Here is a 72089-nt window from a genome sequence, read left to right on the forward strand (position 1 = left end):
CTGGTGTGTCCAGGGTTCCGTGTTTGTCTGATCCCACCTCTGGTGTGTCCAGGGTTCCGTGTTTGTCTGATCCCACCTCTGGTGTGTCCAGGGTTCCGTGTTTGTCTGATCCCACCTCTAGGTGGGATCAGGTGCCTAGGAGGAGTAAGCATCCCCTATTAACCGGTCATGGGATTTATTAGATTGACCACTGCTCGTTATCTGCACATTTTCATAGAGGGACCATCGCACAAGGAACAAGCCCACTTAAAATTTGATGTCCTATCTCTGAGAGTTCAAAAGTTATAGACAAAGGAAGCGATGACCAGACTACGAACAAAGTGATCCCATAGTATAGTTGGCAGACAACACAAAAATTGAAGATATCCAAAACGATTACGAACACTATATGATCGTTACACAAGGAATGAGCATGCTAAACATGAAATGAAACCTTACACAGTTAGACGTTACCAAGTTATAGGAGTTACAGACTAATGGACCAACGGATCTTAAGTATAATCAAAGTTCCGCCATTACATTTAGTTATTCTAATAATGAGCTCGCGTAAGAATTTGTTCCATGACCGTTTTTCTATTTCAAGTATTCATACATGTAACATACATGTATCTGTCAGATTTGTAAAATATACTGACAATACTGACTGTTATTCTAGTACTAATGATAATACTGACTGCTATTCTGAAAATTCTGAAAAGTCATTAGTAAGAGAATTTTCAGAATAGCAGTCAGTATTGTCATTAGTACGAGAATAACAGTCTGTATTGTCATTAGTACGAGAATAACAGTCAGTATTGTCATTAGTACGAGAATAACAGTCAGTATTGTCATTAGTGCGAGAATAACAGTCAGTATTGTCATTAGCACGAGAATAACAGTCAGTATTGTCACTAGTACGAGAATAACAGTCAGTATTGTCATTAGTACGAGAATAACAGTCAGTATTGTCATTATTACGAGAATAGCAGTCAATATTGTCATTAGTACGAGAATAGCAGTCAATATTGTCATTAGTACGAGAATAGCAGTCAGTATTGTCATTACTACGAGAATAACAGTCAGTATTGTCATTAGTACGAGAATAACAGTCAGTATTGTCATTAGTACGAGAACAACAGTCAGTATTGTCACTAGTACGAGAATAACAGTCGATATTGTCATTAGTACGAGAATAGCAGTCAGTATTGTCATCAGTACGAGAATCATAACAGTCAGTATTGTTATTAGTACGAGAATAACAGTCTTTATTATATACTTTCAGCTCTTCTATTTTCTTTAAAAGTTTGCGGACATATATCACACGTTATTATATACTTTCAATTTCATCTCTTCTTTTTTCTTTAAAAGTTTGCGGGCATATATCACACGATATATGCCCGGAAACATTCCGGCCCGCAAACATTACGTCACAATTAAATTTCTACGCCGTTAATTTTCAAATTTTTCGTGTTTTTCATCTTTTACTCAGCTAAACCGATAAAGTTATTGTTAAAAATAAAATTATTGTTAGTTTCTAAATGAAATTGAAAGTATATAATAAAAAGGTTATAGACTTTGTATGGGAAATATGACGACCTCGTTTTTTGTCGCGAACGGACCTCGCAAGCTCGGTCCGTCTACGCGCCAAAAAACTCGGTCGTCATATTTTCCCATACAAAGTCTATAACCTATAAATATATGCCCGGAAAAATCCCGGCCCGCAAACATTACGTCACAATCAAATTTCTACGCCGTTAATTTTCAAATTTTTCGTGTTTTTCATCTTTTACTCAGTTAAACCGATAAAGTTATTGTTAAAAATAAAATTATTGTTAGTTTCTTAATGAAATTGAAAGTATATAATAAAAAGGTTATAGACTTTGTATGGGAAATATGACGACCTCGTTTTTTGTCGCGGACGGACCTCGCAAGCTCGGTCCGTCTACGCGCCAAAAAACTCGGTCGTCATATTTTCCCATACAAATTCTATAACCTATAAGTATTGCCATTAGTACGAGAATACCAGTCAGTATTGTCATTAGTGCTAGAGTAACAGTCAGTATTGTCATTAGTACGAGAATAACAGTCAGTATTGTCATTAGTACGAGAATAACAGTCAGTATTGTCATTAGTACGAGAATAGAAGTCAGTATTGTCATAAGTACGAGAATAACAGTCTGTATTGCCATTAGTACGAGAATAGCAGTCAGCATTGCCATTGTATTTTTATGTTAGAATTGAAGCTTCGAAAATGTATATATTTTATCAAATGGGCAACATTAGGCCATTATTACCATTCTACAGTTCTCTAACCTTGTAGAAATGAGATCGTAGGATCATTTAACAAAGCACTTTGTGCAGTAATTGAAAATCATTAGAAAGATATTGTTTTTATACTCAATCTCCTGTCATATCAAGTTTTAGCCGTCAGTAATATACCTTCTATAAAAAGTAATAATTTCTTAACTTCTCGCGCGCATCGCAGATTACCCATGGCAGCAAAGTGCCAATTAAGTGTGTACCCCGACCAGATATAGCGTTCGTTTTCCTTATCTCTGATGTATTAAGACGATAAATGCAGCACATTATTGATTTAGCATTCAAAACCATCCGATTTCTGCGTGTCATAAAGACTATTCTACTTAGATTCAATATAAAACCTCGTACAACAATACCATTGTCTCAAGGATTAAATCCTTAGCTTTCATTAATCTATTTCTGAATCATTTATTACTGGCGGGAACGATACGTTGAAGGTTGCAGAGCGCATGCTCTATGTCTCAAATCAACTTCCGGCGTTTTGCTGTTGACAGGGCCTTAGAGGATGTTTATATGTGAAATAAATGTCTGGACGCGATACATCTAAAAAGAAACACAAAATAGATTTCTCTGACGATGCCAATTCTCTGCCCTCGGGCTTAATCGGATTTTAAAATAGATGTACAGTGTATATGCATGGAAACATCTTCGCTAGTCAAGGGTTTACAATCCGTTCCACTTCTCTTCAAACATCTTCGCTAGCCAAGGGTTTACAATCCGCTCCGCTTCTCTACAAACATCTTCGCTAGCCAAGGGTTTACAATCCGCTTCGCTTCTCTACAAACGTTTGTAGAGAAGCGGAGCGGATCGTAAACCCTTGGCTAGCGAAGATGGCATGGAAAATACAATTTAAACAAAACAAAACAAAACAAAAAAAAAAAAACCAAAAAAAAATAAATCTACCCCATTTCAAAATAATCAATATCATTCTTTCATGGGTTCATATATATTTTTTTGTCTTAGTTTGGTTGTAACAAATGCAAATATAAAATTCCTTAAAAACAATTGTTGTAATAATTCCTAAAAAGGGGGAAGGGGTGTGTAAATTTTCTATGATGTTCAAAAGTTTAATTTTTTTAAAGTTACCCCTCCCTATACAGCTCTATGCAAATTTTCCTCACTCTTCTTTTTCAAAATGACAAAAAAATTGCTAAATTGCATAGGATGAGGAAGAAACAAAATTGACGATTTCTTATAGTTTATCATACAGTGTACATTCTTAAGGAAACCTGAAATTAAATATGAAGCATGCCACTTAGGATGTTAAAATTTTACGATGCTGAAGCTTCTTTAAAGTATGCCCCACAACGGTTTGACATTTTTCCTTTTCATTTTACAATAATTGTAAGTATTCGCTACATAACTATTGAATTGTGTATTCATATCTTGTACAATATTTTAGGTTTGCTATGTATTGATAGATAGAGAATGTCTACCTTAACAACAGCTGGGAATTCCGACAGAAATGAAAACAAAATGTATTTATTAAAAATAAAATAAAATTCCTATTTGACGCCGGCATCAAGCGCTTCCTGAAGAATGCCGTGTGAACCCCTGCAGTCCATGCTCTCTTTATTGTATTCCTTAATTATTCTTGCTGATGAAGAAAAATTGAATTGTGAAATATGGAGGAGCTTCATTTCTCGGAGAAGTGATCAATCGCCATGTGTTATTCCCTACACTGAGTCATGGAGAATTAAAATTGAAAAATACATAACAGCATGAACTGCGACCCTTCACATCGGCATACTTCATGATGCGCGTTAGACTATAGCGCTTAATTAAAAGTAGGCTGGCGTGAAGCGCTTAATTAAAAGTAGGCTGGCATGAAGCGCTTAATTAAAAGTAGGCTGGCGTGAAGCGTTGCAGTTCATACCCCCATATATTTTCGAAAATGAAATTTATAATTTACTTTCACTTCTGTTGAAATTCCCTGTCGTTAAAATATACGCAGATGTACTATATCTACCAATATTATACGCGTATTGTTCACAACTGCAACGCGTTCATAAGGAAATGGCAGTCAGTACAATTTGTAAAGATATCAAAGGCAAAATCATTGGATTCCAAAATGACAATATATGTACATGTATTTAATGTCATTTTATGCACAGAACAAACATAATTTTGTGTTGGGGAGAATGCCTGTGACAGTGAAAATCTGAACATTTTGAATGATGCATTCAATCTTATGGGGCCGCTAGTTTCCTTGAGAAGTTATCGTTTGGTTGTCACAAATTTAGGAAAACCGATAATGTTACGTTTGTTGAAAGTTGAAGGCTTCATTTAGATCGCTCTTATAAAGTAACTTACGTGCCATCAATAAAGGATGAGATTGAATGTAATTTTATTAGATTAAGTTTTTCAATGATAGATCAGCATCGTTATAATTTAATTAAAGTTCCTGACTTCGCTGCCGACAAACCCTGGTCCCCAACACCAACCAAAATTCCATTCAGATTCCACTATAATTTTTCAATCTTGGAAACTGTATGGCATAAACGAAAACAGAAATACAATTTAGATCGCCTTTAGCTAATTTATTAGCCCACGCCGTGCGTTAATTGATATGTTTTGACTGCGGGAGGAGCGACATTTTATCGATTCTTGTATAATGTCTGAAGACTCTCTGTGAGCTCTACAGTGCCGTCTGATACTGAAGAAATCCAGTATATTCTTTTCAAAGAAAAGGGTATATGCATTTTATCTAGTCATGAGACATTTTGTCATAGGATCTAAAACCACACAATATCAACTTGTACGTCCGACATTACAAAATATCTATACTGCTATTAAGAACCATTCAGAAGATTAAATTCTTCCCATCAATCACAGGTAACGTTTACGAAAATCAACCGTTTGCCGATACATTCAATCATCGTCGCTAGTCACGGTTACTGAGTCCGGTAGTACCTACCCTACCTCAAACCGTGGCTGCATGATCAACGAAACCCTCGATTGCCATGAATATTTATGAAATGACAAAATAATATTTTTGACCAATCACAGTCACAATGTAATAGAACTCCGACAATAATAAAAACTAAAACATGCATTGTTTACAACTAATAACGGACAAAAAAGGCTACAGATCCCTGTTTACAGAAGCAAGCAAAGTTTATAAATATTAATCAATCGAAATTCGCATTAACAGCACGTGGTTACGCTTGTAAATTCCCTGTTAATAACTTAATCGTATTCCCAAACTTGATGAGGAAATTCGGGGTAAAGTGGATGTATTGAAATCTACTAGAATAGAGTTGGTCGGAGAATTATCTAAAGAGAGCGGCGTGGTTACGCATTATATGGTAACTTTATTACACCGGTGAAGTCAACAAATAAGTGTCCATTGGTTACAACAGCTAAAAGTGCCCAGTTTGTTCCCAATCGGCAATCCTCGGATTATTCCGCTACGAGCAAGCAATGACCTCCGAATGACTTTCTTTCCACCAAAAAAAAAAAAAAAGAAAAAAAACAAAAAAAAGATGAAATAAAATAAAATAAAAATTCATGGAAGCTCACCGATAGGTTGACTAATGAGCATAACTATTCATGAAGTCGAAGATTTTTTTAATCATACAAGGCATTAGTGTAAACGGAGACAATAAGGCGTGGCTTGCGACGATGACATTCAATCTACGACAGGTCTACATATTATATACACTATCATACACTGCACACTCAACTTACGATGAAGAAGTCAGTGTTATTCTTCTTTTTTGAGATAGTCTTCAATTTATAATGATATCTCTTTATCATTTGAATTGGTGATATGATTTAAACCCTTACCAATATCACTTTTAAAAACGAATATGCAATTTCTGAGTTACCCAATAGTTCTTTCCCTTTGTGGAACTCTTTACACACACTGAGACGCAAAACATACTTTCGTCCACACGCGATGGGTACCAATGTTTATCACTTTTATGTGTTGTGAATTGGTGACATCTGTAACACAGTATCTTAATATTCAAACCAATGACGTGATAAATCCGAATATTCAAACCAATGAAGTGATAAATCCTAATATTCAAACCAATGACGTGATAAATCCTAATATTCAAATCTATGAAGTGATAAATCCTAATATTCAAACCAATGAAGTGATAAATCCTAAAATTCAACCAATGAAGTGATAAATCCTAATATTCAAATCAATGAAGTGATAAATCCTAATATTCAAACCAATGAAGTGATAAATCCTAATATTCAAACCAATGAAGTGATAAATCCTAATATTCAAACCAATGAAGTGATAAATCCTAAAATTCAAACCAATGAAGTGATAAATCCTAATATTCAAACCAATGAAGTGATAAATCCTAAAATTCAAACCAATGAAGTGATAAATCCTAATATTCAAACCAATGAAGTGATAAATCCTAATATTCAAACCAATGAAGTGATAAATCCTAAAATTCAAACCAATGAAGTGATAAATCCTAATATTCAAACCAATGAAGTGATAAATCCTAATATTCAAACCAATGAAGTGATAAATCCTAAAATTCAAACCAATGAAGTGATAAATCCTAATATTCAAATCAATGAAGTGATAAATCCTAAAATTCAAATCTATGAAGTGATACCGTTTATTACGTACGTGATATCAATTCGTCATTCACGTCATAGTGGCACATATCATAATTGATGATATTTGCAGGACGGAAAACGGAACGGAACGAAAACGGAACGAAATTTAAGAATTGGAATGATTAAGTTAGCTAAGATAACACAAAACATCGGGAGGGGGTGCATCATTTGTGATACTGAAAGTGTGAAAAATCTCGGAATGTATCTCGACAAATCCCTTACAATGGAAAAACAATGCAGTTCTGTTGCAAGATCATGTTACATGCATCTACGTCGGATAGGCAGCATTCGACCGTTTATAACTGATGATGCTTGTAAAATTCTAGTGAATTCTCTCGTTACATCGAGGCTGGACTATGGTAACGCTTTATTGTATGGAATCAACAAACAATTCACAAACAAACTCCAGCGAATTCAAAACACCGCTGCAAGAATAATTACAGGGACTAGAAAACACGATCATATTACACCTGTTCTGATCAATCTTCATTGGCTTCCCGTTGATTATCGTATCCAGTACAAAATTCTCCTTTATGTGTTTAAAAGTCTCCACAACCTGGCTCCAGGATATCTAACGGAACTCATTATTCCATACAAACCGACAAGAGCCCTGCGTTCAGAAACCGCAAATCTATTAACTGTACCATCAGTCAGAACTAAGACCTACGGTGAACGCAGATTTGACAAGGCTGCATCCACACTCTGGAACAATCTGCCTAGCCAGCTCAGAAACGCCAAAAATCTTGAATGTTTTAAATGTCTGTTAAAAACTCATCTTTACTGTCAATCCTATAACCTTTAAATAGCTATGTACTGTTGAATTTAATGAACTTTGGGCACAATTGTGTTTTAGATTCCTTTGAGTGGTTTTACTTGTTTGTTTTTCATATATTTAGGACGTTGTATGCTTGCATCATATTTTATACTTTAAATTGTCTTAATTTGTACTTTTTATCCATTATGACATAATGTTGCATTCATTTTTATATGTGTAAGGATTATTCGTTGTGTATTCTATGGTTTTTCTTTTAATTATCAGTTGTAAATTTTAGTATGTTGTACAGCGCTTTAGAGTATTTTTAGATAAGGCGCTATATAAGTGTACTTTTATTTTATTATATTATTATGATTAAAATCAAAATTCTGGGGATTTGTTTACAAGCGGTAACACAATTTCATCTTAAAATTCTGCATCATAAATTAAGTAAAGACAAGAATTTTGAAAGTTCGGCATTGACAGATGTGTTAGCAAGCAGCGACACCTATGGGTACAGAATGGAAAGAACACTCGTGGTTTAACCCCCCCCCCCCCCCCCAACCCCCCCAACCCCCCCCCCCCCCCCCGTTTGTAAAACGTCATTAACGCACATTAACGCACATGTACATGTATAAAATTTACACGTAATCGCGTGTATATGTGTACCTATCAGTGGCGAATTTAGAGGGGGCGCAGCCGGCGCCCCCCCCCCCCCCCCCCCCCATAAAATTTTCAAATTTAAGGTAAATCGCGGTATCTTGTTTCGGAAAATGTACTAAACAATAAAAGAAGCAATAATTTCTTCCACTCCCGGAGATATAAATGACAAAATCCTTTGATTTCTTGAATTACTTTATTGGGAGAACTAAATTTTTTCCTAAAACCCCTTAAAATTTGGGTAATTTTATTAATTTCACCTTATTAAAATGATAGAAAATAGTACAAATGACTTAATAGGAGAAATATTTCAAGCCCCATAAAATCTGTAAAATGCAGGAGCTACCGGGGGATTTGCCACCTGGATCCCCCACCCAGGCTTCGCCCTGGAACCACTGCCTCATAAAGTGGCGCCCCCCGTAACCACAATTCCTGGATCCGCCCCTGCCTATAACAGGGAGTGTGGTATGTATAAAACAATAATAATTCATGATCTTATTAAGTCAACAAGTTAAACACCTTGTGTTGATTTATTATTTTGACTTAGTGACCGCAGCACTTCAATCCTGAATAAGGGTGACTTCTAGCAGTTCATTTCTAAACCAAATACTTGTATCTTAACATTAGATTAATAATGAGATGACCTTTTAATTCCATTCAAGCATAAATTCTCTGTTAACCTTTTAGCTATTTCATATATTAAGAAATAAATCTGTTAATTCCTTACCAGATGGATCGTAAAATTCACCTTAGTTTTCATTGGTTCTGTTTCAATCTTTCTCTTCCGCTGTATCTCTTCGGGTTCAGCAATAACCCGCAGGTACAAACTTCCACATAGATTCATCCCAATAGAGGCAAACCTTTAAATACATACCGGACTCGTTCGCTTTTAAATTTGATGTGATACATAAACGTATATTATACCAGGTGTAGAACTAAATTCAAATTAAATTCTTAAAAATATCTAGTTCGAATAAAAGCAAAGTCGATTTGAAAAGGCAATGTTTCGGGGAAATTGTTGAAAAATTTAGATTATTTTATCTTTTACAATGTTGTTTTGTGTGTGTGTGTGTGTGGGGGGGGGGGGGGGGGGTATTCATTGGATATAATGTGATAGTATAGATATAAATTTCTATATGTATTTATTCGTTTTGATATTTTTCATTGGTCGTTTTGCTAAATACAATCTTAAAACTCACTTTACCGTAAGTTCAACTGCGCATCTGGATTGAGTTGGCTGAGTAATGTTTTATTCTGTTATTTCATTGGTTCTTTGATTCCATTGGTCATTTCATATTTCTTTATCCAATGATAGTCTTTCAGTATATGTATAAATCTACCGCGCTTACCTATGTAGTTAGAGCAGTAATACATTTAGAAGAGTTACAACCAGCTGATATCTTCCGCATCTTATGGTATGTTATTTCTATATTTAAGTATATGTTTCATTTCCATATAAAGAGCTGATATACGTAATTATTTTGATTGCAAGTTATTTTCTTTATTGTAAGTTTGCTTTCAAAGTCGTACAGATTATATGAGTCTGTAAGATCTAAATTATTTACAGAACACATGTACATATTTTTTATAAAGTATAGTATGCTTCTAAAACGTTTACTGTGGGTACAATTTACAATTGTCACATTTCACTTATGTTTTTCTTTCTTGATTTGTAATATTATCTATCTGTTATTGTAGGTCAATGCCTTTATTTTCTACTGAATAAATTAATAAAACCAACATCTGCCGTCCTGCTTGGTTACAATCAAATTTGAAAGGGGTTAAATATATGACAAAGCCGGGAGAAACGATGATACTCACAGGCGCTTGCTTAATATTTTTCTTGGTAAGTTGATGGTTATAAAATACATATGCATTAGTATGGAGTATATAAAACGGTGAATTCTGTGGATGAACCCTGTTTTCTCTGTAATTTCTCCTTCCCTTGTTCGTAATAAGCCTTTTGATTTTACAAACTCTGCTGACCTCCTCACAACATTATCGCATACAATATTTTCCGTTCCATTTTCCGTTCCGCATTTTACCAACACCCATACTATTTGTAGTTCATTTGATCTCTTCACAAATTGTAAGGATGACAATTTCCTCATGAATGTGTTGTAGTTATAAACAATCTACGTATGAATGAAAGACTATGTACATTTTGCAATAAAGGAGAAATAGGAGATGAATCCCATTTCATTTTTCAATGTCCAACTTTTTCACAATTAAGGAAAAAATACATAGACAATCTTTTTTTTTTCTAATCTATTATCAACTCAAATGCAAGATATGAAAATATTAAGAAATTTCTGTTTTTATTTCTCATATTTTTGAGATTGTCTGTTGTTCTTCGTAATTATTCTTCTGCTACCTCTTAAACGCATTACCATTATGTTTATTTATACATACAGTGTATTTTATGTTCTGGTATCTTGAAGAGTTGCACTGTTCCTTATATGGACCTCTGACGATTTTTCTTGCATGTACGTGTATTATATTTCTTGTACCTCGAGTTCCGTTTAACATGGTTTGAGCGAATAAATTGAATTGAATTGAATTGAATCTTGAATACAGAAAAATATAGTTCGTCTATTTTAATGACTTAGAATGTAAATATAAGAAATAAATTTCATTTTTAGAAAATACACATGTTGGTATGAAATGCAACGCTTCACGCCGGCATAGTTTTCATGGAGAACTTAAAGGGACATGGACACGAGTTTAGCTGAAAGTTTTCGAATTTTATTTTTCCGTTTTTAATGTTTAGAATGCTTAACTAGGGTATTTCTAATGGTCAACAAAAATTAAGAAAAAACGTTCTGGTACATTTAGATGTATTCAACTTATTAAACTTGTAAGTATAGGAACCTGCCGTCGCGCACACATTGACCCGCCCTCTGGTGAGAAATGTATAAGTTGCGTAACGCGCCCTCTGGTGAGAAATGTATAAGTTGCGTAACGCGCCCCCTGGTGAGAGAATGATTCACATTTAGGGTAATTAGAAATAATTACCTAACAATTTGATAGCAGCAGTCCTTCAAACCAGTTAAATCAATTCCCTTTCGTTCGTTTTTCTCGTTTGATGGATAGAGCGTTTCTTTCTCCAAGAATTGCATCAGACTAAGCGGTTTCTCGTAAGAACCGACAAACTGTTTTCATTACTAGCGTTTGAAACTATTGTCTGCAAGCCAATTCATATCGTATTAATTCAAATTAATTTAATGTGAGATTGGAAAATGTTCCATCAATATTCTTTGGAAATTATTTCATGTTAACTAACTAGCAAGGTGAATTAAGACGTGGTTGAGTGGTTCCTTATGTTCAACTCAGAGAACCCTTCTTAGCAAGGATTAAATGAGCTTGCTTTCCTTGTATCAAACATGATTTTATTACGTTTCGTCGTTTCATCAAAACTGTAGACGCCGTCGGCAAACTCGACCATAAATCCTCATTGCCGGGACATATTAGAAAACACGAGTCAACATAAAATAGGAAAATGGTGGAGGTTTTTAGTTCGACATTGATTTTCTAGGAGAAGTAATTAACAGAGAGGGAGGGGACATGAATTATACAACAAGGGATATCGATGTAAAGCCGAGAGACAGTTCAGCAGAAATGTCGAACTTTGTCTTAACTGGTGGGTCAAATTCATTTGTTGGGAATTAGATTTGATCGTGTAATCATTCAAGTGTATATTTGTTCTTTCGATTCAGTACACATTGTGCCGTGTGTTCTTCGTGTTCGAGTAGTAATGCGCACGATCTTGGCATGTTGATGAATGTCACTTCTCAAATAAAGGGCTTAGCAGACAGGTCTTTTGTTATGATTGTCATTAACAATGGCACTTCGGACTTGATCATCTCATTTTTGGGCACTTGTAGAAGATAAATGCTAATTCTAATTTCTATCCCTTTTCTGTGAGATTCAAGAGAGCAGAAAAAGTTCGATAGCCTGTCTTTCATTCCTAACGAGTTATCGAAAAACATGTCTAGAACTCACCTAACTCTCCCTGAAATTCTATTTTAATTACTGAATGTTTGCCTTCTTTAAGATCCGAACACCTCCTTATGCTATCGGTGCTTATCATCTCTTCGCAAGTCATTGCGAGAGGGGATATGCAAAGTATCACACCGGTGATTGTTTTCACTATATACAGTGTATTACTATAGAGGTAAAAAAAACACCCCAACAACATTGAAAATCAGCAGAATGGATGCCGGATAACACAGTCAGAAATGTTCTATGTTACCTGTCTCGTGGAAATGTTCTATGTTACCTGTCTCGTGGAAATGTTCTATGTTACCTGTCTCGTGGAAATGTTCTATGTTACCTGTCTCGTCTAAAATATTACCCGCAAACAAGACTACCCTAAAATCCACGTATTTTTCACATGTGTGTAAACAGCCTGAGTGCACCTCAGGAAGTAGCCTCAGCTACTAACATCAAATAGTTCCTTTGTATACAACAGATTATTTCTACAACTTACACATTTCCTATTCAGGGGTACAAAAAAGTGAAGAGAAAAGAAGAAGAGGAAATGAGAAAAATCGCTCATGAAAAAAATTCTTTTAAATATATGGAACTACAATTGATGCCTATAGTAACGGGGCATTTTGTGTGTGATCTAGTCTGGCGCATGCCTGACCCAATTTCCGCTACGCTGCCTAATGTAGAAATTGGGTCAGGCATGCGCCGGACTATGTGTGATCTAGTGTGGATTTAATACTGAGTTTATAGACACCCTTCATCCATTCATTTATTCGCTCAAACCACACTGGAAGTGGTACATGAGGTACAATACAGAAATTTCATGTATCAATACAAGTAACGTCAGAAGAATGTATATACATGTAAGTATGCAAATAAACAAAGTGAAATATATGCATAATTATATGTACAAAAATTTGAAGTTAAGTGTTAGTAGAACAGACTAATTCGTATATCTTTAAAATAAACATGCATGCACAGGTTTTTAACATTATTCGTTGACATGATTTCATTACATTTGGTCTCGTACAATATTTTCTATGTAGGTATTCTTTTCTTATACTGGATAAAACACTGCACTCTAATACAAAATGATATTCATCTGCAATTTTTGTTTCATTGCATAAAACACATATCTTTCGTTATATAGTATACTAAACCATCGGCCAGTCTCTACTGGGAGACGATGGTTCGTGGTACGAAATTTCAAAAAGACCAGACCAAAAAATTCTGTACATTGTACCCTTGGAAGAGCTAAAAACATCACTTGATTACGTCTGGACAAATTGATCCATAAGACTTTGTTTTATAGCGTTTGTTATCCATTTTTCCTTCACAGTACCTTGTTCATACCATACACTAGAGAGTCCACATATGTACAAAATTCTATGAATACATTCAAACCATGCATTTTCTCTCTCGATTTATTTGATACGTCAACGGTAAGTTTGCTGTTTAAAAAAGAGGAAACCCCTAATGATTTTGGGGTCCAAAGTTCAAGGTCACTACAAGACTTCATGGAAGAAGTTTGTAGACACTATACTGATCACACAGTTTGTGCTCAATGAATTTCACACTTTACATGTAGCGCTGTGAGAGGACGAATCCTATTGATTTTTTGGATCAAAAGGTCAAATTTCAAGGTCACTACGGGAATTCATAGCAAAAAGCTTTCAGACAATCATTGTGAAGGGATATACCCCACCTTGCGGAATTCTTGCTAATCTTGAATTTATAACGATATTATTCATGCTATCTAAGATTCTTATTATGAGTTTGTGCTTTTGAATGAGAGAGAGAGAGAGAGAGAGAGAGAGAGAGAGGAGAGAGAGAGAGTTTTGGAATTTTGCATTCAGGTACTGAAGAAAGCTTTATAGTTTAAAAAGCATATTAACATTTGTTAAGAAAATGAAATATTATCCAAAGACAATCTGTCACTTCTTTGGGCGTAAAGAATTGAAGTTTCTCTGCCAGAACTCAGAGAAAATTGCTAGATATCAGAAGCAAATTAATGTACATGTACCACGTGATCTGGTGACTTAAACTTTGACCTCAAACTAATAGGGTCATCACTTTGTAAAAAGCAACTTTTCATGCGAAGTTCATTACAGAGAGTCAGATAACACATGCAGTAGCATTGAAGGTATCAATGTACTACAATAAAGTCCGTAAAAAAATTTAATCTCTAGATACAGGTAATGGTAATAATATGGTAAGAATTAAGGATATACCTTTTTTAATCTCTAGATACAGGTAGTGGTAATAATATGGTAAGAATTAAGGATATACCTTTTTTAATCTCTAGATACAGGTAGTGGTAATAATATGGTAAGAATTAAGGATATACCTTTTTTAATCTCTAGATACAGGTAATGGTAATAATATGGTAAGAATTAAGGATATACCTTTTTTAATCTCTAGATACAGGTAATGTAATAATGATGGTAAGAATTAAGGATATTCCTTTTTTAATCTCTAGATACAGGTAATGGTAATAATATGGTAAGAATTAAGGATATACCTTTTTTAATCTCTAGATACAGGTAATGGTAATAATATGGTAAGAATTAAGGATATACCTTTTTTAATCTCTAGATACAGGTAATGTAATAATGATGGTAAGAATTAAGGATATTCCTTTTTTAATCTCTAGATACAGGTAATGTAATAATGATGGTAAGAATTAAGGATATCTAGATACAGGTAATGTAATAATGATGGTAAGAATTAAGGATATTCCTTTTTTAATCTCTAGATACAGGTAATGTAATAATGATGGTAAGAATTAAGGATATCTAGATACAGGTAATGGTAATAATGATGGTAAGAATTAAGGATATTCAAGGTGTTGTTGTTGGATATGACATTTATATCACGAGTGAGACAGACTTTTTTTTAAAAAAACACATTTTCACGAGTGCGAAGCACGATTGAAAATATCAAACAATCCTGTCTCATGACTGAAATAAATCATACACCAAACAACAAGACATTGAATTTTCTGTTAATTACATTTATTCCCGGCTTTTCCTTAAAGGGGCATGGACACGATTTGAGTTGAAAATTTCAAATTCTAATTTTCCATTTTATTGTTCAGAATGCTTAACTAAAGTATTTCTAATGGTCAACCAAAATTTGAATATCAGTCGTTGAGTTGCAAGTGAGATACAGCACTTACAATTAATTGTTACGTAAACAAGGCCCGTGCCATACGTTTGTTTACAAATAGACTGCTTAAAGCATGTTCAAAAGAAAATGAGATGTGCCAAACACTAGAAACTATTTAATTGTGTTCAGAATTAACTTGCAAATTAAAAAAAAACTGCTTTAAACGAAACTTTTACAAGTATATCCAACCTATGTAAACCAAAACATGGCAAGAGCCTTTTTTATATACAGTGTGCCAAAGAATTGTGAAACAACTGACAAAACATTGATCCACGACCTTCTGTAAAATAAAAATTTAATCACTAGATAGTTTAGAGCGATCGATATTTAGTGCCATTGACTTTTTTGGACGAATCTAGCTTAGGAAGAAAATCTATTTCTTTATAACGAACATGTGTAGTAATTTTACTCTTGGCATAGCCTAGAAATACCAGAAACTGTCCACGCATTTATATGCGAGATTATTAATTCACCTTTGAAAGTCTTTCCATCATACCATCGACGTTTAAAATTCACAACCAACGAAAAGTCAGCAGTAATTATTGATAACGTTTTGGGATCTTCCACCATGCCTCTGACGTCATTACCATATAAACCCAAATAATGGTGTGCGTTTAACAAGGCGCGCAATCAAACCATTTCAATACCTTAATCCCGAACCGCCCCGTCTTTTATTACACAGAGTTAAAACTTTAATATAAATGCTAAACCACGCTTCCCACAAGACAATTCCAAAGAATGTCATTTTATTCAAAGAGAGAACTCTCCTGTCTTTTTTTTTTATATCACGTGATCTGAGGATCACGCGGAATCAATACGTAGAACACATTGACGTTTTAGATCACTACACAGATACATTCATAAGTCGGCCTCTATTACGGTTTGCAGTACTCTAGAGTAACATTATGGGTTTTGGACGAGATTTAGATAACCAGAATTCTAAGCACTGGGCAGTCAAATTCCTAAATGTCTAGTCAAGTTTCGTGCATAAACATGAAAAATAAAATACGACATCCTCGTCCGGATTTCTAGAAAAACTTGGACTCAAGTCCGAGACTCTATTCAAATGATAGAAAACTCAAACTTAAGTTTGAGATTTTTTCGAGAAATTGAAGCCTGATCCTATGACAAAAACTGTAAAGCTCAACATTGTGACTCTTTAAAATGACCACCGACTTAACGTTGTCCTCCAATCTGATTAAAACCAGATCTTCAATCCGCTCCTCTATTGGCCATGAACGCGACATGGCCAATAGAGGAGCGGATTGAAGATCTGGTTTTAATCAGATTGCGTTGTCCTCGTACCCTTATACAACAGAGACGAAATTTTGATGCAAAGTTGAATCCCAGATGCAACGTTAATTACAATCTCCCAATGATCTTGTAAATTAATACGGCAAACCACTTATGAAAAGTGTACACGTGTTCTAATCACACCGGAAATCCGTTAGGGCCTCCCCTTGTATACATCGAACATATCAAATCCTGTTGCAATTGAATTGATTTGATTTGAACATATTTTATTGTATATATATACAAAGAGATTGGTTACAAGTTCTAGCAACTTAGAAAACCTCTCCCGTATACAAAATATTGTAACGTATTTACCTAACAAATGATTAAAAAAATTATAGCCCTCTCACGGCCCGATGGGCCGTGAGAGCGGAGCTCTCCCTATAGGTAACACGTATATACATGTTTAAAAGGAAAATATAGGAAAATAATCAAAAACTATACCATAACTATGGAACTTGAAAATTTTGGTACTAATGGCGTCGATTCGAATATTAGCGCGCGGACATGTATTTCTCCATTTTGAATCTCGTCTACCCTAGTTCACGTCGTTCTGAGATGTTACATAAAATTCGTAAAAGCATGTAAATCTTATTTTCTTAATCATATATAATCACTCCACGATTAACGCCATGTTTGTTGTTGTGGTTTAAACGTTACGTTTGTAAATTTGCTAAATAACGACACTGAATATGACGTCACAATGTACTGTTTACATCAATTGCGTTATATTTCCCGCGTTCAATATATAGGCGGATCAAATATCCAAAATTAGGATGCTTTGATACAGTTCCATCCTCGTGCTAACTTCGGGTTGTTTTTGTTCTGTTTTGGATATAGATACTAATGCCAAAATTTGCTTGCTTCGCCCTCGAACACGGTCACGCCGCAAAACATATTACGAGTTCACTTAGGTTTCCTTCCTAAGAAATTAAGTTCAATTATAATACAAAGTTTACTGTCACGACGTATCTATCTTCGTTGCAGACGAACAGGAACAATAACATTAACGTTAATAAATAAACCAGGATAGGCTTACTGACTAAAACCCGGAATAATATTTCCTTGGTCCTACTTGGATGATCATTAAATAATCAGACTAATCGATACTAGAAATCACAAATACATGTATAACTTAAGTAGCTACAGACTGAGTGGTATAACAAACAATTCTGTTGTTTTCCGACACAGTCTGCAGCCACCTAACCTAAGCTCTTTACCGTCCTATCACCTGGGAAAGTCACCGAGACACTATCCCTTATACAAGTCACCGAGACACAATTCTAAAGTCACAAAGACACAAAGGACCAAGCGTATAGGAGCTGAGTGACCTAGGTAACAATTCTGTTGCTTTCCGACAAAACCCCAAGCTTGTCCTGAATACCAACTCAATACTACCAGTCAAAAGACCTCAATCGAGTTCGAGTACCAACAAACTAACTGAAGATGACAGGACGGCTCCATTTATACCCTTTGGTCTTAGGTTGATCCACAATGATTGGCTACTTGTACTAAGATTATGATTGGATGGCTAAGTAATACAATGCTGATTGGATAAGAATTACACCGTCTGATTGGTCCATCATAAAGTATGTTTAAATCCAATCAACAATAGTTTCGTCACAATATATTATGCTATACATGCACAAAATAAAGATTGTCGTACCACAGAAAATGTAATATTCGTTATAATGTACAATTATGATAATATACAATATATGTTTAGGTTCATGTAAGTACATAATCAGGCATAAAATGCAAAACATATTTTAAAATTATGATATATAGGTCCGATTGAAATCTGTTAGAGTTCTTGATAAACTTCTGAACTGCTCTGAAAATATAAAATTTACATCATTTGAAAAATATTCATTTCCCTATAATAAAAGGTGGGTATCGACAATAGCAATATCATTTTGCTGAAGCAGTTCATTGAAAAAACAATTTCTTGCTTGAGTGTATCTTTTGCATACAAAGAAGAAATTATGATGGGCATCTTCAATATGACCATATATACAATTTGGAGAGGCAATGATATCGCTGGCCATATGAATAGTATAAAGGTGGTTTTGAGGGTGTTAGTGAAATGTGTTTTTTGAATTTATCAATTGAAGTTATCTCCTTTATTTCTGAACTCGGCAAGTTCCATTTCCTAACTGTGTCGGGAATAAATGACTTTTTATATAATTCAAGTCCGCATCTACAAAGTGTGTAGTCGCTAGAATTACGGGTATCATATGATAAATTTCTGCGAATATTTGGGCAAATTTCTTTCAGATATTGGGGAACTGAATTATGGATTTTAAACACATTTGTTAATTTAGCTGTTTGTCTTCTATCAGAAAGGGTTTCACCGCCCTTTATTTTATCATTGGTGCACAAATGCAAATCATCAAATTTATTAAATTCCCGTCAGTTCAAGCCATAATTCTCAAAGAACTGCACGTGTCCGTCCCACTAGACACAGGAGTCTGACAGTTCCTTGTCACGCTGCTTGTAATTTACATGTATAGAACGCCAAAATTAATTTTTTTGGCAAAATTACTGGGACGGTGGCCTTACAGTCAACTCATATGATAAATTATGTCACATAAGTAAGATTGTAAAACATGTCTTACTCCCTCCTCTAATGTATGTGCTCTAAGGTCTCTCTCAGGATTAGAACGGTCTAAATGAATGGAACGGATCGAGATTACAAACTTCCTGTTTTGTCGGTGTGCAGTGTAAGGAATGGATATGTGCCTCATACAGTTCTGTATGACAAACATAGTCTCGTTAGGACCTCCAACTGTCTGGGCTGCGTTCAAGATCGTAGCGGCTAGTCTAGCTGCTAGGCTAGATATCTATGTATATTGAACGCACTGTATGAATTAACGCTTGTTATCCCTACGTAGGGCTAGCCTAGCATATCGTTCAAGATCGTAGCGCTACCGAGCATGAACGCAGCCCTAGAATATTCTTTATACACAACTATCGAACTTCAACATTGCCCTTAAAATTTCATTGGTTGATTTACTTGAGACAGTCCGATTTTGAAGGATATAAGTACTGCGACAGATTGATATTACACATCACACTGGTCAATAATATCGGACAAAGACTGACAAAGGAATGACGTCACAGCAATGTTTCTACGCCAAGTATCGTATTTTGTCTGTGTGCTACATGTGATCCTGATTATCCCATTAATACAACACAGCTGGAGTGACCATTAATATAACACAGCTGGAGTGACCATTAATACAACACAGCTGGAGTGACCATTAATACAACACAGCTGGAGTGACCATTAATATAACACAGCTGGAGTGACCATTAATATAACACAGCTGGAGTGACCATTAATACAACACAGCTGGAGTGACCATTAATACAACACAGCTGGAGTGACCATTAATACAACACAGCTGGAGTGACCATTAATATAACACAGCTGGAGTGACCATTAATATAACACAGCTGGAGTGACCATTAATACAACACAGCTGGAGTGACCATTAATACAACACAGCTGGAGTGACCATTAATACAACACAGCTGGAGTGACCATTAATACAACACAGCTGGAGTGACCATTAATACAACACAGCTGGAGTGACCATTAATACAACACAGCTGGAGTGACCATTAATATAACACAGCTGGAGTGACCATTAATATAACACAGCTGGAGTGACCATTAATACAACACAGCTGGAGTGACCATTAATATAACACAGCTGGAGTGACCATTAATACAACACAGCTGGAGTGACCATTAATACAACACAGCAGGAGTGACCATTAATATAACACAGCTGGAGTGACCATTAATACAACACAGCTGGAGTGACCATTAATATAACACAGCTGGAGTGACCATTAATATAACACAGCTGGAGTGACCATTAATATAACACAGCTGGAGTGACCATTAATACAACACAGCTGGAGTGACCCGTGATGTAAGTGATGCGGTCGGTCTTTGTAATGGGTATGTCATACAGCTAAATGATGTGGCTGTCTAAATGACTGGTTCTAATAATGAGAAACAATGTGGCATTTCTCGCATTCAGTTAAAAAAATATACATGTAGATTCAATTGACAATCTTAGTTAATTTCTTTAACTGTGATCTCAGTTGATAGTTTTCAGGACTTGACAAAATAATTTTCAAACTAATTTAACATACGATTCAAATTTCAACTTATTCATAACAGCGAAATACCAAACACGACTTTTTAAATGAGGACATGATTTACAATAACACTATTTTGGTATCAAAGACAACACAGAGTACCTGATGTCACTGAGAAACCAATCAGCTACAAAACGGATGTTTCTGTCTCCTTGTACGACATTAAAACAGACCGCAGTGAATATGGAAACAATGGGCTTCGTAGGTTGAATAATTCCATTTTGTGAAAATATTGAAATACGGAAACTTTTTAAAATAGAAAATTATGTAGATTAAGAATGACTATAGGGGGCGATTGAGGAGAAATATCTCCTTCAGTTAAACCCCCCCCCCCCCCAAAAAAAAAACCCCAACTTTTTAGCATGTCAATGGAGAAAGTTGCTGCAAACCTTTTCATTCACCTTATGAGAAAGAGAAACAGTGTTTTCTTAATAGGGAATTCACTTTGTTGTGTTAGTACCAGGGTTAAACCTCAAGTGAACTTGGTCTGGGGTGATGCTAGCTTTTTATACAGGTAAATCTGAGTTGTGCTCAGCATGTTTAGGTCATGCCACAAATGTATACAAAATATTGTAACACTCTTCTCTTTTCATTTACTCTAAAAGCTTGCATATAGTAGAATCTCAGCTGTTTACAAGTTATGCCACTCATAAACAAGGGGTCCATGGGTCACATCGCTAACCTGAGCAGCAATTCCTAGCAATAAATTAGTTTGGGCAATACAACCATTATGCAAGCAGCTTGTATAATAAAAAACCAAAACCAAAACCAAAAAAAAAAAAAAAAAAAAAAAAAAAAAAAAAATAAAAAAAAAACCTTCAAAGGGTATGACTAAAATGCATTAGTTATCAAGCTTAACTATTATTAATTATCATGTGCCTTTGTAGACGGGTATGATGATTCATATTAACAAATTTCATCTAAATATGTTTTGTGCCAGGATTGGTTCCCTATACACTCACATGTAAAACCCCTTCTGTGGCCCCAACCTCCCCCAGGGGTCATGGTTTTTACAAACTTGAATCTCAACTTTGTTAGGAAGTTTTCATCATTCATTAATTGCCATTATCTCCCCCTTTGAAGGGGACTCGACCCTTCATTTGAATACAGTTAAATCTCCTTTATCTTAGGATGATTTGTATCAAGTTTGATTGAAATTGGCGCAGTGATTTTGGATAAGATTTATCCTATAGGCTATTCATCAGCATGTAAAACTTTGATCCCCTAATATGGCCCCACCCTACCCTCGAGGGCCACGGTCTGAACAAATTCAAATTTATTCTATATCAGGAAGCTTGGACCTTTATCTTAACTTTTATGGCCCGGCGGTTCTTGAAAAGATTTTCCCTATCCTGAGCTATTTTAGCGAAAAACAGTGGCAAACAAGAGTACCGCAAACGGTACATAATACGCCCGTGAAATGCTTACATAGGGTGTTTTTCTTGTGCTATAATTAGTATAACTTTGCTTCAGGTAGTATCAGCCATCATGAGGCTGTGACAAACTTTCATATCAACAAAGGGTCTTAGCTTAAAAAGTGAGATTTCCTCAAAATGGACCAAGTGCAACAACCTGCATTTTTTTTCAAAAATGAAAGAAAATCAAAATCCTTCACCAGATGCACATCTTCAGTACCTATACAAACACTCTACAAAATAAGAAGGTCCTCACTTGAAAACTGTGGGAGGAGTTGGGCAGACAAATTATGTACCCTTCATAGAATATTAATTTCTAAATAGACTAAGTTCAACAATCTGTAATTTTCTAAAAAATTGCAGAAAATCAAAATCCATCCCACATGCACATCTTCAATACCCATACAAACACTCCACAAAATAAGAAGGCTCTCACTTGAAAACTGTGGGAGGAGTAGGGTGGACAAATTGTGTACCCTCTATATAATAATTATTTCCAAATAAAGGGGCAAAACTCCTCGAAAAAAGGTCGAAATGGATCAAAATTGCAGTATGATCCAGAGTGACCCACAAAGAAGCTACACAGTAAGTTTCAGCATATGTGAAAGGGAAATGAAATTATAAAGAGAAAACCCCGAACGGACGGACGTTCATACATCGCTGTACCATGCAAGGTGAAGATAACGAACAGTGATCAATCTCAAAACTCCTACAGGCAATACAAAATAGACAGTTGGGCAAACACGGACCCCTGGACACACCAGAGGTGGGATCAGGTGCCTAGGAGGAGTAAGCATCCCCTGTTGACCGGTCACACCCGCCGTGAGCCCCATATCCTGATCAGGTAAACGGAGTTATCCGCAGTCAAAATCAGTGTGCCAAGAACGGCTTAACAATCGGTATGAAACACGTCAGACAGAATTTGACCCAATGCGAGGTTGTATTGACGAACTAGATCGTTATAACGACCATAGAATTTGCGAAATGCTGACTTCAAGCGAGACTGTTGAAATCCCTGTACCTTCAACTTGTTTGTCAGCAGCTTACCTCGATTTAAAAACTGACTATACCCAGAACAAGCTCTTGCATGTCGAATCTGTTGAGATATATAAACACCATATGCAGGTGATAATGGAATATTGCTACATAAATGTGGGAAGTTGACGATGGAGAAGCTGAAATCATCCCGTTTGTCATACAGTTGAGTTGTTAGTTTGCCGTTAATGTCTACTTTCAATAAAATATCGAAGTATGAAACAGAAGTGGACGACTCTGTGGTGTCCTTTATTTCGAGCTCACAGGGATATATCAAATCGACATATGAATGAAAGCTATCATTGTTAATAGACAAAACGTCATCGATATATCTAAATGTCGAATTGAAGGTCACAGCGAGAGATTTTTTCTTCTCACACAATACGTCCCGTCTAAAGACGGGGGTATAAAAACTGGAGTCAAATTCGTCTAAGGATAAGAGCTATGCTTGAGGGAGATAATCCTTAATTTTGAAATGAATTTCTAAATTTTATCACAGCAATTAAATATACATCCGTATTTTCAAGCTGGTAACGAAGTACTTAGCTACTGGGCTGTAGAGACCCTTGGGGACTAACAGTCCACCAGCAGAGGCCTTGACCCAGGGGTCATAATGTATAAACTTATACGGTACCAATTTTGAAGCACCAGATGCGCATTTCGACAAAGAATGTCTCTTCAGTGATGCTCAACCGAAATTTTTGAAATCCAAAATAATAAACTTGTAAGAGCTATTTTAGGGAAAAACAGAGTGCCAAAAAAACTGGAGTCAAATTTGTCTAAGGATAAGAGCTATGATTGAGGCATACAAATGTATGTAAACCAATATGTAAAACTTTGATCCCCTATTGTGGCCACACCCTACCCCTGGGGATCATGATTTAACAAACTTGAATGTCCCCTATGTCAAGAACATTTCACGTAAATTTCAGCTTTTCTGGCCCAGTGGTTATTGAGAAGATTTTTAAATGACCCCACCCTATTTTTGCATTTATCTCCCCCTTGAAGGGGGCATGGTCCTTCGTTTGAATAAAATTGAATCCCCTTTATCCAAGGATGATTTGTATCAAGTTTGGTTGAAATTGGTCCAGTGGTTCTAGATTGATTGAATATTGTTTTACGTCTCTCTCAAGAATATTTCACTCATATGGAGACGTCACCACTGCCGGTGTTGAAAGTATACAGAGAGACGGTGGTCTCTTCCCATGTACATTGTATCTGGCTTTTCTCTTCCACCAATAAAAGAACACTGGGAGCCACCAATTAACTGAAAAATTGTTGAGTGTGGCGGAAAACAGCAAACAAACAAATCTGATTTTCGTTGGCCCAGAAGTTTTGCTATAACCAAGTTTTACCGTATAATGAAGTTTTGCTATAACCATGTTTTACTGTATAATTAAGTTTGATTATAATGAACTGTTTTCGCTGGCCCTGGAAGTTCACTATAAACTGTGTTTTACAAAGTTTGGTTATAATTAACTGTTTTCCGCTGGCCCCGAGGGTTTGCTGTAACCGTGTTTTACTGTATGATGAAAACAACTGTTAAAACGGTGATTTATTGTATATAACAAACTGTTTTTTGCTGGCCCTGGAGGTTCGCTATAACCATGTTTTACTGTATAATGAAGTTTGGTTATACTGAACTGGTTGCTGGCCCTGGAGGTTCACTATAACCGTCTTCTACTTTGTAATGAATTTTGGTTATTTGCCCAGGTTTGTTAAAACTGTATATAATATACCTACACCCAGTCTACAAGTGTTACTCTTGTAATGGTGCAATTAAACACAAACAAAAACATAAACTTCATTGATTCATCTACATGACTTCTGTGCAAATGACTTTATGTAACCTTTCTCACAAACATGTTCAGATAATACAAATAGAGTACTCGTCCATTACATGGCCACATTTTTATCACATTAAACGACACAATTTAATTCAATATACATAAAATATTTGAAAACCCACATCATTTGACAAGTTATATACAAAATGTGAGCATGTACATGCATGAACATGTAAACAAATTAAACACACATAAACATCAGCACAGATCATATCTGTACAGTATGTTCTCCCTCAACAGTACGGAACTTATACCAACTGATGGGTAAAATTGATATTCCTCCCTGACTCTTTATTAAAGAGAACAGCCAGTCCTTCATCTACAGATGGGGGAGGGGAGGGAACAGCCTCAATTCCAGTCCACTGATATCTAATCAGTAGGGATATCAGCTGAATTCTGTGTCAGACCAGGCACTCTCCACATCACTGCCCTCAAACTCCTCCTGTAAAAGACATTGTCTATAGTATCACCACACATCTACATCACTAAACACAATCTTACAGGAGCATCAGCACTGGCTATCCAATGCATGTATATAAACCTAACACTGAGTCCTCCTGTAAAAGACATTGTCAATCATATCATTACATGTCTACAACACTAAACACAATCTTACATGAGATATCCAATGCATGTATATAAACCTAACACTGAGTCCTCCTGTAAAAGACATTGTCAATCACATCATTACACGTCTACAACACTAAACACAATCTTACATGAGATATCCAATGCATGTATATAAACCTAACACTGAGTCCTCCTGTAAAAGACATTGTCAATCACATCATTACACGTCTACAACACTAAACACAATCTTACATGAGATATCCAATGCATATATATAAATGTAACACTGACTCCAATGTTATTTCAGTATTACAAATACAATCAACTGATCACAAAACTATCATCATTACTCTACTTCCTCACACTCCATTACGAGGAAATAATATTACATCCACATGTCTTTCCTGCATTGTTTGTACATATATACATGTATTTGGTGAACAGTGATTTCAGGAAAAATCATAAAATAAAATTGATTACTTCAAATTGATTTGAAATTTTAGTTTCACTTTGGCAAGGGCAAGCAAAACAAGAGGCACATGGGCCACATCGCTCATCCGAGTCACCTTGGCTCATATTTAAGGATTTTCCCTATATATTTGCATGTAAAACTTTGATCCCTATTGTGGACCCAACCTACTCCCGGGGGCCATTATTTTTTAAAAATTGAATCTGGACTATGTCAGGAAGCTTTCATGTGAATGTAAACTTTTCTGGCCCAGTGAATTTTCAGAAGAAGATTTTTAATGATTTTCCCTATATATTTGTATGTAAAACTTTGATCAGGGCCATGATTTTAATAAACTTGAATCTGCACTATGTTGGGAAGCTTTCATGTAAGTTTCAACTTTCCTGGCCAAGCAGTTTTTGAAAAGAAGAGTTTTAAATGACTCCACCCTATTCTCGGGGGCAATGATTTTAACAAACTTCAATCTACACTATGTTAGGAAGCTTTCGTTTAAATTTCCACTTTCTTGGCCAAGTAGTTTTCGAGAAGATTTTTAAAGATTTTCCCTATATATTTTTATATGTATGTAAAACTTTGACCCCCCATCCTGCCACTGGGAGCCATGATTTTTACAAACTGCAATCTGCACTATGCTAGGAAGCTTTCATGTAAATTTCCACTTTCCTGTCCCAGTAGTTTTTGTTGAGATTTTTTGATTGATTGTTTTCCGCCACACTCAACAATTTTTCAGTTATCTGGTGCTGCCCAGTTTTTATCGGTGGAAGAGAGAACCCAGATGCAATGTACCTGGGAAGAGACCACCGACCTTCTGAAAGTAAACTGGGAAACTTTCTCACTTACCGGCGCGAGCGGGATTTGAACCTGCGTCGACAGAGGTGAGCGGTCGCGTGATTTTGAGCGCGATGCTCTAACCACTCGGCCACGGAGGCCCCCAGATTTTTGAAAGATTTTGCTTAAATATTTGTATGCATAACTTTGACCCCCCCCCCCCCTTGTAGCACCATCCTACCCCCTGGGGCCATGATTTTGACAAACTTAAATCTGCACTATGTCAGGAAGCTTTCATGTAAATATCAGTTTTTCTGGCCCAGTAGTTTTTGAGAGGAAGATTTTTAAAGATTTTCTCTATATAATTGTATACAAAATTTTGATCCCCCCTTGTGGCCCCATCCTACCCCCCGGGGGCCATGATTTTAACAAACTTGAATCTGCACTATGTCAGAAAGCTTTCAAGTAAATTTCAGCTTTTCTGGCCCAGTGCTATTTGAGAAGAAGATTTTTAAATGACCACACCCTATTTTTGCATTTTTGTGATTATTTCCCCTTGGAAAGTGACATGGCCCTTCATTTGTACAAACTTGAAAGCCCTTCACCCAAGGATGCTTTGGGCCATGTTTGGTTGGAATTGGCCCAGTGGTTCTGGAGAAGAAGTCGAAAATGTAAAAAGTTTACAGACTGACAGACAGACTTACAACAGGTGATCAGAAAAGCTCACTTGAGCTTTCACCTGAGCTCAGGTGAGCTAACAAACACACAGAAAAATCAAATTCCTTATATTCTCTGTTCTTTTTTCATTCTCTGTTCTTTTTTGACAAGCTCACATTTAATATCAGTCTCACTGTTATGAAAGGAACGTATAACGTCGACAAGCTCACGTTTAATATCAGTCTCACTGTTATGAAAGGAACGTATAACGTCGACAAGCTCACGTTTAATATCGTCTCACTGTTATAACGTATAACGAAATGGTGAGACTAAATTGGAAATTGAGTACATCCAAGTTTTATGGTCCCGGTGCTTGACCTTTGACCTACCTCTTCATCGCTGTTTTCCATGTCCTCGACTCCGACATCGTAAGCACTCTCCAGCCCCATGTCATTCTGTTTCTCCACCCTCTCCATGCCTTCCCTCACCCGGACATTCGACGGGTCCAAACTACAGAAAACAACATAGGATCTAAATTAACCACAGAATAGGTAGCAAATTATTACATACCACGGAAACCATCTGAAAAGTACACAACAGGAAATTTCCAATTATTCTGTTTTATGGATTGGACAGGTGTTTGTGTCCACTGAAATAAAGTACAGTCAACTCTCGATAAACCACCACCTTTTGTTCATTTGAATTTATGGCGTTATAATGATATTGCAGTCTATGCGAAAGACATCGGACCGTCGGACCTGACCGATGTGCAGTGCCTCAGGTCCGACGCATCATTTTTTACACCGGACCGGAATGTCCGATGTCTCAGTGTCCGGTTTTGAGCTTTACTATTTTGATGTGGAGTCATTTAAATGTTTGTTATAAGTAAAAAATAGCACACAAATCCAAATACGTAAATGAATGTGATTAAAACCGCATGGACTGTCTAGAGTATTATACGGGAGGGATCCCTGGTATAGAAGTAAAAAATAGCACACAAATCCAAATACGTAAATGAATGTGATTAAAACCGCATGGACTGTCTAGAGTATTATACGGGAGGGATCCCTGGTATAGTATTACTAGTATAATAAATAAGATTCCCTTGGTTTTGCATTTTCACGTGTTTCACTTTTTTACATTAGGTTTTTCGGTCTGACAAAATTTGGTTCGGTCCGGTGTGTTCATTGATTACACAGGACCAAATGTCCTGTGTGGTCCAAAAAACTTTCGCATAGACTGATATTGGCAATAAATTGAATTTCGGCCATCTTGGGAAGAAAGAGTTACTTTTCTTGTATATGTAAGAGTTATCTTTCCTTTACGTAAAAACTGAACAAAAATATCTCGTAATTATTTTTCCAAATTTTCTAGCATGATTAAAATAGTTTTATCAATAATAAGGCTTCATTTCAAAACAATACACATACAAGACACATACATGTATACACAGTATGTTTCAAGTTATTTATAAATCATGTCCAGTGTCAGTATTTAGCGCACCGCATGGCTGTTTCCTGGTAGGTGAGCTGTCATTAACTGAACGAAGATCAACGAGTATTTCACCCTTTGCAGCCAAAATATCATCCATTGTCCTCCTTTTTATGGACATTTCCCATAAAACAGAATAATTAAAGATTTCCTGTTGTGTACATTTCAGATGGTTTTCGTGGTATGTAATAATTTGCTAGTCCAATAGCCTAAGGCTAGTAAATTTTGTCCCCGACTATCTGATTATCATGCAGGGTTCAACACTGACGCTAGTCAAATAGCCTAAGGCTAGGGAATTTTGTCCCCGACTATCTGATTATCATGCAGGGTTCAACACTGACGCTAGTCCAATAGCCTAAGGCTAGGGAATTTTGTCCCCCACTATCTGATTATCATGCAGGGTTCAACACTGACGCTAGTCCAATAGCCTAAGGCTAGGGAATTTTGTCCCCGACTATCTGATTATCATGCAGGGTTCAACACTGATGCTAGTCCAATAGCCTAAGGCTAGGGAATTTTGTCCCCGACTATCTGATTATCAAGCAGGTTTCAACACTGACGCTAGTCCAATAGCCTAAGGCTAGGGAATTTTGTCCCCGACTATTTGATTATCATGCAGGGTTCAACACTGACACTAGTCCAATAGCCTAAGGCTAGGGAATTTCGTCCCCGACTATTTGATTATCATGCAGGGTTCAACACTGACGCTAGTCCAATAGCCTAAGGCTAGGGAATTTTGTCCCCGACTATCTGATTATCATGCAGGGTTCAACACTGACACTAGTCCAATAGCCTAAGGCTAGGGAATTTTGTCCCCGACTATCTGATTATCATGCAGGGTTCAACACTGACGCTAGTCCAATAGCCTAAGGCTAGGGAATTTTGTCCCCGACTATCTGATTATCATTTATAAGTCGTCTGATGGACTACTAAATTATTAGAACCCTGTATGGTGAAATAATCCTTGAAGTTCCCTTGAACTTTCATGCAAACTTTCCATCTACTTTCATTTCTGTTGTAAATACAGTCAAATCTCATCGTCTCAACCTTGTTTTCATCTGTTTCCTATTGTCCTTGTTTTCACCGTTTATTTCAAAATGCTGTACTAACTCTTAGTGAGGCCAGGCTCTAACCCATGGCTTAAATCAAATTGAACTGAAAATTGAAACACCATAAGAATGCCATTGGACTAGCATCAGTGTTGAACCCTGCATGATAATCAGATAGTCGGGGACAAAATTTACTAGCCTTAGGTTATTGGACTAGCATCAGTGTTGAACCCTGCATGAGAGCATACACTGCATTCTCTTCACCGGCGTACTTTACATGCAGTGTGTTAAGCTCTTAATAAAAAGTGTTGCAGTTCATACCCTCATGTATTTTCATAAATGAAGCTTATTTTTTATATTTACAATTCCACTTTCATTGCTCATTGCTGTTGGAATTCTTGTCTGTTAAATTAATGTACTACATCTATCAAGATTAATATTGGATTGTTTACAGCTGTAGTGCATTCACAAGGAAATGACTATCATCACAATTTGTAAAGATGTTAATAGAAAAATATTGGAAATGTTTTATTTCCTATTGTAAATATAAATTTTCCCCGGACGTAAAAATATACACCTAATTGAGGACACTTAATATCAGTTTGACGAGTCGCATGTCTGCACTTCATGGGAATTTTTCCTTATTTTTGTACTATGAATACTTACACGCATTTAAACATATAATCCCTCTCATGCTTATTGTTACCCTATGTAGGCCTTTTAGGATTAGAGATGGAATAAAGTAAAATTGTGTGGATACTTTAGATCGCAAACTATTTGAAAAATTTAACCCTCTTGATTCTTGAGTAGTTGATCAATAAATTTCTTTGTAAAAGTTTTGAAGCATATTGTGACTCACCCTTACTTCAAACAAATCTGAACAAGAGGTACTGTGAGCAATGCTCACTAAGAATACCCCCCACTTACCCCAATCTCCCAAAGGGTGTTGTTAATAGGTATAAATTACCTCTTTCCTGAGTGTAAAACTATGGTATGCCTTTGTAGAAGAAAATGGAAGATATAGTCTGATAAAAAAATCCATAGTATAAACCTATAATTTTGACCTTAAGATCAAAGGTCAAGGTCATAAAAAGTTCATGAATGTACATGACACATAGTCTCATGGTGATACACTCATGTCTTATGGTATGACTATGTCAAAACCCTATAATCAATTTTGACCTTGAGGTCAAAGTTCAAGGTCATATAGAGGTCATGAAGGTACCCGACACATCGTCTCATGGTGATACACTCATGTGTCAAATATGGTATGCCTATGTCAAAGAACAAAGTCAAGGCCCTGACAAGAATCCACTGAAAAAACCTTTAATTTTGAACTTGAGGTCAAGGACATATGGAGGTCTTGAAAGTACCCGACACATCGTCTCATGGTGATACACTCATGTGTCAAATATGGTATGCCTATGTCAAAGAACAAAGAAGTTATGGCCCGGACATGAATCCATTGTAAAAAACCTTTAATTTTGACCTTGAGATCAAGGGTCAAGGTCATATAGAGGTCATGAAGGTACTCGACACATCGTCTCATAGTGATCCACCTGTGTGTTAAATATAGTCTGCCTATGTCAAAGAACAAAGAAGTTATGGCCCGGACACGAATCTGCACAGACAGACAGACGGACAGACAGTGATTCCTATATACCCCCTGAACTTCGTTCGTGGGGGTATAATAAATAAAAAACATTCTTTCATGCAGGCTATTTTGGTTAAGTGGTTCTTGAGAAAAAGCCTTCATACAAAGTTACTCTGAATATATTTTGGCAGAAATTGGTCCTGTGATTCTTGAGATAAAATTGTAAATGTCAAATTAAAACAGGAAGGTAGATGACAAATCAATTGTCAGAAACTCTCACCTCAACTCATGTCTCAGGGGAATCCAATAAAAAAATAAAGCAAAAAATGTCAGGACTATCTACCTTATTTTGCACATGTGCCCATCAATTAACTGGTTCCTTTACCCGAATGTGATACTAAACTGGTGCCTTTACCTGAGTGCGATACTAAACTGGTCCAGGGCCTCTTGGTGTTCGTGGGTTTGTGTGAGGAATTCTGCTAACATCTGATGAAGACGACAGGTGCTGTGAGTCTCCAGCTGTTTACGTAATCTGAAATTTACCTCAATCTTTGCATCAATTCATTCCTAGGGGTAAAAATACAGAGGTACCTTGGATGGGAGAAGAAAACAAAGGCCATTTCCTGTTTATTATATCTTGTGGTATCACGGTGCATTGTTGTACAAATAAATATATAAATCTAGTATTTTATATCTCTATTCCCTTGTCAGTATTTAATGTTTCCTGTCAGTAATTTTATTCCCCTTTCAATAATATTCAGTGTTTACATCTCTATTCCCCTGTCAGTAATATTCAGTACTTACATCTCTATTCCCCTATCAGTAATATTCAGTACTTACATCTCTACTCCCCTGTCAGTAATATTCAGTACTTACATCTCTTCCCCTATCAGTAATATTCAGTGTTTACATCTCTATTCCCCTGTCAGTAATATTCAGTACTTACATCTCTATTCCCCTGTCAGTAATATTCAGTGTTTACATCTCTATTCCCCTGTCAGTAATATTCAGTACTTACATCTCTATTCCCCTGTCAGTAATATTCAGTGTTTACATCTCTATTCCCCTATCAGTAATATTCAGTATTTACATCTCTATTCCCCTATCAGTAATATTCAGTATTTACATCTCTATTCCCCTGTCAGTAATATTCAGTAATTACATCTCTATTCCCCTGTCAGTAATATTCAGTGTTTACATCTCTATTCCCCTGTCAGTAATATTCAGTACTTACATCTCTTCCCCTATCAGTAATATTCAGTACTTACATCTCTATTCCCCTGTCAGTAATATTCAGTACTTACATCTCTATTCCCCTATCAGTAATATTCAGTACTTACATCTCTATTCCCCTATCGTACTGCTGCTCCTGACCCAGAATTTCCACCATGATGTAAACAGCTTCCAGAAATGACGGGTCCAACTTCATAGCTTTCTCCAAGTACGGCTTTGCCTGAAAGAAGTTAATAAGAAAGCATCCTTTAGAAGCAAAATATTTTATAAGGTACACAGTGTACGTAGCTTTGTACACATAACACAGTGACTATACAATGTACAATTGTCTGTACCTTTGTACATAAAACACAACACTATAAAATGTCTATAACACACAACACATTTAATGTCTAAAACTTTGTTATCACGTCCGTACCTTTGCTGTAACTGTGGGCGTTTTAGCCAGAACTGAAGCATACAACTGAAATAAAAATAATGAAGTAACTGTATTGTTACAAAATGCTCAGGACTGTGTATGGGAAATAAAAACTAACTTTAATGAACACCTTTCCAGTGACTTATAGTATAATCCTGGGGAGTGATACCCAGAATTTTGATATTTCTCCATGATATCCTGTACAAGTCCTGTCATTATGCATAGTTTTTGTGCAGTACTTTAAATGTCCCGTCATTATGAATGGCTTTTGTGATGTACTGTACAAGTCCTGTCAGTATGCATAGTTTTTGTGCAGTACTGTAAATGTCCTGTCATTATGAATGGTTTTTGTGATGTACTGTACAAGCCCCACCATTATGCATGGTTTTCATGAGTTCATCTGTCGGGGCTTACTGTCAAAGTCCCGTCAGTTCCCCCAGATTTAATGAGTCACAAAGTCATGGGTAACAAGAGTTTTAATGAGTCCCATAGTTATAAGTGCCTAGGGATTTAACGGGTCCCTCAGTCATGACTTACCGTTAAAGTCCTGGCGGTGGTACCCAGGGTTTTGATTGCCTTTCCTGCCCAGGTGAGTGCTTCTCTGTGTCTATACAACGCCATATAACACTGTATCAGACCTGAAAGATGTACAATATAACTCTGTATCAGACCTGAAAGATGTACAATATAACTCTGTATCAGACCTGAAAGATGTACAATATAACTCTGTATCAGACCTGAAAGATGTACAATATAACTCTGTATCAGACCTGGAAGATGTGTAATATAACACTGTATCAGACCTGAAAGATGTACAATATAACTCTGTATCAGACCTGAAAGATGTACAATATAACTCTGTATCAGACCTGAAAGATGTACAATATAACTCTGTATCAGACCTGAAAGATGTGTAATATAATCCTGTATCAGACCTGAAAGATGTACAATATAACTCTGTATCAGACCTGAAAGATGTACAATATAACTCTGTATCAGACCTGAAAGATGTACAATATAACACTGTATCAGACCTGAAAGATGTGTAATATAACTCTGTATCAAACCTGAAAGATGTACAATATAACTCTGTATCAGACCTGAAAGATGTACAATATAACTCTATCAGACTTGAAAGATGTACAATATAACCCTGTATCAGACCTGAAAGATGTACAATATAACTCTGAATCAGACCTGAAAGATGTACCATAGTCAACAACGGCAAAATAAAACATAGCCTGCCACTTCTAAACAGACATATTGAATTTAAATGTTAAAAAGCATGATGACCTCTGACCTTTCCAGCTGATAAGCATTGGAGTCATTTTCTAGCAATGAACTTTTAGACTATCACAGACAACATATAGACTCTTAACCGATTACCAAATCACCCCTACCTCCATCGTACAAACTAACCAACCAATCAACGAAAGAAATATATCATACATCTTCAATGAGGAGGGCATAATCATGAAAGATTAAAACTCACTGCTAAAGATAGAATATATAATTTAAGTCTTGAAATTATCTATAGTAAGACACGAGACCTTATACATGTACTATATAGATGAATATATATTTTGTATCTCCTCTGCCAGTAAAAGGTTGTTCACATTATTCCAACATTTATTATTGACTTATTCAAACACCTTCTTTCCCTGTTCAGTTCAGCAAGTTTTTAAACAATAATTGGAATTTACCTTTCTGTTTACAGAGTGAAAACTTGCTGATGTCTTCCTGTGTACGACTTGTATCTGTGTGGGGGTAACCTCAGAGCTTCCTTCATGTGAGGCGTGACATTACCCACTTACCTGTGTATGCCTCATATCTGTGTGGAGCTAGTCTCAGAGCTTCCTTCATGTGGGGGGTGGCATCACCCACTTACCTGTGTATGCCTCATATCTGTGTGGAGCTAGTCTCAGAGCTTCCTTCATGTGGGGGGTGGCATCACCCACTTACCTGTGTATGCCTCATATCTGTGTGGAGCTAGTCTTAGAGCTTCCTTCATGTGGGGGGTGGCATCATCCACTTTCTTAAGCTCCAGTAAAGCCGTGCCTTTAAGCAGGAAAGCTTCAATATTGTACGGGTCTAGTGTGTTGGCCTGTGAAAGTGAAAGACAGAGAATACCATTATTTCACTTCCTGCATAGAGGCTTGTTTCAACTGTAATCATCATTTCATGTCACTGACCAATGATAACTAAGATAACAAAACTGTATTCATTGTCACTGACTGACCAATGGTAACTAAGATAACACAACTGTAATCATTTCATTGTCACTGACCAATGATAACCAAAATGAAACAACTGTGTTCATACAATAAATTAATATACACCACACAAGAATGAAAGATGTCAATCATTAAAACAAGAAAAAAAGATTGCTTGTGAAACACTGATACTCCCATATGGCTAAATTCAAAGGTCATGAGGTAAAAAAATTTTGGTATGAAAATAAAAGTCTTGTCACAAGGAATACATATTTGAAATATGAAAAGTTATGACCAAGGTTAAATTGTTTGTGGACAAATAGACAGATATGCCCCCAAAAACAGTCATCTTCAAAATGTGTTTAAGGTTTGTCTATTAAAGAATCGTATGATTACAGGAAAGAATAACCTTTTGTGCGAAGTAGATGGTTTTGGAGACTTTTCTGGTTGCTAGGCAATAGTAACCAAGGGAGATCCAGGGTTCTGCTGCCTGTTCTGTGATCTTCAACAACTGCTGGGACAATCTGCCAATCATGGTAAATTAAACATCATTTCTATTACACGGTTCTGTGATGTCACAGTGTAGTATTGGTACTTACTACAAGTAAATCTATGCATACAGAATTCACATTTCTCAAGGTCAAATTCATAGGATACATACTGGATTACCAAAAGATAATAAAGGGGGATAACTATGATTCTATAAAACATACACACATAACACAACAAGTTGGAAATTTCTTTCATGTAAACAAATGGCATTTATTTCTTAAAGTACAATGTAAGACTGAATAAGCCAATATCTTAAAGAATAAACAAGTACTCATCATTTACAATTTTACAAATGAGCGCCATTTTATTGACTTCTATTTTCCATTTGAGAGGAAGTGTAGAAATTACATGTAGTTAACTCATATATTTCATACAAAGCTTTACGAGCCTCAAATTACGATGTCATAGTAACTTGTTACTGGACATTTTTTGCCTTGAAATTGGAAAAAATTGTTAGGATATGGCCATTTGGAATGCTATTGTTTATCAGTACCAGTTATATAAAGAAAAATATATATGCTGAAATCACATGTTCAGAACACCCTACAGATAGAGGGATCTCTATTCCTTACAGATAGAGGGGACTCCCCATTCCTTACAGATAGAGGGGACTCCCCATTCCTTACAGATAGAGGGGAATCCCTATTCCTTACAGATAGAGGGTACTCCCCATTCCTTACAGATAGAGGGAACTCCATATTCCCTACAGATAGAGGGGACTCCCCATTCCTTACAGATAGAGGGGACTCCCCATTCCTTACAGATAGAGGGGACTCCCCATTCCCTACAGATAGAGGGGACTCCCCATTCCCTAAAGATAGAGGGGACTCCCTATTCCTTACAGATAGAGGGGACTCCCTATTCCTTACAGATAGAGGTAACTCCCTACAGATAGAGGGGACTCCCCATTCCTTACAGATAGAGGGAACTCCATATTCCCTACAGATAGAGGGAACTCCCCATTCCCTACAGATAGAGGGGACTCTCTATTCCTTACAGATAGAGGGAACTCCCCATTTCCTACAGATAGAGGGGACTCCCCATTCATTAGAGATAAAGGGGACTCCCTATTCCTTACAGATAGAGGGGACTCCCCATTCCCTACAGATAGAGGGGACTCCCCATTCCTTAGAGATAAAGGGGACTCCCCATTCCCTACAGATAGAGGGGACTCCATATTCCCTACAGATAGAGGGGACTCCCTATTCCTTACAGATAGAGGGTACTCCCCATTCCTTACTGATAGAGGGGACTCCCCATTCCTTACAGATAGAGGGAACTCCATATTCCCTACAGATAGAGGGGACTCCCTATTCCTTACAGATAGAGGGTACTCCCCATTCCTTACTGATAGAGGGGACTCCCCATTCCTTACAGATAGAGGGAACTCCATATTCCCTACAGATAGAGGGAACTCCCCATTCCCTACAGATAGAGGGGACTCTCTATTCCTTACAGATAGAGGGAACTCCCCATTTCCTACAGATAGAGGGGACTCCCCATTCCTTAGAGATAAAGGGGACTCCCTATTCCTTACAGATAGAGGGGACTCCCCATTCCCTACAGATAGAGGGGACTCCCCATTCCTTAGAGATAAAGTGGACTCCCCATTCCCTACAGATAGAGGGGACTCCATATTCCCTACAGATAGAGGGGACTCCCTATTCCTTACAGATAGAGGGTACTCCCCATTCCTTACAGATACAGGGGACTCCCCATTCCCTACAGATAGAAAAGACCCCCCATTCCTTACAGATAGAGGGGACTCCCTATTTCTTACAGATAGAGGGGACTCCCTATTTCTTACAGATAGAGGGGACTCCCTATTCCTTACAGATAGAAAAGACTCCCAATTCCTTAGAGATAGAGGGGATTCCCCATTCCTTACAGAGAGAGGGAGCTCTCTATTCCTTACAGATAGAGGGGACTCCCCATTCCCTACAGATAGAAAAGACCCCCCATTCCTTACAGATAGAGGGGACTCCCTATTCCCTACAGATAGAGGGGACTCCCTATTCCTTACAGATAGAGGGGACTCCCTATTCCTTACAGATAGAGGTGACTCTCCATTCCCTACAGATAGAGGGGACTCTCCATTCCCTACAGATAGAGGGGACTCCCCATTCCTTACAGATAGAGGTGACTCACCATTCCTTACAGATAGAGGGGACTCCCTACAGATAGAGGGAGCTCTCTATTTCTTACAGATAGCGGGGACTCCCCATTCCCTACAGATAGAGGAAGCTCTCTATTCCCTACAGAGAGAGGGGACTCCCCATTCCCTACAGATAGAGGAAGCTCTCTATTCCCTACAGATAGAGGGGACTCCCCATTCCCTACAGATAGAGGAAGCTCTCTATTCCCTACAGATAGAGGGGACTCCCTATTTCTTACAGATAGAGGGGACTCTCTATCCCCTACAGATAGAGGGGACTCCCCATTCCTTAGAGATACAAGGGACTCCCCATTCCCTACAGATAGAGGGGACTCCCCATTCCTTACAGATAGAGGGGACTCCCTACATCCTACAGATAAAGGGGACTCCCCATTCCTTACAGATAGAGGGGACTCTCCATTCCCTACAGATAGAGGGGACTCCCTATTTCTTACAGATAGAGGGGACTCTCTATCCCCTACAGATAGAGGGGACTCCCCATTCCTTACAGATAGAGGGGACTCCCTACATCCTACAGATAAAGGGGACTCCCCATTCCTTACAGATAGAGGGGACTCTCCATTCCCTACAGATAGAGGGGACTCCCCATTCCTTACAGATAGAGGGGACTCCCTACATCCTACAGATAAAGGGGACTCCCCATTCCTTACAGATAGAGGGGACTCTCCATTCCCTACTGATCGAGGGGACTTCCTATTCCCTGCAGATCGAGGGGACTTCCTATTCCCTGCAGATAGAGGGGACTTCCTATTCCCTGCAGATAGAGGGGACTCCCTATCCCCTGCAGATCGAGGGGACTTCCTATTCCCTGCAGATAGAGGGGACTCCCTATCCCCTGCAGATCGAGGGGACTCCCTATTCCCTGCAGATCAAGGGGACTCCCTATTCCCTGCAGATAGAGGGGACTCTCCATTCCCTACTGATCGAGGGGACTTCCTATTCCCTGCAGATCAAGGGGACTCCCTATTCCCTGCAGATAGAGGGGACTCTCCATTCCCTACTGATCGAGGGGACTTCCTATTCCCTGCAGATCGAGGGGACTCCCTATTCCCTGCAGATCGAGGGGACTCCCTATTCCCTGCAGATAGAGGGGACTCTCCATTCCCTGCAGATAGAGGGGACTCCCTATCCCCTGCAGATAGAGGGGACTCCCTATTCCCTGCAGATCGAGGGGACTCCCTATTCCCTGCAGATCGAGGGGACTCCCTATTCCCTGCAGATAGAGGGGACTCCCTATTCCCTGCAGATAGAGGGGACTCCCTATCCCCTGCAGATAGAGGGGACTCCCTATTCCCTGCAGATCGAGGGGACTCCCTATTCCCTGCAGATCGAGGGGACTCCCTATTCCCTGCAGATCGAGGGGACTCCCTATTCCCTGCAGATAGAGGGGACTCCCTATTCCCTGCAGATAGAGGGGACTCCCTATTCCCTGCAGATAGAGGGGACTCCCTATCCCCTGCAGATAGAGGGGACTCCCTATTCCCTGCAGATAGAGGGGACTCCCTATTCCCTGCAGATAGAGGGGACTCCCTATTCCCTGCAGATAGAGGGGACTCCCTATTCCCTGCAGATAGAGGGGACTTACTGAACTTCAGATTCTACGCTTACTTGAGTAGCTCCTTGACTTTTCTATCCTTGGCCAGAAGGTAAGAGTAAAGGTCCATATTGGCCATGTGCATAGGATCCAGAGCATGAATCTGTAGAATAGAATCAGCATTACAAACACACAATGCTGAAAACAAGCACAGTTATTGTCTTAGTACACGTAATGACTGTGGGTTTGAGAAGTGAAGATTTTTACACACACAGGTTCGTATTTTTACTGTGGGTTTGAGAAGTGAATAATTTTACGCACAGAGGCTTGTATTTTACAGTGGGGTTTGAGAAATGAAGATTTTTATGAAGATTTTTACACACACAGGCTGGTATCTTTACCGTGGGTTTGAGAAATGAAGATTTTTACACACACAGGTTCGTATTTTTACTGTGGGTTTGAGAAGTGAATAATTTTACGCACACAGGCTTGTATTTTACAGTGGGGTTTGAGAAATGAAGATTTTTATGAAGATTTTTACACACACAGGCCGGTATCTTTACTGTGGGTTTGAGAAATGAAGATTTTTACACACGCAGGCTGGTATCTTTACTGTGGGTTTGAGAAATGAAGATTTTTACACACGCAGGCTGGTATCTTTACTGTGGGTTTGAGAAATGAAGATTTTTACACACACAGGCCGGTATCTTTACTGTGGGTTTGAGAAATGAAGATTTTTACACACACAGGCCGGTATCTTTACTGTGGGTTTGAGAAATGAAGATTTTTACACACACAAACTCGTATCTTCGTCAGAAAGTCTGATCCGCTGATGTATACATGAACACGTTATAAGTATAATACAGTAAAACACCGTTATAAGTATAATGCAGTAAAACACCGTCATAAGTATAATGCAGTAAAACACCGTCATAAGTATAATGCAGTAAAACACCGTCATAAGTATAATGCAGTAAAACACCGTCATAAGTATAATGCAGTAAAACACCGTCATAAGTATAATGCAGTAAAACACCGTCATAAGTATAATGCAGTAAAACACCGTCAGAAGTATAATGCAGTAAAACACCGTCAGAAGTATAATGCAGTAAAACACCGTCAGAAGTATAATGCAGTAAAACACCGTCAGAAGTATAATGCAGTAAAACACCGTCAGAAGTATAATGCAGTAAAACACCGTCAGAAGTATAATGCAGTAAAACACCGTCAGAAGTATAATGCAGTAAAACACCGTCAGAAGTATAATGCAGTAAAACACCGTCAGAAGTATAATGCAGTAAAACACCGTCATAAGTATAATGCAGTAAAACACCGTCATAAGTATAATGCAGTAAAACACCGTCATAAGTATAATGCAGTAAAACACCGTCATAAGTATAATACAGTAAAACACCGTCATAAGTATAATACAGTAAAACACCGTCATAAGTATAATACAGTAAAACACCGTTACAGACAGGGTCGGGGTAATTGAAAAAGTAGTTGTAATCAATTGCAATTAATTACATTTTTTGAAGTAATTGGATGTGATTTGTAATTGAAGATATTTTAATTACAAGTAATTGTAATTTAATTAATTACATGAGGAAAACACCCTGTAATTCAATTACTTTTTAAATTACTTTCAATTACAATTGCGTTCAATTACAATCCAGGACCATGAGATTTGTTTTAGCATGATATTATTGCAATATTGCTCAAGTCTATTTGATACTTGAGTAAATTTTTTATCATGTGTATTTAAAACCAAAATACTCTCCCCTCTCTTTATCGTGGCAGTTTGTCTTTATCAAAGCTTATCAAACTTGCTGTACTTTTGTAGGTGAAATTCAAGCTTGACCTATACAAATCTCACAGACCAGTATACATTACATTGTGGTTTGCAAAGAACTCTGTCTCTCTCTCTCTCTGTAACTCTGTCTCTTTCTCTGTGTAACTCTCTCTCTCTCTCTCTCTCTCTCCCTCTGTCTCTCTCTTTCTCTCTCTGTGTTTTCTGTCTCTTTCTTTCAAAGGGTAGTGCATGTGTTTTTAAGCTGATCAAATCTCACTGACAAAATTGAACAGGTGAATTCAAGCCACCTGTATTATTCTCAGAGCCCCAGGTAATATAAGTGCTATAAAAACAATTCACATAATTGGAAAGGCCATATCATTCTTGAATGTTCCTGAACAAGAAAGATGTCTAGTAGACCTCCAGTATTCTGATATTTTGAAATCCCAAAGTGTTGCAGGCAAAGTTTTTCGGCCTGACAGATGCTGTTTAAATGATAGCACCTTTGAGGAACTAATGATGATCAAATGTAATAGCCGAATGAAACAGTAATCTGAGATAGATTTGTAAATATATTATTATTCATGCATCATATGATTATATAATTTACCATTAGTTTTATAAAATTTGAGAAAGTAATTTGTAATTTAATTAATTACTTTTGCAAAGTAATTGTAATTCAGTGAATTACATGCTCTAAAAAGTAGTAATTGTAATCTAATTTAATTGAAGAAAATAGCAAAGTAATTATTGAAATTTAAAAACAACAGGCCCATGGGCCACATCGCTCACCTGAGTCACCTTGGTCCATATCAGAAGACTTTCCATATCTATTTGCATGTAAAACCGTAATCCCTATTAGGGCCCCAACCTACCCCTGGAGGCCATGGTTTTTGCAAACTTGAATGTACACTATGTCAGAAAGCTTTCATGTAAATGTGAACTTCTTTGGCCTAATGGTTCTTGAGAAGATTTTTCCTATATATTTGTATGTAAAACTTTGATCCCCCCTTGTGGCCCCATCCTACCCCAGGGGGCCATGATTTGAACAAACTTAACTCTGTGCTATGTTAGGAAGCTTTCATGTAAATATCAGCTTTTCTGGCTTAGTGGTTCTTGGGAAGAAGATTTTTAAAGATTGTCCCTATATATTTGTATGTAAAACTTTGATCCCTTTCTGTGGCCCCATCCGATCCCCGAGGGCCAGGATTTTAACAAACTTGAATCTGCACTATATCAGGAAGCTTTCATATAATCTCAGCTTTTCTGGTTTAGTGGTTCTTGAGAGGAAGATTATTAAAGATTTTTCCTATATATTTGTATGTAAAACTTTGATCCCCTATTGTGGCCCGATCCGACCCCCGGGGGCCATCATTTTAACAAACTTGAATCTGCATTATGTCAGAAAGCTTTCATGTAAATATCAGCTTTTCTGGCTCAGTGGTTCTTGGGAAGAAGATTTTTAAATATTTTCCCTATATATTTGTATGTAAAACTTTGATCCCCCCTTGTGGCCCCATCTGACCCCCGGGGACCATCATTTTAACAAACTTGAATCTGCACTATGTCAGAAAGCTTTCACGTAAATATCAGCTTTTCTGGCTCAGTGGTTCTTGAGAAGATTATTTTTAAAGATTGTCCCTATATATTTGTATGTAAAACTTTGATCCCCTATTGTGGCCCCATCCGACCCCCGGGGGCCATGCTTTTAACAAACTTGAATCTGCACTATATCAGGAAGCTTTCATATAAATCTCAGCTTTTCTGGCTTAGTGGTTCTTGAGAGGAAGATTATTAAAGATTTTTCCTATATATTTGTATGTAAAACTTTGATCCCCTATTGTGGCCCCATCCGACCCCCGGGGGGCATCATTTTAACAATTTAGAATCTGCACTACCTAATAAAGCTTATCTATAAATTTCATCTTTTCTGGCCCAGTGGTTCTTGAGAAGAAGATTTTTTAATGACCCTACCCTATTTTACCTTTTCTTGATTACCTCCCCTTGGAAGGTGGCCTGACTCTTTATTTTAACAATTTAGAATTCCCTTTACCTAAGGATGCTTTGTGCCAACTTTCGTTGAAATTGGCCCAGTGGTTTTTGAGAAAAAGTCAAAAATGTTAAAAGTTTACAGACGGACGGACCGGGCTACAGGTGAGCTAATTACATTTCAATATAATTGACCCCAACCCTGGTTAGAGAAAACATGCTTATAATGAATTCACACTTAGAGTGAAGAGATTTTCATTTTCATATTATGAAATTACTAGATATAACAAATTACGTTTATAACAAATCAAATTTATTCGTCCCCAGCACTTTGCTTTAAGGAAAGACTAATATTTCCTTATCTTTTTTGCAGTATTTAGAAAACACTTCCCCAATACCCCTTCCGTGTTGTGGCCTATACATTAACTTACTTAACATGTACATGTCTGATGCAACTCAATATAATATTATAAAGAATGCTTCATGAATCAATTGCCAAGCATTCATAATTTTCCTTATCCAAATCCTGTAAAATTTAGACTGCATTTCCACAATGTTATAATGAATAGTGCTGTTACAGTGAACATGAAGTCTGCTAACCCTCTGGAACAGCGACATGGCCTGGTTGTATTGTCCGTCGCAGAACTTGGCCTCTGCCAGGCTGTTGAGGAGCTGAGTGTTGTCTTTCAGATAGGACTGGTTGTCCATTGATGACAGAGTTACAATGGCTGATCCGTAGTCTCTCTGTGATAATTGAGCCTGACCCTTAATCCACAACGACAACCTGAAAGAAACCACACCAGGTTAAACAACGACAACCTGAAAGAAACCACACCAGGTTAAACAACAACCTGAAAGAAACCACACCAGGTTAAAACAACAACCTGAAAGAAACAACACCAGGTTAAAACAACAACCTGAAAGAAACCACACCAGGTTAAACAATGACAACCTGAAAGAAACCACACCAGGTTAAACAACAACCTGAAAGAAACCACACCAGCTTAAACAACGACAACCTGAAAGAAACCACACCAGCTTAAACAACGACAACCTGAAAGAAACCACACCAGGTTAAACAACAACCTGAAAGAAACCACACCAGGTTAAACAACGACCTGAAAGAAACTACACCTGCTTAAACAACGACAACCTGAAAGAAACCACACCAGGTTAAACAACAACAACCTGAAAGAAACCACACCTGCTTAAACAACAACAACCTGAAAGAAACCACACCAGGTTAAACAACAACCTGAAAGAAACCACACCAGGTTAAACAACGACAACCTGAAAGAAACCACACCAGCTTAAACAACGACAACCTGAAAGAAACCACACCAGGTTAAACAACAACCTGAAAGAAACCACATCAGCTTAAACAATGACAACCTAAAAGAAATCACACCTGCTTAAACAACAACCTGTAAGAAACCACACCTGCTTAAGGAGGTTCGCTACACCAGAGAAATTTGATGTAGATGAAAAGTGGAGGATATGTACAACAATATTTTGAAGTTGAAAATTTTCAAATTTACTTTATTTTCTTGTCAAAAAATACAGTTTTCGTAGAAGGTAATCTGGAAAAAATTTAAAACTCCTGCTGGACTTGGACCTGCGACCTACAGTTCAGCAGTCGGTACGCTAACCTATTAAGCTACTCGGCAAAGTATCACACCTGCTTAAACAACCACTCTTCTACTTAAAAAGTGGTCTCTACACAGAGCTGCCAACATTATGAAATGGAAAATAGTAAGGTGAGGCCCCCTGCCGCTGGAGATCTTTTATGAATAAAGATATAACCTGAGCAATTTTAGACATATTTCAAATCCAAATTTAATGAATTTAGACATACCAATTGTTATGCATTTTACAACTGCAGAAGGTCAAATACATCTTTTATTGAGTTTATTTTCTTGGGTATAAAACCTTGTTACTTTAGTATACTATATAATTTTACAGTTACTGTGTCAGTTATTATGGCAAGTTTTTTAATGTCATTTTCTCCACCGTGAAAAATGTTGAAGTTTGTCAAACAGATTGTACACTTATCATACAAACTCTCCCTTTCTGACTTTGAAACGAATAGATGTTTACAGTGTACTTGCATGTTGTTCTTTGAATTACTGGCTCTATTAGGTTTTCTTCTTTGGGGGAGTTTTGTTGTTATTTCCATCAACACATGCCTTACGCTTAGTAGCAGCTTCCATATTGTTTATTTCAAAGCATTAAAATGATCGAGATTTTGTATATATATAGACTACGCAAACAAACGTAGTAACGACTATGGCTTGTTTCTTATAAAAGTAAAAACCAATGACGGACAGCTCTAAAACTTTCGAAATGTCAAATAAGCGAAAATCGGAAGATATATGGTGAAATTGTAAGGCGTATTTTCGGCCCTAAAATCGTAAGCCTTGCGTCAAAATCGTGAGGGTTGGCAGCTCTGTCTACAGCACCAATCTGCTACACATTACAATATTTTTGTGCAGTAAAGCAAAGTTATAGTAAACCTTCAGAGCCAGCAAAAAACAGTTTGCTATATTAAGTATTAATAATAACCAAACTTTGTCATAACCTATAAAAGTTTTGTTATTTTCCTTCCATAGGGGAATGAATGTCACTTCAAAATAAGCATGAATTCCTTATAAGCATGTTCATAATAAGCGTGTTTTACTGTAAAACCCAAAAGTAACAATTCTGGTACCGGCAGCCAGAAGACGAATTTCTTTACACCAGATTTTAAAACAGCTCTATGTATGTTCAAGTTAAAAATAATTTACGTGTACAACTTTTACAGCATCATCATTGACATTAACAACAATAATATTTTCATTTATCATTTGATATCTATATGAATTTTCTCAGCCAATGATTCTAAAACTTATATTGTCACCCAATGTTTAATATATAAATTATACAGAGAATTAACTAAATGCAATTATATAATGTAGTGATATCATGCTTCAGTAGCTCTCTTATTCTAATGTCTATTATCTTGAATGTGAAATAAAACCAAGTAATACCTTGTGTGTAGCGAGGAGGGGTTACTTTCCATCAAGATCTAAGTTCACCGGTCATTCAACAATTACATATATTTTCATCATGACTGCTTCATAAAAAATCCACTGCACTACACCATATCTTCATATGTTAGATATTTCTACACTATGAGTGATAATTGATCTTCATAAGTAATTCGTACTTATTTATTTGAATTGATATCTTAATAACAAACCATAAATAAACTATGGGGAGGGGGAATAAACAAAACCCGGCGATTTTTTTTTAAATTCGCAATTTTGAAACACTTAAAAATGTTTGTGTTTAGTATGTATAAAATTCAAATAATCATCAAAACCGGCATACATTTCCAGTATCTACCCGTACGACTATTGGTACATGGTACAAGTGCACATGTATAAGTATAAAAAAAAGACAACGATGACAGCTGAGTCGTACCCAGTTGAGCAGACTTTTGGGAAATGCAACACCATGCATCCTTTTAAAACTTAATCTTCTAACTGTGTGAAATAAAATGTCCCCTAGAATGTTTACTGTCAAAACATGGGTGCTACACAGACGCACACAAGTAGTTGGTATATATAAATAGAATACAGGTGGAAAAAAATCGGAAGAAAAATGAGCCTTTATTAAAATATATGTACATGTAATAAACGATGTAATTTACTGATTTTTCCTTTCAAATCGGGACTTCCTATTTCTCTGTTAGTGTTAATTACACATGTAAAAATAATTGTTTCTAGACAGGCAAATGGTTATGAACTTCAGATGAAGGAACTTTCAGATTTACTGTCCTCGGTTTGCTCGGCAAACCATTGCCTACTTTCCAGACTACTTAGAATGAAATTGTGATAAATTTTCCATCTCTCTTAATAGACAAATAGTTCTTCTTCTGCCTTAAAATTGACAGCTTTATGTTCTACTTCAAATATACCGTCTTTTCTCGATTCCTAAAAATAGCTTCTTTAACAAAACGAATAAAGGTTTCGGAAAGTATCGTACTTTTTCATTAGATTTAATATACAATCCCGATAGTTTCCGAAGCTACACGAAAAACAATTTTCACGATAAACCTGATACACGCAAAACACGATAGACCTGATAAACGCAAAACACAATAGAAAACGGAAAACCTGATAAACGCAAAACACGATACGATAGGATTCACACACAATACGATAGGATACACACACGATACGATAGGATACACGCACGATAGAACACGATAGGAATGTCAAGAATAACGTTGCGGGTACTGAACTGAATACTGACAATAATTACTGATCACTGACCAATTGTTACTGAATACTGACCATTAGTTACTGAATACTGACCAATTGTTACTGAATACTGACCATTAGTTACTGAATACTGACCATTAGTTACTGAATACTGATCAATTGTTACTGAATACTGACCAATTGTTACTGAATATTGACCAATTGTTACTGAATACTGACCAATTGTTACTGAATACTGACCAATTGTTATTGAATACTGACCAATTGTTACTGAATACTGACCATTAGTTACTGAATACTGATCAATTGTTACTGAATACTGACCATTAGTTACTGAATACTGACCAATAGTTACTGACTACTGACCATTAGTTACTGAATACTGACCATTAGTTACTGAATACTGACCAATTGTTACTGAATACTGACCATTAGTTACTGAATACTGATCAATTGTTACTGAATACTGACCAATTGTTACTGAATATTGACCAATTGTTACTGAATATTGACCAATTGTTACTGAATACTGACCAATTGTTACTGAATACTGACCAATTGTTATTGAATACTGACCAATTGTTACTGAATACTGACCATTAGTTACTGAATACTGATCAATTGTTACTGAATACTGACCATTAGTTACTGAATACTGACCAATAGTTACTGAATACTGACCATTAGTTACTGAATACTGACCATTAGTTACTGAATACTGACCAATTGTTACTGAATACTGACCAATTGTTACTGAATACTGACCATTAGTTACTGAATACTGACCAATTGTTACTGACTACTGACCAATAGGTTCTAAATACTGACCAGTCTGAGGTGTTGGGTGCTCCATTCATCACCAGGGCTGCTACATCAGGTCCCTTTACCCCCAGCGACATTAGACCAGTCATTGCCTCCAGAGCGAGTGGACATTCCCTGTCAATAAATCAGACACAGCTTGGATATACATATTACAGAAGTGCCTTAAACTGTGTGACCACAACATTTACTGTCAATAAAACATGTATAGCTTGGATATATTACCTTAAACTGTGTGACCACAACATTTACTGTCAATAAAACATGTATAGCTTGGATATATTACCTTAAACTGTGTGACCACAACATTTACTGTCAATAAAACATGTATAGCTTGGATATATTACCTTAAACTGTGTGACCATAAGGACGAATGACAGTGCAGATGCACAGAATATTTAAATTAGAAAGTCGTTCACCATTTCTTAGTTAGGGACATCCACTTACTTAACCCATTATATGTACAGTGAAAGGCTGACAGTTGGTATGTGCGTGTATGATTAACAACACATCTTAGAACCTCTTTATAGCTGTATCTATAATTAACAACACACCTGAGAACCTCTTTATAGCTGTATCTATAATTAACAACACACCTGAGAACCTCTTTATAGCTGGTTATAGCTGACCGGTCCATGCCGACCCTGATGTACAGTTTGGCCAATGCGAGGTTGATTTTAGGCGTTCTTTGTTTGGAACTTATTCCCTGTAACTAAAACGTAAAAACAAGGTAGACATAGAGAAGAAACATACACAGAAAACTGATGGATGTTTTAACCACAATATTCCACGTAAGCCACTTCTGTTTACATTTCCTTGTTTTAACCACAATATTCCACATAATGGCCACTTTTATTTACATTTCCCTTGGATCAGGATCACCCACATCAAATGTTGAATATCATGCACCAACATTTCATATTTACATTTCCAGTCTTTCTGCTTTTGATATCTTTACAAATTGTAATGATAAATGGGATACAGATGCGAACACTGCCCGTGTGAATCTTGAAAAATATAGTCCTTGTATTTCAAAAGCTGGGAATTCCGAAAGAAGTGAAAGTAGAATGTAAATATAAGAAATAAATTCAATTTTTGAAAATACATGAGGGTCTGAACTGCAACGCTTCCTGTCAGTCTGCTTTTGGTGATGTTCTAATGCAGTTCATGAATTCGCTGGTGTAAAGTGTCGCTGTTCATACCCTCATATACATTCATTTATTTCTTTGGTTGCTACACATGTACATCATGTACATATCATCAGTCTTAAACTATAATCTTGTCTATATGAACTAAATTAACCCCCTCCCCCCCAGCTCATGTCTGAAGTTAAACCTACCATGACCATGGCCTCTCGACACTGTTTGGTCGCCATCAGACACTCGTAAATCTTATACTTCACTTCCACTTCATCGGTCAGCTCCTAAATATGACACACAGATTAACGGTTAACAAGCACACTAATCGGTCAGCTACTAAAAATGACATTCAGATTAACGTTTAGCAAACACATTAATCAGTCAGCTACTAAAAATGAAATACAGATTAACATGTAACAAACACACTAAATGAGACAATATGTAATTCTACTGCACTAAATTGTTTATAAGTACGATATCGAATTTCTTTGTTGGTTCATATAAATGTCGTTTAACTACAAGAGTAATCTGTGTAAGATACATGAAAGACGATTAGTATATTTGCAGCAACTAGCTTTCAAAACTTTGGAGCGACTATTTTCAAACGTTCTGCATACACACACATTAAAAATACATATTTGGGATGTGCGATTTTACCCGTACATCTTGATAATTTGTCCTACAATACGCATCGCGATACAGCATGAAAAAGAATAAGGTATATTTGGACATATTTAAATTCCAGAAAAATTAGTTTCATGCATTAGGTTTTATATTAATTGTTACAGGTTGGTAGTAACAAAAATTAACAAGATGGCGTCCACACTTGGTAAAAACATCATATTTTTATTTTTCTAGAGTAGTCACAGGTTGTGAGTCATTTGATTATCATTTGATCTGATTTTTTTTTTGTTAATTGTTTTATTACAGTTACTAATACAAATGGTTAAAATAAACTGAAATTGGCTTATTTTGCACTTTCACACCAAAGCAGTAGTGAAAATAATATCAGAAAATTAAGGAAAAAACAGAATGTCCTAAAATATCATGATATCATCATAATATTGTGAATTTTTTTTAGTGATATATCACGATACAGAATTTTTGGCGATACCCACCCTCAATTATATTTGTACTGGGAAATTATCAACTAATGTAAATTTTGCTTTACAACATTGAAAAAAACTTTCACCTGCTTGAAATTCACTCTTTTGCTATTGTACAGAAATACAAGTATTGATAGATTAGCCTAGTTTTAACATCATCAACAACGGATGCTTTCATTTCGACAATTTTAGCTTTTAGGAGAACGGATTTTCGGTCAGAAATCTAGAGAAAATCTGTCAAGATTGGAGTGTTGGCATCTCTGTGGCAGTGTTAGAAACATAGCCTTCTGCTAGCTCTGGCTCGTCGTGTTAGAGGTCAGTGGTTCGACTCTCACTGGACTGTTGTGTTAGAGGTCAGTGGTTCGACTCTCACTGGACTGTTGTGTTAGAGGTCAGTGGTTCGATTCTCACTGGACTGTCGTACTAGAGGTCAGTGTTTCGATCCTAAGCAGTAGCAACACAAACATTTAGCACCCACTGTTGAGAGTCGGGTAATTTCTGGCAAGTGTGTCAGTGTATCTAAGACTACAAGCCTTTTTTACCCAAACAGTGATTTTCCTACATTTTTTTTTTTTTACAAAGGTCCTGTGGCTTACGAATTGGAAAAAACTGTCAATATTTCAGTCAAATTGGGAAAAATCAATTTTATCAAGAATAAGTTTTAAAATCATATCAAACATTATATTATCTCTATTTTACACATCTAATTTTCTTCAACCTTCTAAAATTTTCAACTATTCTATCCAAATCATCATTCCCATAACTCTTTGTTAAGTCTTATGTATATAATTCACATCGAATGTTTATTTTTTTAATATACATTTTCCTTTCATAGTTTTATTATTGGGAAAAATGCAAGCTAAACTGGGGAAAAAAATGCCAATTTTTAGGAGGGGAAAGGGCCGAAATTCGGACCCAAAATGGGCCTTAAAAAATCACTGCCAAAGCAGTATTATCACATAAGGTCTTCATTGAGTTATTGGTCAGTCTGTTACAGTATGGTCAGTATCTTACTATATCACTGTGTCATCGGTCAGTATCTTACTATATCACTGTGTCATCGGTCAGTCTGTTACAGTACGGTCAGTATCTTACTGTGTCATCAGTCAGTCTGTTACAGTACAGTCAGTACCTTACTATATCACTGTGTCATCAGTCAGTCTGTTACAGTACGGTCAGTATCTTACTGTGTCATCAGTCAGTCTGTTACAGTACGGTCAGTATCTTACTATATCACTGTGTCATCAGTCAGTCTGTTACAGTACGGTCAGTATCTTACTATATCACTGTGTCATCGGTCAGTCTGTTACAGTACGGTCAGTATCTTACTATATCACTGTGTCGGTCAGTCTGTTACAGTACGGTCAGTATCTTACTGTGTCATCATTCAGTCTGTTACAGTACAGTCAGTATCTTACTATATCACTGTGTCGGTCAGTCTGTTACAGTACGGTCAGTATCTTACTGTGTCATCGGTCAGTCTGTTACAGTACAGTCAGTATCTTACTGTGTCATCAGTCAGTCTGTTACAGTACGGTCAGTATCTTACTATATCACTGTGTCGGTCAGTCTGTTACAGTACGGTCAGTATCTTACTATATCACTGTGTCGGTCAGTCTGTTACAGTACGGTCAGTATCTTACTATATCACTGTGTCGGTCAGTCTGTTACAGTACAGTCAGTATCTTACTGTGTCATCAGTCAGTCTGTTACAGTACAGTCAGTATCTTACTATATCACTGTGTCATCGGTCAGTCTGTTACAGTACAGTCAGTATCTTACTATATCACTGTGTCATCGGTCAGTCTGTTACAGTACGGTCAGTATCTTACTATATCACTGTGTCATCGGTCAGTCTGTTACAGTACAGTCAGTATCTTACTATGTCACTGTGTCATCAGTCAGTCTGTTACAGTACGGTCAGTATCTTACTATATCACTGTGTCATCGGTCAGTCTGTTACAGTACAGTCAGTATCTTGCTGTGTCATCGGTCAGTCTGTTACAGTACAGTCAGTATCTTACTATATCACTGTGTCATCAGTCAGTCTGTTACAGTACAGTCAGTATCTTACTGTGTCATCGGTCAGTCTGTTACAGTACAGTCAGTATCTTACTATATCACTGTGTCATCAGTCAGTATCTTACTATATCATGTGTCATCAGTCAGTCTGTTACAGTACAGTCAGTATCTTACTGTGTCATCAGTCAGTCTGTTACAGTATGGTCAGTATCTTACTATATCATGTGTCATCAGTCAGTCTGTTACAGTACGGTCAGTATCTTACTGTGTCATCAGTCAGTCTGTTACAGTACAGTCAGTATCTTACTATATCACTGTGTCATCAGTCAGTCTGTTACAGTACAGTCAGTATCTTACTGTGTCATCGGTCAGTCTGTTACAGTACAGTCAGTATCTTACTATATCACTGTGTCATCAGTCAGTATCTTACTATATCATGTGTCATCAGTCAGTCTGTTACAGTACAGTCAGTATCTTACTGTGTCATCAGTCAGTCTGTTACAGTACAGTCAGTATCTTACTATATCACTGTGTCATCAGTCAGTCTGTTACAGTACGGTCAGTATCTTACTGTGTCATCAGTCAGTCTGTTACAGTACGGTCAGTATCTTACTATATCACTGTGTCATCGGTCAGTCTGTTACAGTACGGTCAGTATCTTACTTTATCACTGTGTCATCAGTCAGTCTGTTACAGTACGGTCAGTATCTTACTATATCACTGTGTCATCGGTCAGTCTGTTACAGTACGGTCAGTATCTTACTATATCACTGTGTCATCGGTCAGTCTGTTACAGTACGGTCAGTATCTTACTATGTCACTGTGTCATCGGTCAGTATCTTACTATGTCACTGTGTCATCAGTCAGTCTGTTACAGTACGGTCAGTATCTTACTGTGTCATCAGTCAGTCTGTCACAGTACAGTCAGTATCTTACTATATCACTGTGTCATCAGTCAGTCTGTTACAGTACAGTCAGTATCTTACTATGTCACTGTGTCATCAGTCAGTCTGTTACAGTACGGTCAGTATCTTACTATATCACTGTGTCATCAGTCAGTCTGTTACAGTACAGTCAGTATCTTACTATATCACTGTGTCATCAGTCCGTCTGTTACAGTACAGTCAGTATCTTACTATATCACTGTGTCATCAGTCAGTCTGTTACAGTACAGTCAGTATCTTACTGTGTCATCAGTCAGTCTGTTACAGTACGGTCAGTATCTTACTATATCACTGTGTCATCAGTCAGTCTGTTACAGTACGGTCAGTATCTTACTATATCACTGTGTCATCGGTCAGTCTGTTACAGTACGGTCAGTATCTTACTATGTCACTGTGTCATCGGTCAGTATCTTACTATATCACTGTGTCATCGGTCAGTCTGTTACAGTACGGTCAGTATCTTACTATATCACTGTGTCATCGGTCAGTCTGTTACAGTACGGTCAGTATCTTACTATATCACTGTGTCATCGGTCAGTCTGTTACAGTACGGTCAGTATCTTACTGTGTCACTGTGTCATCGGTCAGTATCTTACTATATCACTGTGTCATCGGTCAGTCTGTTACAGTACGGTCAGTATCTTACTATATCACTGTGTCGTCGGTCAGTCTGTTACAGTATGGTCATTATCTTTAATACTATATTATGTGTGGTCAGTATCTTTAATACTATATTTTGTGTGGTCAGTATCTTTAATACTATATTTTGTGTGGTCAATATCTTACTGTATTAAGTGATGGCTTGTCCTTCACTTTTTCTTTGTTCAAAGCTTTTCTCAGATGCAGGGCTTTTTTGTAAACTTCCTGCAAAATAAATAGAATGAAAGCCTGATTGACTAAATGGATAGATATGTCATTCATCCAACAACACCCTCCCTCTAGACGAGACAAAATCAACTCGAAACACCTCGACTAGAGCAATTATTGAGTTACATATGTTTTAATGACAAGTTATGTTTAGATTCAGTACTGTGATCATGGACAGTATGATGCAGACACAGAAATTCTACTGACAGACAAGTTTCCATTTATTGTACTCTTTTCTATCTTGCCATTGCAGAGTTTCTGAAAAGTGTCCAAACATTTTTTCCAGCAAAAAAATCCCTTCCGACCAGTAGAAAGTGATGATAGATTTTGCAGTCATTACAAGATCACAGGAACTGGTAATTTTGTCTGTAATAATAATTGTGGGGTCTATACCATTCCACTATCTAATCATCGCCAGTTACCCATGGGTGCTTCTCATCGATTCTCTCCACCATCAAAAATAGCATCAGACAACCATGGGTTTGAGGGAGCGTGTGTGGACTCAAAACCGTGGTTTGCGATGCTGCTATCTAATAAAAAACATGAGATTTTTATTAGAGGATGGTATGGCGTAAAGACCCTAATATGATTATCATTACAGACAAAATCACCTGTTCCTCCATGTTAAGATGCAGTAAATCTATTCAAATATCCGACAAAAAAGAATCAGGATATCTGTGATATTCCTGTACATATAAAAATATAGTTTCCGAACTGACCTCTGCCTTGTGATATTCCTGCGATATACTGACCTCTGCTTTGTGATATTCCTGTAGATATACTGACCGAGCTGCCTTGTGATATTTCTGTAGATATACTGACCTCTGCCTTGTGATATTTCTGTAGATATACTGACCTCTGCCTTGTGATATTTCTGTAGATATACTGACCTCTGTCTTGTGATATTTCTGTAGATATACTGACCTCTGTCTTGTGATATTCCTGTGATATACTGACCTCTGCTTTGTGATATTCCTGTAGATATACTGACCGAGCTGCCTTGTGATATTTCTGTAGATATACTGACCTCTGCCTTGTGATATTTCTGTGATTTACTGACCTCTGCCTTGTGATATTCCTGTGATATACAGACCTCTGCCTTGTGATATTTCTGTGATTTACAGACCTCTGTCTTGTGATATTCCTGCGATATACTGACCTCTGCTTTGTGATATTCCTGTAGATATACTGACCGAGCTGCCTTGTGATATTTCTGTAGATATACTGACCTCTGCCTTGTGATATTTCTGTAGATATACTGACCTCTGCCTTGTGATATTTCTGTAGATATACTGACCTCTGCCTTGTGATATTTCTGTAGATATACTGACCTCTGTCTTGTGATATTTCTGTGATTTACTGACCTCTGCTTTGTGATATTCCTGTGATTTACTGACCTCTGCCTTGTGATATTTCTGTAGATTTACTGACCTCTGCCTTGTGATATTCCTGTAGATGATACAGAGCGTTCCCATGGTACACGATACACTGATATTTCTGAGGAAGGTTCAGCTCCACCTCGGAGTTGTTGTCACTCAAAGTCAACGCGATTGAAGCCTGTAAAATCATGTTTATTTATAAAACGCGATTGAAGCCTATAAAATCATGTTTATTTATACAACGCGATTGAAGCCTATAAAATCATGTTTATTTATACAACGTGATTGAAGCCTGTAAAATCATGTTTATTTATACAACGCGATTGAAGCCTGTAAAATCATGTTTATTTATACAAACATCTTCAGAATCTATAATAAAAAAACAACTTTAAATTTAGTACTTTTGCTAGGCCAGCGACAAATTTTACATCCTATGATGAATTCATCACAGGAGTCGGCAGTCTTATCTGTAAAGGTGTACAATGTAAACAATAACCAATTCACCAAAATGAATTTCGATAAACAATGATACCTAACATTATTCACCAGGTCCAGTCCAAAGACTATTTCTACCTACGTAGCTATTAATAGCTACCTAGGTACTTAAACCTACTTAAAGTAGCTACTTCTACCTACTTTTACCTGTTTTTAAAAATAGAAATAAATAATAATTATAAGGTGCATCTTTTAAACAGGTCAGTTGTTTTATGTATCATGTTGTGCATGTGCACGGCAAAATTCGGAGTGTAAATTTGAATACTTTACAAGGGTAGAGAATGTAGAGGAAATGCATGAAAAATCGCCCCAAAAAACCTTTATTTGTAAAAATGCATGAAGGTATTACTTTAAAATTAATACAGTAAGACATCAGTGCTCGAGCTGGGCTTCGCCATTTTTGCCAATGGCGAATTTTTTTTCAAAAATGGCGGAAAAAAAATTAAAGTGGCGAAAATCCCTTTTTGCAATAATTTGTATTTTAAAATCTGTCTTGTGTTTTCCTTTGTCAGTGACACATTATCGCCTGTTTGTTTATGCAGTCAAAATCTGTTTACTCAGTCATCGCGTGCGACCGGAAATCTCGCGTCGCTCCAGTGCACACAGAGCTGGTCACGAAGGCCAGATAATAGCCTCAGGTAATCTATGGCTGCAAAAAAGTCAGTGATTATGTAATAAAGTACATCGGACAGCTGTGTACCCTGCTGTGGTCAATTGTTTAACATTTAAAATCTTATTCATTATCGTGTTATCATCTCCACATTAATGTCAATTCTTAACCACAGAACCGACCGGTAATTAAATTGACCGTATTTATGTGTATAATGTATATACATCAATTGTTTGTTTTTGCGGCCAAGCTCGTTGATTACAAGATTTTGATGTGTTTGATTTTAGTTCGAATATTTCATAAACAATGCAGTCGGTCACCATTGAAATGGACATAGCAATTTTGATAAATAATTTTCTTTGAAGTTTGGTGCGCAACAGTATAAAAATGCTAATCTCATAAGACTATGCACCCATTCTATTTTACACTAAACTTGTAGCTTCTGACCCTAGTCAGTCTAAAATTAAAAAAAAATATCCATGTTTGGCTTTACAATCAACCCCACTGGCTCAAACATCTGATTCTGTCCTAATTGCAAAATCTACCATACCAAAATGGAAATTTAATAGGGATTGGTTGAGATACGACTCTAAATTGGGCTTGATGTTTTGGGACATTGCATTTCGGGCAATGTAGACAATGTTTTCACTGAGAGGTGTAGCATCATGAAGTTTATATTTATATGATTTATTACCTGATTTTTGATTTCCACAATAGAATTTAATTATCAAACAAATCAACTTATTATTTCAGAAAGAAGTGTTTAGGTATCAGGGTTCGAAATTAACTCATGTCCGTAAGTCCGAGACTAGTAAAAAACGTGTCGGACTAGTGAACTCTCTATAGCACTAGTCCATACGGACTAGTGAAAATCCGGAAATCAATCTTCAATTGGTAAAGATTTTTAGGAAGATTTGTCTGAGTCTCTTATATGTTTGAACTTATGGTTGATTACCTGCATGGTCAAGTGTTTGCATGACTATGACATCCCGATCTTCCAAACACATGGAGTGCGTTCTAGACCGACGTTCTTCAAACGTGCACAAATTGTCAAATTCCTGCCGATTCTGAACGCCGAGTACACATCACGAGAACGTGTTCTAGGTGTAAGAATTGCAAGTAGTGTGGTCTGAGAACATGCACGTTTGTGCGCACATGTTCTCGTCATTCGCGACTCTAACACAGTAGTTCATAACACTATAGCTCATGACTTTGTCAATCGAGTGAATTTTATTGACTTTATTGATAAAATTTCGAACTCCTGTGACTCTTAAAATCTGAGCACCAAAACAACAGGAACATCGATCTCGAACGCACTTATGGACATTTATAAAAGGATTAACTTGGAGGTTAATATTGCTTGCTTCTGAAGATTTTAAATGCGAAATAAAATATGGTGGTCTCTTTTTCTTCTGTAGGTGTCAGAAATTGAATTGTTTGCAACTGTGATGTGTTTGGTTTGATTAAAATGAAGATATCGATCATTTTGATATACTGGACGGACTAGTGAAATGCTTTGCGGACTAGTGAACATCAACAGTGACTAGTCCGTACGGACTAGTGCTTGAAAAACCCTGGGTATGGTAGCTGGATATGATTAAGTAATGTAACTGACTCCAAATGCTAAAATCAGTGTAATGAATAAAATAATATGATGGAAATAATTGTAAAGCATGAGATTATTTGCGCCGCGCCGCACCCCGAAAAGGTGGCGAAAGGGAATATTGGTCCAGTGGGAGCACTGCAAGACATTCTAGACTTCTTATCACGTAGCTTTGATCCTAAGCTCCTAGAAAATGGAACTGGGTGTAGTTATTTGATGCAAATTTGAAAGGTTAGAAAGTAACCATTTTTTGTCCAGTATTGTTGTGGTATTCATCCTCATGCAGTGTAAGTGAATCAAGAAATTTGGTACACACCATATTGCGCCGTTCCTACGTTTGGCCACAAAATGCAAGTAACGGAAAAAGTAGGTAAAAGTAGCTACCTGGAGTAGGTAGCTATAAGTAGCTACGTAGGTAGAATTAGTCTTTGGACTGGACCAGGTCCTGTTCACTGAACTACTGCTTTTTAAAAAAAAAAAGAGAGAAAGATAAGGTGAAACTAATTTTACCAGATGCTTCAAATCATTATATAGTTCACAGTCGTGAAGTTGCTTCACGTGTTCAAACAAGGTCATCTCTGTTCCTTGTCTCAGTGTCTGCCGTGAGTCTGAGTCCAAATCCAAGAAATGAAAATACTCTCGCGATCTCGTCTCTTTCAAAGAAATGTATATGACACGCATGTCGAACCCGATCGAAATTGGTGGTATGCATGGTATAGACCACTACTATTGTTATTGCAGACAAAGTTATCGTTCCCTGAGGTAGCGTTGGCATTTTTTGAAAGTATGTTATTGATTTCTACATTGAAGAAGAATTATGAAAAGAAAAATCGGGGTCACAGTGCTTGTTATTGAGCTACAGCGTGTCAAACTTGACCTTTTTGCACCTAAATTTACTAACGATTTATTCACATAAACTCGATTTGTCTATTGGTGTCAACAAAACATAAGCAACATAATTTTTCAATCATTGCACGAAATAAATACGCACTCATGCCTTCTATGAATATAAATTTATATATATAAATAAATTAATGCTAGGCCCTATAGAGCCTTGGTTGTTGTCCCTAGGCCCGGGCGCTCGAGAATTTTCACTCAGGCCTATAGCTCTCTAGACGTCACCATTGCCGGTGAAGGGCTGCAAAATTTATTATTATACAGGATTTATAAAGCGCCAAATTTAATGTAAAATCACCCTAAAGCGCTGTATAGGATTAGATTTTAAAATGTACAGGTAAATGACTAAATTCAAATATTTATGAAACATCAATTAATACCCATGAATTAAAAACGACAATTAAAATTAGCAATTAGTTAAGAAATGTGAAAATATAATTTTTAAAGATTTGCATGAAAAACAAATATAACATTGCGTTTTAAGTCAATAAATTACGATCAATAAAGATCTAAAAGTAATCTGAATACACTTTTAAAAAAAAAGAAAAACCATCGAGTTGGATCCGTTTCGGATCTCATTGCCTCAAGCAATGTGTTCCAAAGAGCCGCGCCTGACACATCAATCCGTCTATTTCCAAATGTCTTGGTCCGTACGCGGGCCATGCACCGTCGCACGTCCTCCTCCGGAGCGTACGTTTCAGCCATGGCTTGCAAGATGACGCGGGCCTAGATGAGACATGTCGAGTTTTCAGAACGTAGTGATCTGTCTGGTAGGTACACTATGACGAGTTCTTGTAGATAAAGCGATGCCGTTTGATTTAAAGCCATGACTACAGAGAGTGTCAGCTTCTACAGGATTCGTTGTCCGATTGGAAGCCAGTGTAAATCAACAAGTACGAGTGTGATGTATGCATGGTCATATTTCTTGGTTCGTGAAATTATTCTACCTGCGCTATTTTAGGTCTTTTGAAGTCGAGACACAGAACTTGTACTGATGCAATACAATAAGGCGTTTCTATAATCTAACCGGGAGGTAACTGAGACCATACAATAAGGCATTTCCATAATCTAGCCGGGAGGTAACAAAAGAGCACACATGGATCTCACATGCACTCTCAGAGTTCAAGGACCTTATTCGTTGTATGTTACGTAACTGATGGTAACACGACTTGATGATAGCACGGATACCTGGTTATCCATCCTGAGCGCAGAGTCAAAGTACACTCCAAGATATATGCTAGTAAATTGAAAATAAATAATGACCATTTGCACTTACAAATTCCTCATATAGTATTCAAGAGTTCAAAGGAACATAGTAGGAGTTTATATCATTTTTTCAATTGCACATAAATTAAGCGCAAAGTTTTTTGCCTTAAAATTTAAAATGGAACTGGAGGTTATAGATTTTTTTAAAAAAAATTATTGGCCAAAATGTCAGAATTTGCAGACAAAATTTTGGATAAAAAGGTTTGTTTGTAGTACGTGTCGTTAACAACCAAACTAAAGATTCAAGAAGTGGGTGTAATGTTCTTCGTAAGATGCAAGGTGAAGATAACGAACAGTGATCAATCTCATAACTCCTACAAGCAATACAAAAAAGATAGTTGGGCAAACACGGACCCCTGGACACACCAGAGGTGGGATCAGGTGCCTAGGAGGAGTAAGCATCCCCTGTTGACCGGTCACACCCGCCGTGAGCCCTATATCTTGACCAGGTAAACAGTTATCCGCAGTCATGTGGTGCTTATGCCTCTCAATAAATTCGATACGCAAGAGAATGCTCTGCGTATGATTAAATTTTAAATCGAGCAAGCTACTTACAAAAAAGTTGATGTACAGGGGCTCAACAGTTAGCATTTCGCACATTAATGGTCTTATTTTCTAATTCAACCTGTCAGAAATTATGGAAATTACTTTGTTAAACATTATTCTACGCACACAAGTACTCTGAAGTTGATATCAATAGGTGCTGGAGTTCCTCATTGTCAATATCTACCAAAAAAAATGTAAGTAGTCTTTGGGGATCAAGTCTTCCAACAGTCTGTTGGAATTCCCGTGGGCACGAATTTTTTATTAGCCGACTTATTGCTGTATGCCTACGAGGCAGAGTTTATTCAAAAGTTTCTACACGAGAAGAAAAAAATCTCTCGATGTGGCCTTTATCTATTGACAATATTCATTTTCACTCATAATGTTGGTTCAATATGATTTAAATTTAAACAATATTTTATTATGTATAATACACAAAAGGATTGGACAACAGGCGTTGCCTATATAGCCCTCTCCATAATTGATTCAATATTCATGTATCCCAATGAACTCGAAATAAAAGAGACCACAGTGTCTTCCATACCTGTTTCATATTTGGATGTTTCTTGAACATAGATGTTAACGGCAAACTAACAACTCAACTTTATGACAAAGGATAACCTCATCTTCTCCATCGACAACTTTCCATATCTATGTAGCAACATTCCATTATCACTTGCATGAAAGGTAAAGATAACGAACATTGATGAATCTCATAACTCCTATAAGCAATACAAAATAGAGAGTTGGGCAAACAGGGGCCCTTGTATATACCAGAGGTGGGATCAGGTGCCTAGGAGGAGTAAGCATCCCCTGTCGACCGGTCACACCCGCCATGAGCCCTATATCTTGATCAGGTAAACAGTTATCCGTAGTCATGTGGTGCTTATGCCTCTCAATTAATTCGATACGCAAGAGAATGCTCTGCGTATGATTAAATTTTAAATCGAGCAAGCTACTTACAAAAAAGTTGATGTACAGGGGCGCAACAGTCAGCATTTCGCACATTAATGATCTTATTAATTATTATTAATTATTATTATTAACATTAATGATCTTATTAATTATTATTATTAACATTAATGATCTTATTAATTATTATTAATTATTATTATTAACATTAATGATCTTATTAATTATTATTATTAACATTAATGATCTTATTAATTATTATTATTAACATGAATACATTAATGATCTTATTAATTATTATTATTAACATTAATGATCTTATTAATTATTATTAATTAATATTAATGATCTTATTTTCTAATTCAACCTGTCGTTAGGTTGAATGCTGTCTGACATGTTTCATATCTATTGTTTGGGCGTTCTTTACATACTGATAACTTCGTTTACCTGATCAAGATAGCGGGCACACGCACGGAGGATGGGGCCGGTCAACAGAGAATGCTTACTCCGTTTAGTCATCTGATCCCACCTCTGGTATACCCAGAGGTCCATGTTTGCCCTAATCTTAATTTTGTATTTTCTATAGGATTTATGAGATTGATCAATGTTCGTTATATTCACTTTTCATTGTATGTCTAATTCACTTACGCTTTTGCAAACTTTGGATAAATAAGGAATTAAACAACTAAAGCGAGTGATCTCAATGTCAAATGAATGTTTGCAGATACATTGTTTCAAAAGCTCTGGTTTTGGATGTCTTGGGTCTAGGATGGATACTAGGTTACCAGTTACGACAAAATCTAGTTAAGTTGATAAGAGTAACACGTACTGTGTATTCCAGTTTCTACTTTAACAGCTTATACTTTGAACTTTTTTAAGGGATGGGTGTGTATATATTGTTTACGACTCTCGAGAGAATTTTTCACTCATTGCCAGTTAAGGGACACGTAACGTGGGTCTATGCTCGTGCAAACTGTATTCCTTTGATGACTTGCTGTGAAAGTCAGAATGGTGGGGGACTCAAGAAGTAACCAGACTTTCGTTCACATTATTCTTCAGAAAGTTGCAAGAAAAAGAAGAAGAAAGAAATGGCAGGTTAAGGTAAGTGCTATATACAGTACTTTATACATCTGAGAGGATGCATTTATTAGGCAATGGAATTGTGACACTAAAATACCGTAACAACTAGACTAAAGATTGAAAATATCATCTTTTCTATATAGCAGATGTATAATTTCTATATTACAGATATATGATTTCTATAACAGATATATGATTTCTATATAGCAGATGTTTGATTTCTATAGCAAATGTATAATGTTTATATGATATATAGATGTATATTTTGTACAACACATGTATGATTTCTATATAACAGATGCATAATTTCTATATTACAGATAAATGATTTCTAGATAACAGATGTATGATTTCTATAACAGATGTATACTTCAATAACAAATGTATAATTTCTATATAGCAGATGTATAATTTCTATATAACAGATGTATGATTTCTATAACAGATATATGATTTCTTTAAAGCAGATGTTTGATTTATATATAACAGATGCATAATTTCTATAACAGATGTATAATTTCTATGACAGATGTACAATTTCTATATAACAGATGTATGATTTCTATAACAGATATATGATTTCTATATAGCAGATGTTTGATTTCTATATAACAGATGCATAATTTCTATAACAGATGTATAATTTCTATGACAGATGTATGATTTCTATATAACAGATGTATGATTTCTATAACAGATGTATGATTTCTATAACAGATGTATGATTTCTATAACAGATGTATAATTTCTATATAACAGATGTATGATTTCTATATAACAGATGTATAATTTCTATAACAGATGCATGATTTCTATATAACAGATGTATGATTTCTATAACAGATGTATGATTTCTATATAACGGATGTATAATTTCTATAACAGATGTATGATTTCTATATAACAGATGTATGATTTCTATAACAGATGTATGATTTCTATATAACAGATGTATGATTTCTATAACAGATGTATGATTTCTATAACAGATGTACAATTTCTATAACAGATGTATGATTTATATAACAGATGTATAATTTCTATAACAGATGTATGATTTCTATATAACAGATGTATGATTTCTATATAACAGATGTATGATTTCTATAACAGATGTATGATTTCTATAACAGATGTATAATTTCTATATAACAGATGTATAATTTCTATATATAACAGATATTTAATTTCTATAACAGATGTATGATTTCTATAACAGATGTATGATTTCTATATAACAGATGTATGATTTCTATATAACAGATGTATGATTTCTATATAACAGATGTATGATTTCTATAACAGATGTATGATTTCTATAACAGATGTATGATTTCTATATAACAGATGTATGATTTCTATAACAGATGTATATTTTATATAACAGATGTATGATTTCTACATAACAGATGTATGATTTCTATATAACAGATGTATGATTTCTATAACAGATGTATGATTTCTATAACAGATGTATGATTTCTATATAACATATGTATAATTTCTATAACAGATGTATGATTTCTATAACAGATGTATGATTTCTATATTACAGATGTATGATTTCTATATAACAGATGTATGATTTCTATATAACAGATGTATGATTTCTATATAACAGCTGTATAATTTCTATATAGCAGATGTATAATTTCTATAACAGATGTATAATTTCTATATAACAGATGTATGATTTCTATATAACAGATGTATGATTTCTATATAACAGATGTATGATTTCTATAACAGATGTATAATTTCTATATAACAGATGTATAATTTCTATATAACAGATGTATGATTTTTATATAACAGATGTATGATTTCTATAACAGATATATGATTTCTATAACAGATGTATGATTTCTATATAACAGATGTATGATTTCTATATAACAGATGTATAATTTCTATATAACAGATATATGATTTCTATAACAGATATATGATTTCTATAACAGATATATGATTCTATAACAGATGTATGATTTCTATATAACAGATGTATGATTTCTATAACAGATGTATAATTTCTACATAACAGATGTATAATTTCTATATAACAGAGTATGATTTCTATATAACAGATGTATGATTTCTATATAACAGATGTATGATTTCTATATAACAGATGTATGATTTCTATATAACAGATGTATGATTTCTATAACAGATGTATGATTTCTATATAACAGATGTATGATTTCTATATAACAGATGTATAATTTCTTTTTAACAGATGTATGATTTCTATATAACAGATGTATGATTTCTATATAACAGATGTATGATTTCTATATAACAGATGTGTAATTTCTATAACAGATATATGATTTCTATATAACAGATGTATGATTTCTATATAACAGATGTATAATTTCTATATAACAGATGTATGATTTCTATATAACAGATGTATAATTTCTATATAACAGATGTATGATTTTTATAACCGATATATGATTTCTATATAACAGATATATGATTTCTATATAACAGATGTATGATTTCTATATAACAGATGTATAATTTCTATATAACAGATGTATGATTTCTATAACAGATGTATGATTTCTATAACAGATATATGATTTCTATATAACAGATGTATGATTTCTATAACAGATATATGATTTCTATAACAGATGTATGATTTCTATATAACAGATGTATGATTTCTATAACCGATGTATGATTTCTATAACAGATGTATGATTTCTAAGTAACAGATGTATGATTTCTATATAACAGATATATGATTTCTATAACAGATGTATGATTTCTATAACAGATGTATAATTTCTATATAACAGATGTATGATTTCTATAACAGATATATGATTTCTATAACAGATGTATGATTTCTATATAACAGATGTATGATTTCTATAACCGATGTATGATTTCTATAACAGATGTATGATTTCTATATAACAGATGTATAATTTCTATAACAGATGTATGATTTCTAAGTAACAGATGTATGATTTCTATATAACAGATGTATGATTTCTATAACAGATGTATGATTTCTATATAACAGATGTATAATTTCTATATAACAGATGTATGATTTCTATAACAGATATATGATTTCTATAACAGATGTATGATTTCTATATAACAGATGTATGATTTCTATAACAGATGTATGATTTCTATATAACAGATGTATAATTTCTATAACAGATGTATAATTTCTATAACAGATATATGATTTCTATAACAGATGTATGATTTATATAGGAGATGAATAACTATATCGTCATGTTAAAGTATTTATCAATCATAGTGTTAATCATCATCAGAACCCACCACGGGTTTTCTCTGTGCTAAACTGCATTCATCATCGGAACCCACCACGGGTGTTCTCTTGTTAAACTGCATTCATCATCGGAACTCATCACGGGTTTTCTCTGTGTTAAATTGCATTCAACGTCGGAACCCACCGCGCGTTTTCTCTCTGTTAAACTGTATTCATCGTCGGAACCCACCGCGGGTTTTCTCTCTGTTAAACTGTATTCATCGTCGAAACTCACCGCGGGTTTTCTCTCTGTTAAACTGCTGCATTCAACATTTAATGCAGTTTACGGGAGAGAAAACCCGTCGGTTCCTGAGTACCCATGATCACTTTTAAGACAATACAAACCGATGAAGCACAACATGGATTGTGTTGGAGGGCTGTTTTACCCGGGATAGGTTAATTAACAAATACAATAATTATACAGCTGGCGGTTTGTTACTCTTGTTACATTGCTTTGTTAGGTTAGTGTCTGATGTCGCTTCCTTCCGGGGTCTATTTAAGGTCTTCCGCAACAACGGAAGACCTTCTACTGATTGTGCTGGTTAAGATTGTTCTTATTATTCTTTTTTTCTTCTTTTTCCTAGACGCTAACTTTGAAGCTTCATATCTCGCTCATTTATGCATGGAATTTGCTCAAATTTTCAGGGTTTATCAACTTTACAAAACAATTTTAAAATCATGTACAGTAACTACATTTCAGAAATTCCCCTCTGTTCACGAGTTATTCCCCTTTTAATGAAATTTTAGGGGCTTTGGTTTCCAGACAAAGGCTCCGAGACTGTATAAGCTTGAGCAGAAAATGCATTGAAAATGAAAAGTAGGAGCATTGTAGTTGTGCACATCGTTTTTTTTTTGTTTTTGTTTTTTTATTACAGCGATCGAAATGGTGGTTGACAGAGTTAAAAAATTAGGACGCCTAAAGGAGCAAAATATTACACATATTTTCCTTTGTATCTTTTAAACTAAAAATATTTTGTTAAGACGTGTAGAACAAAAGTTGTGCAAAATGTTAAGAGCTTTCTTTTGATATCCCCCCAAAAGGGGCTGGCCCCTTCAATTAGGGATCTGGGGATCTTCAAAGTTTTCGCTTTATAACTCAAAAAACGGTAAATATTTCGATATGGTTTTCGCTGGAAAAGTTGTTCTTTAACATCTTATTGATCTCATAAACATAATATTTTGCTCGAGTACTGTGTTATATGCAAGGTGAAGATAACGAACAGTGATCAATCTCATACCTCCTACAAGCAATACAAAATAGATAGTTGGGCAAACACGGACCCCTGGACACACCAGAGGTGGGTAAAATGCTTGACCCGCAAACAGGTAACCGTATCATTATGTAGGTGAAGGGGGGGGGGGATATGCATATAACTAAATAAACTTGCTTTGATTGATAAATCTGACTTCATGAAATGCTAATATTCTTTTAAAATAAGGTTTTAATGTGATCTATGGTTCCTTTAAAAATCATCTATCGACAACTTTCTTTTTATACCCCCCGAACGAAGTTCTGGGGGGGTATATAGGAATCACTCTGTCTGTCTGTCCGTCTGTCCGTCTGTCCGTCCGTCCGTCTGTCCGTCTGTCTGTCTGTGCAGATTCGTGTCCGGGCCATAACTTCTTTATTCTTTGACTTAGGCATACCATATTTGGCACACAGGTAGATCACCATGAGACGATGTGTCAAGTACCTTCATGACCTCCATATGACCTTGACCCTTGACCTCAAGGTCAAAATTAAAGGTTTTTTTTTTTTTACAATGGATTCGTGTCCGGGCCATAACTTCTTTGTTCTTTGACATAGGCATACCATATTTGACACATGAGTGTATCACCATGAGACGATGTGTCATGTACCTTCATGATCTCCATATGACCTTGACCTCAAGGTCAAAATTAAAGGTTTTATAATGGATTCGTGTCCGGGCCATAAATTCTTTGTTCTTTGACATAGGCATACCATATTTGACACATGAGTGTATCACCATGAGACGATGTGTCATGTACCTTCATGATCTCCATATGACCTTGACCTCAAGGTCAAAAGTAAAGGTTTTTACAATGGATTCGTGTCCGGGCCATAACTTCTTTGTTCTTGACATAGGCATACCATATTTGACACATGAGTGTATCACCATGAGACGATGTGTCAAGTACCTTCATGACCTCTATATGACCTTGATCCTTGACCTCAAGGTCAAAATTAAAGGGTTTTTTTTTTACAATGGATTCGTGTCCAGGCCATAACTTCTTTGTTCTTTGACATAGGCATACCATATTTGACACATGAGTGTATCACCATGAGACGATGTGTCATGTACATTCATGACCTCTTTATGACCTTGACCTTTGATCTCAAGGTCAAAATTATAGGTTTATACCATGGATTTGTGTTCGGACTATATCTTCCATTTTCTTCTACAAATGCATACCATATTTTTACACTCAGGAAAGAGGTAATTTGTACCTATTAACAACACCCTTTGGGAGATTGGGGTAAGCGGGGGGTATTCTTAGTGAGCATTGCTCACAGTACATCTTGTTTTTATTATTTAGTTCCTTTAATATTAACAATCGTTCCAAAGAGGAAAAGATTATCTCTTCTACGTTTGTTATTAAAACAACGATATATTTAATTGAAGAAACAAACCTTCAAGCATAGAATAACTCAGTCATTAACTACACGCATCTTACATACACCGCGGGGTTTGTTTTTGTTTACAATTATGTAACCGCCTCGAGAAACCATCGTGTGTGAATCAGGGCATGTACACAAAGTCAACATTGTCGTCCTAAATATAACACAGAATGTTATGTTTTTGATCATAATGGATTTTTCGAATAATTCAGTCTTTCCGGGGATGTATATACTTGTTTATACGTTCCTGGTCTTACGTTTGATTTGTTTTAAATTCAAAACTCTAGAGCATTGAGTCAGGCATCAATTTTAAAATCTGCAATATACAGTTCGTTTCTCAATCATGTCTAATTAAATGTGTGTTTAATATCGGAGATTCATTGCTGCTGGACTAGCGATCTGTGATTTCACACTACTTTAACTGAACACACAAGCTTTACTCAAACTCTTCGTTGTGAAAAAGAAAATGGATACATTTTACAAACATAACGAATTATTTCTGAACATGTTTTGAAATCAATAGTTTATAATCATGATTAAACCAAATCTAAACATGCGTATAGAATATTCAGAAACCCATGGCCGACCAGTTTCATTTCAAATGATTTGTTGATTTATTGTTTAAAAACAATGACTTTGATTAAACATTGATTCAGAACTCCTGGTCCAAATTCTGTAACTTCGGCACGTGCCCCTGGCGTGAAATTCATACGCGACTTCTGTGCGCACTGTGTACATAATATACCCACATGTATTTACACAGATAGATATTCAAGTCTAATAAAATATTCAAGATTTGAGAGCAATTTATTTGATTTGTATGTATAAATAATTCAAACTCGATGAATTATTCTCTTCAGTCTGAATATTATGCTATCATTTAATTTTGTTGTATGATAAAATATTGGCAACAGCTATAAACCTTTATTGTATGCCCTGAGCTATAAATTTCATAAATTTGAATAGTAATTTTTTCTTCATTATTGGGACTGAAAAGTTAAATGCTGAAAGAATTTAATCCCACATACACGCGCGCCTCAAAAGACTGATTCGTGGAATGAGATCATACACGCATGTACTTGAGTAGTAATAAACCTAACGATTAAAATTTATAGTACACCTTCATAGCTACATTAAGAACTGACCCAAGGACATATGGTCAAGTTCAAGGTTTTTATGCCACACAGCTCCGACGGAAGACCTCTCGTTGCTTTGCAACGAGCTTTGCTCTAGTTATGTTTGACGTCCGTGTCTGCCTGCCGTCCATGGGATTGATGATGCTAAGAATAAATCGTATATTCAGAAATTGTTTGGTTTAAAATCATATAGAATATCCGATTTTTAAAAAAAAAATATTTGATATGATGTATCAAGACTTCTCTCTTGATAAATGCAATTTATCTTTCATCAACAAAGGAAATGAAAAACTTTATTATTTTAAAAGGATTTTAATGTACGCCTTTTCCTTGTACAGAAATCTCTATTCATTCATTCTGCTGAAGTATTATAAGACTAAATATTTACTTCCCTGTAAATTTTCAATCACATGGCAGAGGTACTTTACAAATCACAAGTGTATTTCACAGCATTAGAATTAGTTATATAAAACCTTTTACTTAAATACTTGCTAGTCTACTTAAAAGACACTAACAACCAGAAAAATGGTACTTAACTCTCCTGCGAATAAAAATATATAGTCTCTAGGGGAATCTTCTTAAACATGTTTATTTTTGACATAATTACCCACGGCAGTGAACGTAACGGAATGTTCAGAGGACATTGAATGCAGATGTATCATCAATGTGTATCTTAAATCCCAATGTGTCGGAGTCTCTGATTATCGCTGAAAAAGTCTTTAAAGACATCAAGTGACATCCAAGGTCCACGAGCCTCTTGTGTCGACATTGTAAAAGTACTGCTGCAATTTCCTACCTTTCTTATTTCATTGAATTTGCAAAGCTGTACGGTCTCCCATTTAAGGTTTTTCCTAGTTCAGGTGTAGCAACCTTGAAAAGTTTTGTGTCTTTGTTCACCTCCTCTTCTGCGCGTAAATCGTCACATGACAAAGCATGGACTAAACTGTACGGCCTGACTGGTGTGTGTACGTGAAGACTGATGTTAGATGTTGCACACTGGTCGTCTTCTCGTGTACGATACTTCTTGGAGTTTTCTCCCCCTGATTCGCTTTTCCTGAGGTCGATCGCCGACGATATGTGACACAAACTAAGTGACCCCAAAGTCATGGTTTTCTTTTCTGTCACGTGTTTCAAACACCTGGGTAATGTCATAGAATTGTGGGTGTATCCGTCATGATGTTCAGATCCGCACTGCCCATTCTTTCTGTCCATATGTATATCAAATTCATCATTGTCATTATATATGACTTCAAATTCCTTGTCGAACGACTGTATTACAGAACTTAATTTCGTTTTAAGATTGACGTGGTCATAATCAGATCGAAAT

General features: G+C 36.3%; 2 protein-coding genes across 4 annotated transcripts in view; both read right to left on the reverse strand.

Annotated features, from left to right (window-relative positions):
* Positions 1–25185: 25185 nt before the first annotated feature.
* Positions 25186–59654, reverse strand: LOC125664465 (anaphase-promoting complex subunit 7-like). 2 transcript variants are annotated; one of them, XM_048897240.2, is made up of 16 exons: positions 59494–59654; positions 56328–56453; positions 54816–54893; positions 50158–50241; positions 49415–49530; positions 48828–48935; positions 44335–44518; positions 40028–40116; positions 36101–36215; positions 35441–35582; positions 34016–34116; positions 33479–33523; positions 33168–33280; positions 32243–32359; positions 28083–28203; positions 25186–25671 (listed from the first exon to the last, which is right to left on the reverse strand). In XM_048897240.2, exons 1-16 carry the CDS (start codon positions 59557–59559, stop codon positions 25615–25617), a joined length of 1662 nt encoding a protein of 553 aa, XP_048753197.1. In that variant the 5' UTR covers positions 59560–59654; the 3' UTR covers positions 25186–25614. The 2 variants fall into 2 exon arrangements, with proteins under 2 accessions (XP_048753197.1, XP_056006776.1); XM_056150801.1 differs by lacking the exon at positions 59494–59654 and adding an exon at positions 59368–59379.
* An 11400-nt stretch (positions 59655–71054) lies between these two features.
* Positions 71055–72089, reverse strand: part of LOC125664478 (multiple epidermal growth factor-like domains protein 10) — an 8774-nt gene continuing 7739 nt past the window's right edge. For both annotated transcript variants that reach the window (XM_048897257.2, XM_056150813.1), the window contains one exon: positions 71055–72089. This exon is cut by the window's right edge and continues 232 nt beyond it. In XM_048897257.2, the coding sequence (XP_048753214.2) occupies positions 71564–72089 (526 nt within the window). In that variant the 3' untranslated portion in view covers positions 71055–71563.

Source organism: Ostrea edulis, chromosome 1, assembly GCF_947568905.1.
Source record: "Ostrea edulis chromosome 1, xbOstEdul1.1, whole genome shotgun sequence".
NCBI lineage: Eukaryota > Metazoa > Mollusca > Bivalvia > Ostreida > Ostreidae > Ostrea > Ostrea edulis.

Coding starts and splice junctions, on each gene's coding strand:
- LOC125664465 (XM_048897240.2), bottom strand. CDS start 59,559: ATGACCTTGTTTGAACACGTGAAGCAACTTCACGACTGTGAACTATAT. Junction 36,216..40,027: donor AAAGTCAAGGAGCTACTCAA/GTAAGCGTAGAA, acceptor CATGATTGGCAG/ATTGTCCCAGCAGTTGTTGA. Junction 32,360..33,167: donor TACGATAGGGGAATAGAGAT/GTAAGTACTGAA, acceptor GGTAAATTTCAG/ATTACGTAAACAGCTGGAGA.